Here is a 72089-nt window from a genome sequence, read left to right as displayed (position 1 = left end):
AAATAAATAAATATTTTTAATGATTATGTGAAAAAATGAGCCAACAAAGACAAGAAAAATCACACAAAACAATAGTTACATCCTCGGAGATCTCTATTATAAAATTGAGTGTTGCTAAGACTATCCATTTCCCCAAAAATAGAAAAATCCCTTAAAAAAATATTACATAATTCCTTTTATAGTAATCCTAAAAAAGGAAATAAAATATAAGACAATTGCACAATAATCTCTATCTTGACTTGAATTATGTCACACCGAAGACTAGGAAAAATAGCATGTCACACGTACTCATTGTTCCACCTTGGCCTAAGTACTAGAATCATCTTGGAGAGAAATTAGACGTCTTCCACAATGGACTTTACATCACTTAAGCAAGGGATGCAACTCCACTTCAAATCTAAATAGACCTAACTCAGTCACTTGTATGTTAATACCGCAAACAACCATTAGCCTTTTAGAATCACTAACTACATATACTATCGAACCATTCTGATCCATCCCGACTCGATCACATGACCAATAAACATGTGTAGTTGGCCCAAATCGACTCACTAGTCAATTTTAGATAAGGACTCAACCTGTCCTCTCGAACAGTAGAAACCACCTCCCAATCATCTACAAGAAAAAGTCAAATAATACTATCAGTTCTCGCATTGATGTCTTCCCAATATGCCAAATATGTGCATCTATCATATTTAATGGTGAATTAGACTTCCCTTTCAACATCTTAACCGACCTTTGTTGAACTAGGATGTCTTTCATTCTTCTTTGACACATATTGAAATTGTCATTTCCATCAAATCTTTCAACCTTTAACTTCATAATTTCAACTCTTAACTGCCTCATATTAAACTTCAATTGAAAAAAAAAAAAATTATATTCAATCTATACTAACTCTTCGTATAAACCTCATTGGCTCTGATACCAATTTGTGAAAAAAAAAAAACGAAAAAAGCAAAAACAAGAAAAATCACATGAAACACAAGGGTTTCATGGTTCAATAGTGTGCCTACGCCCACAAATCATAACCAATCTTCTTCATTAAGAAAATAAATGAGAACAATATAAGAAAAACATCCAAGATTTTAATCCCAAACCTAGGCCTTAAATCCTTGTGCACCCACATCCCTTTCTCTCTAAAACTCTAAAAGAAGAAAATCCTTAAGTGATCTCTATTTATACAATCGGGAGTTGCAAACATGTGTATATCTTCCCAAAAAAAGAAACCTCAAAAATAGAAAAATTCCTTAAGAAAATAGTACATAATTCCATTTTTAATAACCCTAAAAGGAAACATAATACAAGACTATTCCACAACATGCCAGAAATCACCAATGGAAAAAATATTTATAAATCCAATGGTTAAAGGTAGCAAATCAAGTTGATTTTCAATCAGACAAGTGATGGTTCAAATGTTTTGGGCCTGAGGGTCCAAAATAGTGTGCCGCGAGTTTTGTTTTCTTGTTTTTCTGATGATTTCATCAAATTTTCAAGAGCAAAAAATTTGCATTTTGTTGGAATATTTTTGTTATATATGGTCCACATAATTGGGTTTCTAGAAATACTTTACGAAAATGCTAATTCAAGTTAAAGTGAGAAATAAAAGTTTTATTATTTATTAGTACTTATTTAATTAATAATAAAAATGCAAAAAAAATATTTCTAGGATTATGTCCCAAAATTTTTTAAATGGTATCACTTAAGAATCCATTTCACAACCACCATTTCAAAACCTGAACTGCACAAAACAAGACATTTGCATCTGTTGTATAAAATATAATCGGCATTTTACGACAATAATTGTGTATTAGGTAAAAATTATTGAGTAGACCATATTGTTATATATTTATCAAAACGGTCATATCCCCTATATCATAATTATTTATCTTTACCAAAATGGTTATATATTTTACTGTCACATATTCTATTTACTTATTTACCTTTCTTGTGAATCTAGATTCAGCTAGAGATGCTAATTGTGCTGGACTAGGCCCATTTCATGTTTAGGACCTGGAATGGCCTACCGAATATGAAAGTTTGTGGGCTGACCCATAAAAAGTGCTGAATAATTGTAGACTGGGCTTGGACATAGGCACATTTTTTAGTGGCCCAGCCTGACTATTAGTCAAGTCAGCTGGTTTGGCATAAATCTATGTCGACCACCTAACATTTTGACAATTGCACTTACCCCTCCTATAGTTTTCTAATGGGTTCGATTAACTCCCTTCCATCTACTCGTTATCAACCAAACAGTTAAGAAATTATTTATTTATTTTTTGGATAGATAAAATATCATTTCAATAAGACAGTTGCGATGACCGACACACAAAGAAACAATATAAGGAGATGCACTTAAGGAGACACAACGCTACAAAATTGGTCCCATCTTACAAGAAAGTCTTCAAAGAAGATCCCCCTAAACTTCATAAAAATCTTACATAAAAAAACACAATAAATTCAAACTTGACATGACAATGTTGTCTAACGTCTCTCATTTTCCTTCGAATATGCGATTGTTGCACCCCATTTGCGATATGTTGGGGATTACGGTTGGAGTGCAACAATCGCACATTCGAAGGAAAATGTGAGACATTAGACAATATTGTCATTTACCCTTTCTTAAAATGTTATTTTTTTGTATAAACTAAAATATCCCTACGAAAAAATGCTTTTACTTGTGAATGCTTTGGACAAGGATATTTTAATGGACATTTAGCAAAAATATTCCATAAGTATGTCACAGAGGTGAAAAAGTGCAACTTTTTTTTATTACTCAAAATAGGACAATTTTATACAATAACTCATGTTTTTGGACAAAATTGCCTCAACTTAGAATTTTTTTAATAACCCTTATGAAATATTCATCAAAATTACAACTTTCTCTCTTCAACCCTTTATACAATTCAACGTGGAGAAAGCTCTTCATTCTCTCAACCAAAACCCACTAAAAAACCCTTGGAGTTGATCAATGAGCCACTGACTTTGAGGAACAATTGTGAAATATGTAGATTTTTCAATTCTCGTGTTCAATTTATGATCTATTGGAGCTTTTCACCAATGATTATCATTCTTTCATCTTTTTCTTTCATATGTTATCAAATTGTTTATATATTCTTATAGACCTTGATATATTTCTTTCTAACGTTATTATATATGAAAAACTGGTAGCAATAAATTCAATGTTTCATGAAAAAATTTTAATGTTTAGATCGTAAAATTTACCTAGTGTCGAGGTTTGACACTAAAATGTATTACAACGTCGAAGCTCAACATTATCTTTCATCGAACCTCGACGAATAGGTATAACAGAATATTTCTATAAGTGAAAAATGGTCTGCAGCACCAAACATCGACAATTGTATATTAAGTCGAGGTTCGATGTTATGGAACATATACATTGTTTACAACAACAAAAAATTAGTTTTAAATTTATCTTTAAACCTCTACATTACTATCATCAGACTTCTCATTAATATACAACCATCAAGGTTCGACATTGCAGATCATTTATCACTTACGGAAATAATCTGTCATAGGTAACCTTGAGTCTCGATGTTGTAATACATTCTAGTGTCGAACCTCGACAATATGTAAATTTTACGAACTAAAAATTAAAATTTCCACAAAATCATTGTTTAATGCTACCATTTTCCATGTAAAACAGCATTAAAGAAGAAATTTATCAATGTCCATAAGAATATATAAACGATCTTAAAACATATGAAAGAAAAAGGAGAGAGTGATAATCAATGGTGGAAAACTCCAATAGACTGTAGATTGAACACAAGAATGGACAGATCTACATGTTTCGCAATCGCTCCTCTAAAGACTCGTTAATGAACTCTCCAATGGTTATTTGATGAGTTTTGGTAGAGAGATTCTCTTCTTAGTTTGTATAAAGGCTTGGGAGAGAGGAAGTTATACTTTTAGTTAATATTTCACAAGGAATTATTAAAAAAGATTGTAAGTATGGGCAATTTTGTCCATAAACTTAAGTTATTGATGTAAATTGTCCTATTTTGAATATTAAAAGAAGTGACTTTTTTTTAGGGCCATTGCGTCAAACTTACAGATTTTTTTTTTTTTTTTTTCTTGTTAAAAGTCCTATTTTTTGTAGTTTTAAAATTTGATTTTTTTTATAAATAAAATAAAAGGATAAAATAATAAAATAATATCTGAATTTCAACATAAAGTGAGATGGTTTGAAAGGTGAGAAAACTGAAATTGTCAAAATGTTAGGCGGTCAACAGGATTTATACCAAACCACAGGGGTCAAAGGGTAATTTACACTAAATTAAATTAATAAAAAAAAGAATAGGACCCAATCAGGTTATGAAATTTAATCCAGGTGGAAAATGATCTCTTGAGTGGGGTTTCTTTTACTCAACTACTCCTTCGACAACACCTCTAATTTAACTGTTCACCGTAGTCAAGAGCTCAACCCACATGTTACTTATCTTGTTAAACTAAATTAGGGGCTCAACCCACCCATGTGTTGCCTAAGTGGTAAGGGCGAGCACGTGAAATGTGGGTTAGGCGCACGTCACGAATTCGATTTCTCTGTTGAATTTTTCTCATGATTTAACTGGGAGACTATGACGGTGGGTTGATGTGATAATCCTCCTGAGATTAGTTGTGGTGCGTGCAAATTAGCCCGAACATTTGATTAACAAAAAAAATAAAAATTAAGAACTCAGAATAACAATACTAGCAATAATACACCATCTGAAACGATAAGGACAACAACAAACACCCTATTTTATACCAAGTGGCCCACTGATCCTATGGATGTGGATATGAATATGTGATCTAGTGGATACAAATTATCAAATATTACGATTTTGTATCACTAAGCGATAGACCTCAAAAAATATATATATATATACCACATGACATAAAATGAGGTGTCACTTGACTTTGGTTAGAAACAAAACACCTCGTTGAATTCATTCTTTAAATAAAAAATAATAATGAATACATGCAGTTTTGATACACGATTGGATATGTGGTTGACATGACAAAGGCATAAAATCATGATGAAAATAAAAAAAAAAAGCATCATGATTCTGTGCCCTTTACATGTCAGCCACGTATCAAAACCGAGTATTCGTCACCTGACACTCTTAAATAAATTATATAAAGTGAGCATATACTGTTTTCACATCATGGAAATTGACAATAATTGTTCTTATTAATTATAGGCCCTTTATATATTTATTGGGTCAGAGGACCCCACTCAAAGAAAATCAACCTATACCATCAGCAATCAATGGTGATTTTAGCTCATACATACTAATATACTAAGTTACTACCGTTCATACAACAACAACAAACAGATCAAACACTCACTCAAACCTCTTCCTTAGTTTCTTCTCTCTTCAATTGAAGTCCACACAATTCCTTCACCAACCCTTTCAAATCCCTCACAGAACTCCCACCTTCCTTAACTGCAACCAAAGCCTCATTCCTAAGCTCCATGGCTCGGATCATCTCTAACCGGGTCCCACTCATTGACTCACCAATCACACGAGCCAACTCGGTCGAGTCAGGAACACCATCAACTCCTTCACAAACTTTAACCCCAATACCCTTATCTTCAACCAACAACTTCGCATTAACAAACTGATCGGCCTCCATTGGCCAAGCAAACAACAACACACCCGCAACGATTCCTTCAAGTACCGAGTTCCAACCGCAGTGAGTCAGAAACCCACCCAGGGCTTGGTGACTCAGTATTGTAACCTGTGGGGCCCATCCTTTGATCACTAGACCTCTCCCAGCCACACGATCTTCAAACCCGTCAGGAACTACACCATAATCATCCGCCACGTGTCCTGATGGCACCATCTTAACGACCCAAATAAATCTGGTCCCACTTTCTTCTAACCCAGCTGCCAAGGCTTCCATCTGGCGACACGTCAGCAAAACCTGACTCCCAAAACACACGTAGACGACTGACCGATCAGGGCAACCATCAAGCCAAGTCAACACATCAGAAGAGGAAACTGAACTGGGCCCACCTCTCTCAATTGGGCTTGGGCCCACATCAGACAAAGTAGCCAAAGACCCAACAGCCCAAACACGCTCATGCCCCAATTCCTTCTTGCAATGATCCAAATACGAGTTCTCCAACGAGTCGAACGAGTTGAAAACGCTTCCCCAACTCAGTGCATTAGCGATCATACCCTCTCTAACAGCCTCGTGTGAAGGTTCCGATTCCCTGTATCTTCGAAACACAGAAGGAAAATGGGCACGTGCGAAAGAAGGCTTGTTAGGGAGATGAGGAAGACAGAGTACTTCAGGTAAAGGTTGAAGAGTGCGCACGTTAGCCCAGAGATAGTTAAGAACAGAGACTAAAAATGCGCCGGAACAGTAGAAGACGATCCTATGGATTCCCAATTCGGCTGCGAGATGGTGGGTCCAACCGAGGAAGAAATCAGAGATGATGGCAACAGGAGGTGAAGGGTGGGATCTGAACCAATGAGAGATGGGATCATAGAGATTCGCGAGGGCTGCCATGATGGGAGCATTGCCTCGATTTCCGAGATCTTTGACGTTTTCGACCCCAGGAGGTACAGAGGGGTGAGTGGGGAAGGGAAGAATTAGGGTTTGGAGAGAAGGGTAGTTTAGGGAGAGAAGAGGAGAGAGAGAAGGAAGATTTTTGGGCGTGACGAGGATGGTGATGGTTAAGCCATGGAGGAGGAGTTGGTGAGTGAGATCAAGGAGGGGTAACATGTGGCCTTGTGCAGGGAAAGGGAAGACCAGTATGTGTGCACCATTTGTCTTGGTGGAAGTAGACATGAAGTTGGGAGAGAGAGAGAGAGAGAGGGAGAGAGGAGGGAGGGAATCAGGTCGCAGTTGGAAAATATATCTGGATGGACTGCATTGACTAGAGAATTTTTTTGGTAGAGGCCCTGTTTGGATTTTGCAATTAAAAAAAAATAAAAAAAAGCCTGTTTGATAGACTGTTGTGTTGTTTTGAATATTTTTAAATAGATATGGGGAGAATGTTCGCAATAACAATTTAATTTTATAACAAAGTGTTGGGTGTAATGATCGGAGCCATCTTCTATAAAGAGAGAGGTCTTGAGTTCAAGTCCTCTCGTTGACTACTTATATAAAATTATCAATATGTGTGATTTGTGGAGTTTTGCGTATATCCAAGGGATTTAAGTGAGATATGGTGTTCTAAGAAGTCAATGGTCTCGTTGATTAGGGGTGCACATCGGATCAAATCAAATCAAGTATCGAACCGAACACAATTAGGGTTCATTTGGTTCGATTTTATAGATAATCAATTCGTTTCTAAGTTGAAATTTTGAATAACAAATTGATTTGGTTTGATTCTCAATTCAAGGGTGTATTAGAACCGAACCAATATTCGTTATATTAAATATAATATATTTATATTACATTCAACGTATGACAATTGCTGATGGTAATTTTTTTTTTTTTTGTGAGACATTTGTTTCTTTTGATTGATATTCTTATTTGAATATGTTCTTGAAAGTGTGGATGTTTCATATAATTACTAGGGGTGTAACATGGCAAAATGATGGTAAGAATACAACTTTTGGTGACCTGAGAATTGAACTGAATTAAGGTTGGTTTAATTCTAGGGTATATTCGATTTAGGATTTATGGAATTAATCAAGTTCGATTCGATTCCAATACTTCTCCCAACCCAAATTGCGTGCACCTCTATTGCTGATGCAAAGATCATTACAAAGAATAGAGATTTGTTGTTTTGAATTTTATGTACCAAGCTGACGAACCAATGGCAATCTATCACATGTATTGGGGGAAAAAAAAAAAGCAATAGTGATTGATTAGTGGAGAGAGAATTTCTTGATAAAATTTATGACCAGCCTAGGTGCTTGGATTTTTTTTTTTTCAATACACGTGATAGCACACCATTGGCTCATGAGCTTAGCACATAAAATTCGAAACAACAAATCTTTGTTCCATAGCAAAAGGGGACACAGAGAATGTGGAATAGGTTGATCAAAAGAAGACAAAAAAAGAAAGGATAAACATGTGCCCTAACTTCTAGAGGCCGTGACTTTGTGACCGTAACTTAAAATTATTATTATAATTATATATCCATGCATGGTTATCGACGAGCACTACATGCTCGTCAATGATCTAAGCAAAATTCAATCAATAAGGGGATCAAATCAAATACTTTCTATAAAACTTTTCTTTTTAGGAAAATTTTATTTTAGTGTTTTTTGTTTCTATTTATTTATTTTTATTTCACTATCAGTAATATTAAGCATATTAAAAGTGTTTAGGTCGAATTAGGAATTTTTGAAATTTTTCTTTTTCAGGTAGATCTATTACTTTGGGTTTATAAATTGACAAATGGTAATAATTTAGAAAGCACTTTTAACTATCAAATTTCTTTTCATAGAGAATTTTCTCTTTTTCTTTTTCAATTACTTGTTATTTTTTTAATCAATAGGCTTTAGATGCTCAATTATTCGATATTCTTTTGACAGTTAACGAACAGATTGAAAGATTATTCTTTTCCCTACTAGCCAAGCCTATAGGTCCAAACACTACGTCATCCCCAAAAAACATTTTAATTCTATATTTTATTTGCGTATGGTTTACCCCTAATGATTTTGGTGAAATTGAGAAGACCCCTTGACAAAATTGTAACATTTTAGTCCATTTTGATGAACCACTTGATAATATTCATTCTCACAACAAATCCATTCTCCATGCATAAGGCCTTAAAGAAGAGGGTGAAAGACGTACAAATGTATTACAATAAACCTTGAAGCTGACTAGGCCAATTTCTAATATTTACAAAATGTTGATGGGTCTTAAAGTTGCTGGATTTTCGAGGATAATAACCTTATTTTCTTAGTTAGTAGACAAAATGCTTTGAATATGTGTTGAAGTATTAAATCAATGGCTAATAACTACCAAAGTGTTCAAAGAAGCTGCTCCAAAAAAGCACCTCCTGAGCACTCTCACCGAATGACAAATTTGGCAACTGTGATTCTAACAGAAGTGCACCCAGAAAGCACTTCTGCTGCTCATACAAGGGCTTAATCTGGCCACCATGAAATTCTCAAAGAAAGCTTCAACATTCAGGTGTTTGAGGAACATATATATAGACACATGAAGGGGTTGGCCTAGTGGCATGCCGAGTCATGATAAGTTCCTCAGGAAGCATAGGTCAAGTGTTTAAAACCCCATGAAGCTATGAATTCCTTGGGCACACCCTCCAGGATCTGGTTGACCCTCGACTCAACCAGTTGCATGTAGGACTTTCCGAGGGGGCAGTGGGTGTGACTGGGATTAGTCTCACCCGAAAGGTGGGGATACCCACGATTTATTGAATATATAGGCGCAACAGCGCGCGCGCGCACACACACACACATGACTTCACAAGTTACCTTTGAAGAAAAGGATTTAAAAAGGCATATTTAATATACTTCTAGGGAAAAAAAAATTGCATATTTGATGTACAACACTAATGTGTTTCTACTATTTCTGTCACAGGGAACAAAACAACACCTACTATACTTGCCATTATAACTTAGCAATTAAAAAAAAGAGAGTTTCTACTTGGAACTAAAGGTAGGGATTTGTTCTCCTATATATGGTGCAAAATTGTGAGCCTAGCTCTATAGCAAACTATGGTTTCACATGATCATCTTCATCCAAAGGCTCATAATTGTTGATTGGTGGCTTGCGACGAGGATTACTCATTCCCTTGTAATCCTTATGCATCAAGTTCACAATCTCATTAGTAGCCTCGAGAAGCCGTTTCGATTCAATTTTCTGAAATGGGTCATTAGAGTCTTGAGATGCTGGTTTTTTTAATGTCGAAGAACATTCACAGCTTCCACAAGCTGAAATGGCTTCAGAGTCTTGAGAGTTGACATTGGCATTTGAAATATCTGGTGACTCACTTAAAGGGAGTTTTAGCCTGGAAGGGTTCAGTGTCCTTGGCTCCAAATTGTTGCTATTATGCTGGGATTAAGAACAGAAGGAATGAAATGTTAGTGTTTGGAATAATAAACAATGGAATAATATGAAAATAAATAAAATATTGTGTATTTATATATCAAATTGGAGATTAAGTAATTGCAAGTAAGGATTCATACAATGGTGAATGTGTGTGTGTGTGTGTGTGTGTGATTGTTGGTAACTGTGAATGGTGAATGAGCTTACAACCGTTAGCAAATTTGGTTGTGCTCTTCTAGGTAGGTAGCACGGATATCCATATATAGGGCTACATACACATGTATATATGTGAACCCTCACATTGATGGTTGGAGAGAGAGAGAGAGAGAAACCTGATCATTCAATCTCCTTTGAGATCCTCCAAGTAACTTGTCTGAAGTATTCTTACCTTTTCCTGCATCCAAACAAGCAAATATTCAAATAGAACCATAAACCATTCCTCTTCCCTTATTACCCACATTTTATAACTTGACACAACAAATACTTACACATTTCCTCACCAAAATCTTACTTAAGCACCACATATCACTTTAATGTCCCAAAAAAAATTCAAAAAACTAAAATTAAATGCACCCACTTAAACATAAGAATCTTGTGCTCTTAGCATGAAAAATTCCTTTAAACATTAAAAGTCTACTGGATACATACATGTATGATATTTCGCGCTTCTTTTCAATAGGACATCTATAGAAAACTAACAAAACAAAGCAAGAACTATCTTGAAACTGGATGACATCTTTTCCTGATCAGTTATTCTTAGGTGGATGTGGTTTGGGCACATGGTAATCAGCACTGAAAGCTATAAAACCAACCATATTGAACTTCACAGGAGGAAGACTTCTATGACTCATTTTACATTCTACGTTCAACTCCCCTTTCCCTTCATGGTAACATTTTCCAACAGAATGGGTTGCACCTGAAATCTTTGAAATCTCTTGATTTAGTTCTCCCTCTTTCATCATCTCCTTCCTCAAGACATCATTCATCACCATTTTCCTTCCTCCGAGCTTGTTGTTTATAGTGGTGGCTACCGCCGGGACCCCATCGAAAATTTCCTGTTAGAATGTTTAATTGGTTTAGGAGAAGAAATTTCCCAAATAATAACAAATTGGATGTAAAGGACAATCATGAGGTGGTGATCTTACCTGATCGACAGACAAAATAGTCCCTTTAAGCCCATTTTCACTTACCACCATCGATGTCTCCAAAACTACAAAAATAGGTAAGAAACTATGAATTTTACCTTACAAACTAACTCATTTATTACAAACACATAAAAAAAAAGACATCTACCTTTTTGGGTATTTGCAAGAGGATCCCTTAAAACAAACAAAGTAAAGAGAAACCCTATTATCAAGCTAGTAAACCTCATAGTCACCATCTTTGTTTTCCTTTCTTCTTTTAGGAATATTTGTTGTTAAACAACAAAAGAGAAGAAAGATAGAAAACACAAGCTAGGTTTTATAGAGTATCCAAAGTTCAGACCCAAGTCAAAGTTAGGGTTCTAAAACCTAATTTTATTCATTTTTTTAATAATTTGATTCTTGGGTATACAAGTAGAACTTAGGGAAACTAAAAAAAATAGAAGTGTTCAAAGCTTGAAAAGCTGAATGTGTGGCTGTTTGGGTTGGCTTGAAAATGTTAGGAGAGAAGCGTATGATAGCGTGGAATAAAAGATACAGGTGTTTTGCGCCTGTCTGCCGCCATGCATGCAACGAGGAGGATCACCCACCAAACCTAGGGTTTCGATGTTTATATATTATTAGAGACTCTAGTCCCCATATAAACATGTATTTTAGGTCATTTTTGTATTAAAATCATGAGAAGCAAAAGTGGGGTTAGGTAAGTGCAAGGCCTGAAGGGATTTACAGCTACACAACTTGCCCTTGGCACACTTTCTTATAGCAGTGGAGGCTAACTATTTGTTTAGGAGATGACTTTTCAGATTATGTTCTAAGTATTAAAGGGGGATTTGGTTTGGATTCTAGAATCCAACTCGTGCCCATAATCTGGTTCTAGAATCCATGTTATGTTCGATTCAAATATAAAAGCAGTTCTTGCATAATAAAAATCAGAAATCAACTTATTGTGTGAAAGTTAACCACGAGCAAGAAATAAATAAAAAATAAACAAATAGAGAACACATGGATTTACATAATTCGACAAATCGCCTACGTTCGTGGAGGAGAGGGAGATCCACCATCAATGATAATTACAAGTTCTCAAACCTCTACAACTTTCTCGACCACTAGAAGCTCTTAACCAGAGCAATAAAAAATAATACAAAAAACTCACAAAGCCCTAACTTGAAAATACACATATATGCGTTGCCCCTAGACTCCCTCATGAACTAGTTAAGTATTAGCATAACCAGTCCTGAGTATATGCAATGCCCCACAAAAATCACACATATCAGGTAAGCAAGGATAAACCCTTGTGCGTGGCCAACGAGGAGGTTTGACCTCTAGATCTCTCCGGATGCCTTGGCAATTGGGCCCTCATTGATTTCTTGGATGTATAATATTTTGTGCACAACCATAACATGACCAACACAATGAGATTTGAAATCAATTTCACGATATGGTGCAATTAATTAAATTATGAATTTTGGACATGCCTTTCCTTTGTAATCTGATTCTAACAATGCAAAATCAAAATCTAACAATTGAAACCAAACACCCTTTGACTTCATTTTTCGCCTTGATTAGGTCCAAGAGATCCTCCTATATATGTGACATGTGCACTAAGTCCAATAATGTAAAATATCAAATTAAGTTCCCATAATTAAGTTTACTGCTCTTTTCTTTTATCGAATTAAGTTTATTTCTTAAGATAAGCTATTTTTGTCAAGGACCAGAATTAATTTGTTTACTCGGCAAAAAGCACAAAATCAAATGGTTGGGATTAAAATAGGTTAATCTACTAACCATTGCATTTTGTATTTAACAATCAAGATTTCATATGTTTTATAAATCACTTTGCCTGAGTAGCAATCCCGAACCATCTATTAATAAATTGTAAATAAGTAAAACAGTTTTGCAACTAACAATTGTTTATAAATGTGGTCAAACCTCATGTTGTCGTGGTTTGAACGCAAGGGTCCGAGTCAGAGATTCGAATCATGCTTAAATATTATGAAGAAATAAAGAATGTGATCAGACAAACTTTATATCATCCCTTTGAAACCATTCAAACATTTTTAAGACAATGGAATCTTTGATTTGAAAAAATTTGCAAGTTGGTTGATATGGGAATTAAAGTACTTAGAGTCCCATGTCGACTTTCAAACTTTATTTACCATATTGTGCCATAGGGACCTACTTAATTGAAAAATAATTTTTGAATCATTGTTATTGAAATATAATAAGAGTTAAGATCCAGAACAGTGTTCCATTCCTATGATAAAGGTCAGGTGTCTACATGGTAAGTTTTTGCTGGAGTTTAAAACACTTAGGGCCCTTAACCAAGTTGTGCACATAGTCCAATGTATTTGAATTCCAATAAAAATTTGCCACGTAGAAACATAACATTGTTATAAGAACAGGACAACGTTCTCGAAGAACATGACTCATGTAATAATGTAGAAAATATCTCAGTTGATAAAATATTAAAAATTATGAATGAAAATTTTCTTTCTCCAAACTAAAACACAAACCTACAAAATTTATTTCCTTTTTATTGATGAGAGATGAGGTGGTTATAAGAACATGGGCTAGTGATTACTACATGGAATCACTCACAAAATCAAAAAAAAAATTAATAAAATAAGGTTAAGAGGTAGAGTTTAAGAACACGAGGGCGTGTCCTCCAACTTAATTTTGGTGGGTGTCCCTTGAGAAGAGTGTAACTAAGTCGGTGAAAAACCATGGTAGAAATTTTTAAACCCATAATCTTCGTTGGAAATTGTGCCATGTGGCATGTCTTGATCAGCTAACTATTAAGCACATCACATGCATGATGTGCCACGTGTCTCCACACATTCATCCCAATGTATGAAAATGTGAAATTATATAAATAAATACCGCCCATTATTCAGAAAATATGTGTCAGTTGTAGATTGGGTTGCTTGGGCATTTAGGTCATTTTCTTTAGTCTTGAAATGTAGAATTAGAACAAGGGGGTGTAAGTCATCAATTTAAAAACGTAGGGACTTTCTCAAATATTCAGCAGGAAGGTGCGTCTAAATCACCCTAAAATTTTTAAAAATGCCTATTTTAATTAATGATTATCAAGTAAATCCGAAAATGATTCATTTTTTAAATTCCAATTCTATTGATGTTGACTTTTCCAAGAAGATTAGAGATCCATTTGAGCTTGGTTAGGAGTATTTTTAAGTAGGTTTTGTTAAGATGTGCCCTAAAGACACACATTATGAAGCATTAAATACACATTGGGAATACGTTTTCCTACCAAAAATACTCTCGAATGCTTATTTCCAAGGTATATTTAATGCATCTTAACGTGTGTTCTTAGGGCAAATGTTAACAAAGCAAAATGTTGAAATAACTTCCTTGGACACTACATTTAACATTGTGTTGTCGTGATAGTGTGTAGTAGAGAATAGTACATTTTAAGTTGTATCACGAGAAAAATAATCTATGGTTCTCTACATACTGTCACATCAACACAATCTTGAACACAGTGTCCAGGAAAGTCAATTCAAACCGACTCATTACAAAAAGAGTCGTGATTTCTTGAAACCCTCTAACATTCGCCCACATACACTCCTTAACGTGACATGGGCTAGAATCATAGATCTTTGATACACAACTGCACATCCCCATAAATAAGTGCAGTTGTGTATCTCGAAGAAAAAAGATCTATGATTCAAATCCATTCTACGTCACGGGACGTCAGAATATTATTATTCTAACAAAAACCCTTTTACGTAAAATAATGTTATTTTTCCATGACAGCCTCTTTAAATACTAGTGCGGATGTATAGCAAAACATTGTTGATCTTTATTCTACATTCCACATGTTCATTTATTATGTTTTGATGACATAAGGATTGTATTTTAATGCTTATTCCATCATTTCCTCTAATATCAATGAGAATTTTTTTCAATATTTTCACATCAATTCTATGAAATTATATTAACTTTTAAATTGATGGAAATAATTTTATTTTCAAAATGACCAAAATAGATATCATAATCAAATTTTAGAACCGTGGGTGGAACCAATATAGACTCATGATTTTACATCCTAATTACACATAATAAAAAAAAAAACAAAGAACATAACATAGGCTTTTCTTTACAAATAATGAATTTAACTATTTGAAAAAATGAATTTAATTATCTTGAAAAAAAAAAAAAAAAGTAGAATGATAATTGACACAAATTTCCTAAGCTTATATTTATTGACTTCACCCTTCAGAATCATCTAAACTATGAAAATGCAATTTTATCTTCTTTAAAAACTTATTTTCTTTACCGTCCAATTGGTCGATATAAGCTGGTTTTGGCGATAAGAGTGTGGCTACTTCAACCAATATTGTTATGTCTTGATTTTTGTTTATTTATAGAGTCGTGATTTTCTAACACCCTCTCTGACACACGACCCATATGTTCCCTAACATGGCATGGGTTAGAATCATAGATTTTTGCCTCTGAATACATAATTGTATATCTCCATAAATATGTGCAATTGCATATCCTGAGGAAAAGAATATATGATTCTATCACATGGCACGTTAGGGGGCATGTGTCGGAGAGGGGGGGGGGGGTTAAAAAGTCATTATTCTTATTTTTATGTTTACGAGCTCGTACTAATTATTTATTAATGGACATTAAAGAAATTATTTATTTATTTTTAAGATTACTAGCTCCCTCGTACGGATCATTGATAAGCTGTAATCCCATAGAAATCATGATTTAAGCCTTCATGGGTTCTCAAACCAGAATTAGCTAGATTTGAAGTTTGAAGTAAGACCAGGAGGGAGAGTACTGTCATGTTCATGTTATTGGCTTTTGTTTCTAGGGCTGGTACTCCATTTGTACGGAAATGGACCTAGTTTAGGTTTAGGGATTATAAGTTTATGTGGATATGTTGGTCTATATGTATATATTATATTCTTTCATTGATCAAAGGTACCTTCTTGGTAAAGGAGTTTAGTGTTCAAATTTCAAAGAAATGAAATTATGTTTGCCCTTTTAGAACATGGTCACATGTGTGCCACAACCATAAAACTCATTTTAATATGTAATTTAATTTAAAGTCTATATCACATGCACTCAAGGTGGAGGATTGAAACCCTCCTCCCTCTCCTCAACGTGTGCCACGTAAATCACAATTCAAAATTTTTTTTATTAAGTCTTACGTGTCATGTGTTGAGGTGTGGAAGGAGGGTTTCAATCCTCCACCGTGCATAGGATATGGATTCTTTAATTTAATTAAGAAAAAAATTTCATATTTTTCTTACGAATTTTGCCCTTATTTGATTGTAAATATTTGTTATCATTCGTCTCGATTCTATTCTTCTTCTTTTTCGGAATGAATTAGGAGAATCACAATAAAGTCCAACGAAATCGCAGTCGATTGGATCAAAGAAGCAAAGGTAAATCTATTATTGGGTAAATTACACTTTGACCCCTATAATTTGGTATAATTTTATTTTGACCCTCTAACCTTTTGATAATTTCACTTTCTTTGACCCCCTAATATTTTAATAATTTTACTTACTTCCCTTATCATCATCCAAGGGGTTCACTTACTCTCATCCGTCAACTTAATAGTTAAATTCTTTTTATAAAGATCATTTTCATTTTGTCTTTTTTTTTAATGTTATTATTTTTATAAACAAAAATATGAATATATATATATATATATATATGAGTTCGATGAGTGCTTTTTTATTATTATTTTTTTTTCTATAAGAAGGGTATCTGGGCCAGCTTGTGCGCACCAACTAATCCCTTATCCCTTCTCTCATTTATCAAAAAAAAAACTAATCCCTTCTCTCCGAACAAGACTTTCGAAACAGGGCTTTTAACCCTGCGGTCCGTGCCCACCAAGTTCAATGATGCCTAGGTGTGGACATATTAATTATTGTTTTAAAATTTATTTTTTCTAATAAAAAATAACATAAAATAATAGGTAAAATAACATCTCAATTTTAACTTGTCAATAAAAGAGGAGGTAAGTGCAATTATCAAAATGTTAAGTGGTCAAAATGGAATTATGTCAAATCATAGGAGGTCAATCGATCCCGCATTTGCCTGATTGGATCTCCAATTGATCGTAAACAAAAGATTTTTTTAAGAAAAATGATAATTTTTTTTTTAACTTCTCATTATTAATTCTATTTAAACAGTAGAGAAATATGGTAAATTATTGTGGCAGAGATTTTTCAAGTATTTTATCGAAATAATTTTCTAATCTCTTTGGTAAACAACTTAATTTTTTTCCCTACTAGTAATTTTTGTACAATAACTTATAATTAGAACATCTCCAACCCACCTCTCTAAATTTTTCCTCCAAATTGGCATCTTCTTCAAGTTTGAAGATGGATATACCCTCCAAAACAATTTGAACTCCAACTAACCCTTCTCTAAAACACTATTCATTCACTTGAAAAAGTTGAAAAGTACATGAGGGTAAAAATGATATTAAAACATGTTCCCTAAAAAGAAAAAGATCTAAATTGATATTTATGAGAAAAAAAAAATGGGACAAAATAGGTATTTAAAAAAAGTGAAGAGTTATTTAGAGAGATCGTTCAAAAATTCTTAAGATCTCTACATTTGGAGGAATATATAGAGGGCCTGTTGGAGTTAGGTCATACATCACCTCCTCTGTATTTATAGTTTTAGAGATCTGTTGGAGATGCTCTTAATTTCCTTTGTCCCAACTTCATCGAAAGAGAACAAAAACACCGAGATTTTGTTAGTAATTATCAAAAGAGTTGTGCTTGATTGACCTCAATTCACACATTGCTAAAGTGGAGGTGTGCACAAAAGAATCATAGATGCTTCTCACTCGCATCTCGGTGTTCCGTACACATCTCCACGTTAGCAAAGTGTGAATTAATTTCAATCTTGAGATCACTCATATCTCGATGAAAAATATCAATGGTTCCTATCTACTTTCACGTCATGAAGTGCGATATGAGGTTCCAACTTGAGGTCAGTCTAGCATTGACTCTAAAATCCCCCGACTAAAACAAGGACATTTACATGTTAACAAGGTGGGGGAAAAAAAAAAAAAACTCACGTAAGTTAGATAACTTTTTTATTTTGAAAATATATATAAATTGTTTACCAAAATGATTTAAAAATTATTTTGATAAATATTTTGAAGCCTATCTGACTAATTTACCAATCTTTCTCTACCATATTGGCATAAGAGCAACTCCAACCCAATGCCCATCCCTCCTCCCTATTTTGGGTAGTGGAGTAAAAATAGTGACTCCAACCCAAGACCCATCCTTCATCATTTCACATGTTCGATAGCAAAAATATATATATATATATATATATATATATATATATATTAGAAAAAATTCAGGTAGATATGTTGAGAATAAGTGAATTTCAAAAAATTCTAAATCTGAATTGAATTAAAAATTTATTAAACAATTTATGGGTAGAACTTACGGGTAGCATGATTGAAATGCATACTACATGAATACCCATAATTGCAATCCACTATACCCAAAAAAAAAAAAAAAAAGCTCATTTATGTGTATGGATAGAGAGTGTTGACCTTAGGTTCTGTTTAAACAGGGGAGTTAAAATTAATGAATTTAATTTTCAAAAAAATAAAATAAATAAATAATGAATTCTTTTGCAAACAGAGTTAGGCAGTTTAGGAATCAAATTTATAGTTAAAAATAGAAAATTGAAAACATTGTTGACACTCAAAAATTCCCACCTCACTCAAAAATTGGCCACCTATAAAGGGGCCTACAGACCAAAAATTGGTACAATTTTTTCAATTATGCCCGTTGGATTCAAGAATTTGGAAGATTTCCATTGGATTTACAATTACAAAGCCCATAGTAATAATCCAAAAATTAATTCCTGGAAGGCATTGAAGGAGCTCAGCGATCCACCAAACTTGGTGACTTGGGATGAGTTGAGTTGGGTTGGGTTCGGTTGGGGGCCTAACCTGAAACTTTAAAGTGCTTGAACTCATCTCATTCACATCCATGCCTCAGTCGAGCTTTATTGGTTTAGTTCGAATTAATTAAGCTGATTGCATAACATTCCATATTATCAACAATATAAATATTGTTGGATGACTTAGGCATACCACTCTAGGTTCTTGGTGAATAATTGAGATACCCATTTTGATGACCTAAATCTTCAAAGAGACTAACAGAAGAAAAAGAAAATGACCTAAATACCCTTATCCTCGTCCCCTAGCAAAAAAACCCTTGAATTTTTTTTTTTTTCTAAAAAAAAATCCATTGATAGAAATTTTCTCTGGAAATTCTATCTTATTCTTGAGATTTGAAAGTTACACAGATTACTCTCCACAGCAGAAGCATCTAATTCGGTTTTGATACAATATCATAAATTAGAAAGTAATGCAAGCAGGCATAGATTGTACCATAAATTACAAAACTAATGCAACCCTTACTTCACATTCGCATAATACGTACACCTCGTAATAACATCATGAGAAACCCAAGAACGATGTCCGTTTATGGTCAGTATGACTAATCATAGATTGTCCCATAATTAACAGGTCAAATAGAATTTCCCGAAAATGATGACAATAGAAGGTGTGACTTTCAAATATGTATATGGTCCCCATGCAAGACACTAAGGTAATTAATTCATGTTGCACCAAAGCCAAACATCGATCAACCTCAACAAGAGAAAATGAAGTTCATACTACTCTGATACACAAGTAAACTGCATTTGTGATACAAGGCATACAACTAATGGTCACCTATCAGATGGTACACTGAAAGTCCACTGTGAGACATCTATTCATTTAACTTGTGATTTTCTTTTCGAGCTCCCAAGTTCTAGATCTAGAGATGAAAGTAGCTGACCAAGTAAATAGGGTTCATATCATGATTTGGACTATAGTGTGGATGTTGAGCGCATCACATGTATCGTCTAGCAAGAAAGATTCATTTACTTAGTTCTATCAGATAACTTTTAGTCAGGGTGAATACCCCCCCTCTCTAAAAGCTCTTGTTTGTCAATTCTTTAAGAAAGTCATCCCAGATTCCTGTTAATTTTATCTTCTTTTTTATGATAGGTAAGCTGGACTTGAACCCACGACCTCAAAGTTGCTTTGCAATGTGTCAAACAAACCAAGCTATGGGTCTAAGCCCATCTCTTTAATTTCTTATTTACTTGTATCAAGTTGCAATTATACCAAAAACCCAATCATCAACAACAATAACAATGATCACAATAGTAAATATGAATGAAGATAATGATTAACATTTGACACACAAACATTACTGATAGATCTTAGGGACCCTATAGTTATATGAAAGTAACTCAAGCAAAGAAAGATGAAAGAAGTATGCAAAATAAATCAAGAAAGACAATTAAAGCTACTTCATCATGAAATTGATACATGATAAATATTTCTTATGAGAAAATAAATAAATCATCATCGCAACAAAGGGTTGACATAGAATGTAATGGATGATTGAAAATAGGCAACTTACATTGTGTTGGAACATTTGTAGAGTATAGATCAATTGAAACACCAATCTTTTTTTGTCTTTTCCCCCAAACATCCCCATTCATTTTGTACGTCACTTAAAAAGCCCCATTCCTCGTCCAAGAATTTAACTACTGTAGAACCCTGTCCATGTCTATTCCCAGCCCAATGTGGCACCAATTATGTAGAAGAAGATAAAGAAATGCAAAGAGAACGATAAGCCATCATGAACCTCTCAATAACAAAACCCATGGGCAACCACAATTTGGAGAACCTTCTCAGTAGATAGAAACATCGAACCTTGGCTCATAAAAGCAGACCTGACTATTATAAGACTGAAGAGCACAACCAGCAATCCAAGACCACACTTTTTTCTCCACATCATAAAGAAGACCTTTCCCTTGGTTCCATGACGTAAAGCAGATCAAGTTATCTTGCCCAAAGCATTCAAACCTCTCCGCCGATAACCGTAACAATGCTCTAAAATACTTGGGTGGCATCCTACTTATCTCCACCCACACAATCTTCACATGATCTAACTCCCAAATTCTCATACTCTGAAGAGTACTATAAAGACCAATGCGTCCAACTAGAAACAAACGCTTCTGTGTGCCCGCAACCAAATAGCCATCCAACAACGACCGAGGAAACTTAGCCGGAATGTGTTCCCAGTAACCCGTGTCAAGCCGATACATCATCAACCCAAGTGGCGAAAGGGTTTCAAGATACAGCCTTGAGTCACAAAATGCCATCTTTGAGGAACAAAGATTAACAGCCGGCATTATCTGATGAAGGGACCAAATGTTGAGCTTCGAATCATAAACCTCGGTGGGCAATGTCTTGTCACCATATATATCACTTGTGGCTATTACTTTGAACGATTTATCCGCTCGATCAACCACCATTATCAACTGTCTCTGCTGATTATAATGCATACTAGGCAATGTTCTCCAAGATTGGGTTAGTGGGTTACATACCAAAGTTTTAAAATTCAACCCATCGAGCCCAGAGAAGCAAACAAGACCACCCGAAGAACCAACTAACCAAAATGCCCACTGTGGCAAGAATGAAAATGGGATCTTGTACCATGTTTTCAATGGCAAACTGAACACCGAACAATGTAAGGATTGTGAATTCTTCGAGAATGTGAGAAGGCAAGGCCCATGTGACGGAACTTGTGAGTGAAATTTAAGAAAACTATTATCTTGTAGGATCGAATTCCATCGTTTGCACACAGATCGAAGCCGAAATATCATAAAAGGAGGAACCCTAGCTAGAATTTCATTCAACAAGTCTTCGGGTAACATTGCCCATATGTTGTCCTCCATTTGAACATCTGGATGAACAGCTTTACCAAATGTCGAGGAGGTCTCCTCATCGAAACCACGAGGTTTGGTCTTTATCACTTTCTGCCTCGAAGGGCTTGTGTTCCTTGATCCAGTTCGACTCGAAGGGCTTGTGTTCCTCGAGCTGGGTCGGCTCGAAGGGCTCGTGTTTCTCGATCCAGGACCACATATAGGTGTCAATGGATCTTCGTGCAAAACCACATTTTGTGATTCTCCAAGTTTGGATTCAGAGATTCCCCCAATTTCATCCATTATTAGAGAAATCTATCTAAACCTAGAAAACCCTAGCAACAATTAAAACCCCTAAATCATCTCTCACACTCCAGTACACTAATCCTTCTAGAATGAAAACCCAAATTACAACAGAACATTCAAAGTTTAGATTTAAAAAAACTACCTTTATAGATCCAAATTCATAGTTTTACAGATAATCAAAGATCGAAGAAACGAAAAAAAAAAAAAATTAAATTTAAAAAACCTCACAAAAACAAATCAAACAATAATAAATCTAAAAAATTTGTGCTTGATAGGGTACCTTCGATTTCGATTCGGAGGCTTAATTTTCTGGAATTTTTTTTTTCCTAAGAAACCCAAGAAGAGATTTCTGACTCTCAGACCGAAATGGGCTAAACCTCTCAGCTCTATCTTTGGGGCTACCAACATGTAAGCTTTTTGTCTCTCTCTCTCTCTCTCTCTCTCTCTCTCTCTCTCTCTCATTGTTTTTTTTTTTTTTTCTTTTTTTAAATAATATAATATAATATTTTTAAACATATTTTATTTAATGAAAAGTAGACCTTCATTTATGGCACGATTTCACCAATTTGACCCAAATGGTGTCCTACTCAAGGGAGATCCGGTTCTATGGTACTATTAGGATTCAAAAAAAATTCACCCTAAGAGGAATCCAATTCATTAGGACACGAACTAAGATAGTTAATCCTAAAGGGTTGGCGAGTTGGCTCAAACCATACCCCAGGAAGTTGAGGTCTTGAGTTCGAATCACCTCATTCAGGACAACCTTTAGATATTTATCCCATAAATTATCTTTAGGGATCTTATCGATAAATCTATTTTTAACGAGTTGAGTAACTTGGTGTTGATAGGATTTGAACTCAGGTCTATGTTATTATCACTCAAAGAATTTACCAACTAAACTAGTTGTCACCTACAAAATAATTTCAAGTGCTTGGTTGACTATTTGTGATGTAAAGAAAAATTCAAATTACAAAAATACCTTGAGTACTTACTTTACTATACATGAATAACCCCAACAAGTTTAGTGACTCAATGCTAATGGGATTTGAATCCAAGTCTTTGGTATCATCACCCCAAGAGTTTACCCACTAAGTTAGTTGGCACCTACTTGTAGTAACTTTGTATATTGGTATTACAAAAATACCCCTGATTAAAGAAATTATTAAAATTACAAAAATATTAACAATACTTGTTGCAATAACATGAGGGATATTTAGTAATAACTTTGATGAGGAGTGTTTTTTTAATTTTGATATGCAAGTAAATGTATAGTTGATGAAGTTTTTTTTTTTTTTTTTTTTTGGAATTTATATGCATGTTACTATTGCAAGTGTTGAAGGGCATTTTTGTAATATGAATTTTTTTTTATGATGGGTATTTTTGTCATTTCTACTTAGAAGGTGACATATGCAAAAAACACATGTATCGAAAGGGCTTATCTATAATTTGAAATATTAATTAAAGAGATATTTTGAATATTACATAGTAAAAATGATATTTTTGTAATTTAGAAAACTAACCAACGTATGATTGTAAGGTTGTGGACTGTAATTTTCTTAATTTTTTATCAAAATGGCCTTAATTATTTTAAGTTTAAATGTAAAGATATAGGGCATTTTGTGGGATCCAAAATTTGGTGTATAAGCACTTCTACTCTTCCTTCTCTCATTATAATAGTAAAGTTATGCACCTTAATGCATTTTTGATGAGGGTATTTTTATAAATTTATATGCATGTTATTTTATCAATTATTGAGGGTATTCTTGTAATTTTGATATGTATGGGTTGGAGTCATAACGTTTGCACATAATTTGTGATACTTTTTCCGTTGCAAATCATTTGCTAAAATTTCGTAAGAATTAAGTGATCCATGCAAATATTTCACAACATGAATCATTCTTATTGTGTAACCAAGCACATTTTTTCCCCTCTTTAAGCTAACAAAGGTAATATATAAAGCAAAGGATTGTATAAAAGAAAATGAAGGTTACAAGACCACAAGACAAATTGTGCATGTTTAGCAATTGCATCGGCCGGACAATAACGTTCACAAAAACATGGGAGATTGACCAATCTAGAGGTGCAATGATATCTAACGCAACCAAGCACCTATAAAAGTGATTTTAGGGTGAAAAATACATTTCGAAATGATTTATAGTGCACCAAGTAAGGCTTAAGTTTGTTTAACTTTGTATAATGATTATCGAATTCAACGAATACAAGCAAAGAATATGAGCCATGAATACACCACAGATTCAAAGAATTTTAGCAAAAAATTCTAAATATCCTCTCCGTGATGGATTTGAAGGTTGTATGTGATTTTATTTATTAGTAGTTTTTTATTTTTATTTTGTTTATTTTTTTAAATAATGAATTTATTTGATAATCAAAATGAAATTTTGGTTATTCAACGAGTCCAGCTCGACCAAATCACTCAAAATTATCTAAACTTGGGCTAATCCGAACTCAATCCGATTTTATAATATCAAGCTCGGGTTAAACTTGGGTTAGTGAGCTTAGGCCCAATGGTCGGATTGAGGGTTCTGCTACATGAGTTGAGCTGGGTTTACCCTCCAACCTGCCTAGGTTGCAGCCATAACAACAATAGGGTTAATCTAAAAAGGACTTAATCGGAGAAGACACTAGAGAAGATACATAAATTCTTCGAATCATGCAAATCTCAAAGAGTAATTGTGATTATTGAGATTAGTATATGAATCTCAAGTAATGTGTGTGATTAAAAAGATTCCACAACCATGATGTCAAATGTTATAAGTGATAGATAAAAAATGCATTAGGCTATCCAAGTTCACAATAAAAAATAATCATTAAAGACTATAACATATATCATAAATTGAAATAACAAAATTATATAGGTAGCGTTGGATAGCCAATGTTGAGAGTCAAAATTTGTTTTATATGACTTAAAAGTTTCGGATTAAGCTGATTTTTTGTGAGAATGATCTCTATGGTGAGGAGATCATCCTTAAAAAAAATTCTGCCCAATCTAAAATTTTTAACCTCATCAAAAGTGATTTACAAATTAATGGTAAAAAATTGACGACCCACAATTCTAAACCACTTTTGAATATATGAGTCGGAATCCCATGAGAATCCTTATTTGGTAATCCTTTTTATTATAGTGTTAGACGTTCTGAAATGGGCAAATTTTTTGTCAAGATAATCTCTACCGTGAAGAGATCATCCTCATAAAAAATTAGTCAATTGTAAAACTTCTAATTGTATAAAATAAAATAAAATAAAAATTTACGAGTGGAAGAATCATCGACCATTAATTTTTACAGTTAAGTTGTAAACAACTTTTGATTGGATTAGAAGTTTTAGAATGGGTTGATTTTTTGTGGGGATGATCTCTTTATCATAGAGACCATCCCACAATAAACCTGCCCATTCCAAAACTTCTAACCCATATAAGACAAACTATAGTCCTCGAGTATTTATGTTCTAAAAAGCAAATAAAAAGTAAGCGCTCATTAATGTTGACTAGAAGATAATGAAAAAAAATAACATAAATTCTTCATCGGTGATGATTTGCTTTGATTAACGACAAAGCCAAAGATAAAAACATGCAATCTTATATGTTTTAAATCTCATTATTACTCTATCAAGAATTATAATTGATTTGATCAAGAAGCACATAAAAAATTGAATCAAGAAGTAGGTCAGGGAATTAAAACCCACGGAACCTATATTCATTTTATTATATATATATATATATATATAAGTTCTTGACAAAGAAAGAAGAACAAATGGTTTAACTAACACCATTGAGTGAGTTAGAATCTCTTTCATTGAAAGAGATCAAAAAACACAACTTTCAGTTCTGAAGACATCTAGAAAGAGAAATTGAGAAAGTAAGAGAGTAAAAGGTTGAGTTAAAAAATAAAAATAAAAATAAATAGACAAAAGAGATAAGGGTAGGTAAGAGATGGCCCATGAAAGCTGAAGACCAAATTGTGAATTATGATTGCAATTGTAGACCACCGAATGGCAGATAGATTTTAAAAAGTCAAAATTGGATGCATTTGAGTGCAATAATTGATTGCTCCCCACATCTTTTCATCCACTTTACATAACCCAAAAAAAAAAAAAAATGGTTATAGCTTTTGGTTGTCCTTTTATACACTTAAATTAAATTAGGATTCACTTTAGTCACTAATAAATGAATTTATTAGTTTAGATCATTATTAGCATGTGGTTGGCATTCTTGATTGAATGAATTATATCTTACCTGTTTGTTTGCAGCTCAAATCCACTTTTCCACATTTTTCAATTTTTATTTTATTTTGTTGTTGTTTTGACCATATTCTTTGTTTCTAAAAACAGTGATTTTTTTTTTTTTTTTTGTGACCAGATTCTTTGGGATGCATGGCTTGTCAATGTGCCGAGCTTTAGCTTCGCCCATCATGGACAGGCTCGGGCTTGGGGAGTAAGCCCAATGGGTGGTTCAACCTAGTCGGGTCTAATAATAACTTCTTTTTTTTTTTTTTTACTTATCATGGGTATCCCCACCCTTAATGTGAGACTAGTCCCACGATTACACGCACCGCCCCCTTGGAAAGTCCTATGTGTAACTGGTTGAGTCGAGGGTCAACTTGACCATGGAGGGTGGCCATAAGGAATTCATTGCTTCATGGGGTTTCGAACTATTGACCTACTCTTCCTGAGGAGCTTATCGAGGCTCGGCTTGCCTAATAATAAGGTGGGTGGCCGAGTGGTAACACTTCAACATCAAGGGGTTTGCTCCCACCTATGGTCTCAAGTTCGATTCCCACCAGTTACTAATATTTGATGGCCACAAATCACAAGGTTAAAAGCCTTGTTTGAGAAGGAGGGAATAGTTGATGCATGAAAGTTGGTCCAGATACCTTTCTTAACCACAAAAAAAAAAAACTTATATTACAATTTTGTTTATAGTATGATTTTATATAAATGTTTGAAATTGGGTTTGGGTCGGACTTGGATATATATGGTTTGAATTTGGTCCAGCCGAACCATTAGATGGGCCAGGCTTGGGTTGGGATTTTGAGACCCAAATAGTACTGGACCAATAACATTCTGTTGACAATAGTGTTGAAAGTGTTATGTGTTCGACCTTGATCGACTAAATATCTTAGGCATAAAACACAAATAATGAAAATTAATTTTCACGAGAAAATTGTTTGTTCGCCAAATGATTCATTGTCATACATCAACAATCATGTGGTCCTCATTTCTTTTTCTTACTCCTCATTTCTTTTTTTTTATTTTCATAAATGTCCTTATTCCTTGACTATTGGACCACGCCTTTCTAGTTTCTACAACACTTTTGATTCCAAACTTAGGATTCGCGACATTGTTTGCTCTTATTGCAATTATTGATGTATTTTACTTTTTTGATAACGAGGTCTCCAGACTTACGTCTGACTAGGGAGACCGGATGAGCCAAGGCATACAGGTCCCTCCCCCAGGCACGTGCAGCGTCTGCACATCACTCGCACCAAGTAAGTGAGGGAGCACCCTCGTGGGTGGCCCAGAGAAAATATTGCTCATACTAGGTATAGTTATTGATGTATTAAGAGGATTTAAAAAATAAAAAATAAAATAAGAAGAGAATGTGAAGTACATTTTTTTTTGGGGGACAAAGATGCATAAGTAGTTCAGGGATTTATTATTCTATATTTTATTTTTGATAATTTTGTATTTTAATGGGACTCATTATTATTGAGAGACACATGAGTTTGAATGTATCTGTTTGCCTCCATGGTAGGTTACATCAACCAACTGTGTGGTTGTTTGTATACTTTGTTTCTATTATATAAAAATCTTTCACTTTGAAAAATAAAAACAAGGACCCAAATTGTATGCTCTGTGACACCAAATATGTGCATAAAAGATAAAACAATGTGCGTTGTCAAGTAGACCTCAGTCCCACCATCATAAGATCAACACCAAAGAAGGATGAAGTTATCCCTCCAAATGATCAAGTTCTTCAAATTAATTTAGATTAAAATGGATTAAGTTTGAAATTGATCCAAACTAATATCATGATCATAGGCCTCTTATACTACTATAAATGGTTTTAAAATTCATGGGTGATGGAAATGATGCAGAGACGATCATCTTGGTTTGACATCCATCCTAAGTGATTAACGACTCTTCGAAATTTGGGATGCTAGTTTATATTTTTCAAACTCTTAATTGTGTTCTATTCATGTAATAAATTAATTAAAAAAAAATTTATATAAAATGATAATTTGTGATTGAATATCTATTTATCTAGTTCATAATATAAAAGATAAATATTATATAAATATAAATATTACTTAAAATTCAATTTAAACATATTTGAAAGGGCTTCACTTGTTAGGTAAGAGATGAGCATCGAGTCAAAAGGCCAATCAATCTGAATCCAATGCAACACATTTTTGTCATGACTTCTAAAAGCAACTCCAAGGCACTCTCCATCCCACTCGCCATCCTTTCTCAGTTGTCGTTTTAGAGAGTCAATTCAAAAATGTGTTTCAAACGCATTATCCACCCCTCTTCAAGATGAAAAGTGGGATTTTGATTAGTAAATTTTGGCTCTCCATCTCAATTAAAATAATATATTAAAATATTTATGAATAATATAATTGAAGTGCATATCCCTTGAATATCTAAAATGACTATCTATAATTTTCCTTGCAATTACTCTAAATAAACCAACAATAACCACACATAGTCGATGTAGAAATCTAAATTTTATTGATAATTCTTGGATGATTCTTACAAAAGTTCTAGTAGGGTATTTATAGACATTACATCAACCAAGATATATGAAAACTACCTAATATAAATATTCTAGAATATCCCAATTGATATATTCTAAATATCAATATATATTCTAGAATATCCTTCATCACAATCTTCCATTTGTGATGAGATACACGAACAATAATACAGTGTATCTCATGTATCTTAATACAGTGCATCTTATTCTCCAACATCCTCCCGCAATTGCATGGTCCTTTGAAAAAGGAATATGCAATTGATTTTGTTGAATAATTGCTTGATCTCATTAATGGATATGTTCATTGATCGTCAAAGTGCCAATCGTGTTTGCTGATGGTCACCGTCTGTCTATGAAATCCATCACTGTCGCATCCCGCTCTTTTTGAGTCTGTCGGAATCGGTGGCTTATTAGACCAGATCTGTCATGATCTCTCCCAGAAACATAAGAAGTAGGATTGTGCCATTTTAATGAAAGAACTCTCGTTGGAGAGATTTTAGATAGGAAAAAAAAATGAGATCATATAACATGAATGTGGAAATTGGGAGATTTGTAGAGATGTAGAAGGAGTTATGATTTTTATTGGAAAAATAAAAAAACCTAGAATAATAGTAAAGAATAAAATAAAAGATATCTAGGTCTGAAACATAGAGAAAGATGATATTTTTATTGAAAAAAAAACTAATAATGTAAACAAAATGATTAAGGTTCGGCGATGGCAGTGGTGCCATCACCAAAGAAAGGCGCACCAAGATCGATGTGCTTAGTGAAGCTTGAGCTCTGATACTATGTAGAAATCTGAATTTTATTGATAATTCTTAGATGATTCTTACAAAAGCTCTAGTAAGGTATTTATAGACATTACATCAACCAAGATATATGAAAACTACCTAATATAAATATTCTAAATATCAATATATATTCTAGAATATCCTTCATCACAACCTTTCATTTGTGATGAGATACACTAACAATGATACAGTGTATCTCATGTATCTTAATACAGTGCATCTTATTCTCTAACAGTCGACATACAAAAACAATGATAATGAGGGCGAATGCCCAAAAATAATGTTATTAATTTTAAATAAATATAAAATTTAAAATAATTTATTCATATGAAAGGTATCGAATATGCATTCAGCCGAGTCACAAACTCCACTTAGATATGCAACTATATTTGATGGAGAAAATAAAAACACATATTTTTAATTATTTTAAAATACAAAAATAATAGTAATTTAACATATTTTTATTTTTCTCATCCATGTCCACTCGTAAGTTATTGACTGAGCTTGACATGAACTTAACAACTCAAATCAAAGTTTTAAATCTATGGTTTAAAGAGCTTCTACTAGAGGTCCACTTAGCTTCCCAAACCCGATTGATTGGGTTCCCTCGTCGCAAATCGATTGGCCATTTGACCTTTGAAACTTGCCACGTGGGACATCCATCAATTTTTATCTTGATATTTCCAGAGAACCTTTTGGTTCATTCAGAATCTAAATATGTGCAGTTGTGTAGCCCAATCAAAAAAATCTATGATTCTGCACATGCCACGTCGTCGAGAGAGTATTTTGAGTGTGTCACGTGAGGGAGTCAAATTATCATGACTCATCCAAATGGGTTTTGTTAACGTTTGCCGTTATCATAGTCATAGATGCTTTTTACTCGTATCTAGCGGAAAAGCATCTACGGTTTTGTGCGCACCACGACGCCATTCTATCACCCTTGTGGCCCTCTTCGTGTCATCCAAGCACGACTCTTTGTTAATTTGAGTGATTTCGGGACTTTTGACTACTAGAACAATCCAAACAATATGATAAAGCTCTAAATTATATGAATCACAAAATGGCTGAATTTCCTTTTATTCAATAAATAATATTAACACATGATGATCTCAATAATGCATGCACAACCATAGTTTGAAAACTCATTTTGACGTCTCATCTCATCTCATCCATGAACAAGATTGAGTTGTTTCGGACAAGTCAATTCGTGACAAACCACTTAACTTGATATACAATGATTAATTTACATACATTTAAATTAAAATAATTATTTTTTTAATATAATAAAGTAGATTAGAAGATGTTTAGTCATAAAATCATGTTTTATTTATATAAAAAATATTTAAATTTAAAAAAAATTTAATTATTTTAATTAAAATCAGTTGACTCGATCGAGTTTTACTAACTCATCAAAGATTTTCAAAATATCATCTGAGTCATTTCGTTTATCTCACAAAATGGTGTGAAACCTGAAACACAGTGCATATTCTCTCGTTTCTTAAGGATATCGAGATGATTCGGACGAGTCATCTCAATCTCGGATGAGATTTAAAACCACGAGCACAACATCCAACAGTCGAAATTTTATGCATATCCCAACATTATATTATTGATACATATCTCAAGGCCAAGACTGTTATTTCTTGAGACAATGGAGCCCAACCCTTGAAAATTAAACAAGCTTCATAAAGGCCTTATTGTTGGACTTTACAAAAAGCTTACTTTTTATTACATTTGATAAAAAGTCAAAGGACATAAGAAACAATGAATTAGGTAAATGATTGTGACAAGACACTCAAACTATAACACATAATTTGTTGTGGATCTAAGCCCTTTCCTCATCAACCATTATCTTCTACCAAAATTTTGAAAAATACAATTCTACCCTTTTGAAGAGGAATGAGGACTAAGAATTTGTTGGGTGAATGGCAACATGCATGTGCACACTCACATACTTATATACAATACTTATTATTCTTTTAGTGATAATTGTCCGAACCCGTAGATCTGACTAGCAGGGACGAGACATCTGACCCCTTCAAATATCATCTCTCACTTAAATCCCGTTGAAACATGCAATATTCCACCATCCATACATACTAAGCAAGACAGGACAAATTCATGTGGATGGCCAACGAGGAGGCTTACACACATATATACATGTATGCATAAAAAGAGTGATGATAAGAAACTACAATTTCAACTACTAATCGTGGAGTCGATGAACAATTTGATATAATAATCCCAAGTTGTCTATGAAGACTTACTCATTTCTAAGATCGCCAATATGATCTAATGATTCTTGCTTGTATAGAACTCTTCTACCTAGATATGACGAAAAAACGATGCAATATTTTAAGAATATGAACCCTTGAGGGTTGAGGTATCATATAAGTCAAGTCTATGTGGCCCAAATAAGGACTTTGATCTAAGCTCTTTTTAAGGTCATTTGGTCCACATAAACTTTTTTCCATATCTAAATTTATAATGTTACCAAACTATTTAATTATAACCAATCATATATTTGTGACTTGACATATAATTGTAATGATAGTAAATTAATTTATGATAAAAAATAATATATTTAAAAAGCACTAGCAACGGCATCTTCGCCCCCATCAGTCTGATTCGATGCCAAAGAGAGAAATTGTGAGTTAGCACCATTAATGAAGGTTCACGGAGGTCCAATTGGTGTTGATGAAATTTTTATTTTTTAAACAGAGCTTTGACAATCAAAAACCTATCCTTAAAACCTATTCCAATCGTCTAATTTTGATTCCCTAAAATAAAATAGGAAAATGTGAGAAGAGTGCCAAATTTACGGTCATGAGATTCAGAAGACTCAAAATCTGATATGTTATGGGTCCTGTGTTGGAGTTGTAATTTTTGCGCTCCACAACTCAATCGGAAAATTATGAGGGTATCAGTCACATGAGAGGTGCTCTTATAGGGTATTTTTTTTTTGTTGGATTTCGATTCTAAATTCTGATTTTTTTATTGGTAGTATCATATTTGCCCAATTTTTAAATTTAATCGATTCGTAATAGTTATCGTGGGAGAATAAACTTTTAATAATCTATATCAATGTGGGATGTGATTCTAGAATTAGATTGTGGGCATGAATTGAATCTAGAAATCAATTCAAATGCTTGATTTCTCGTGATCCCCACCAAAAAAATCTTAATCGTCCAAATAACTTCTCTATTTTCTAGCCAAAGATCATCCTCTAGATCTCTTACTATTGAAAACAATTCTACATTGGACGGTTCAGATTGATCATAGCAGTACAACCAATAGTGTGGAAACATTTTATATATTTTACTTCGTACGTGTGCGTCATGCACCAAGCGTGTAAGTTGTCTAAGTTTAGCTGTCTCCATTAATTATATCACACGTGCCACTTTCATTTTCGAAACCGGAAACCTCTCCCAAGAAGGAAAGACACTCTCGCGAAGCTTTAAAGCTCTCTTTGTCTTTGTCTCTTTGATCGACAAATACAGATCCAAACCCTAACTTTCTACTCGAAATCCAAAACCCTAACTCCATCTCCAATCCAACATATCTTTCTCTCTCCCTCAATCGATCAACTTTGATCGTATTCGATGCAGAAACTGAGATTACGGCGTTATTTCCACCCTCCGATTTGATAAAAAATAATTTAAAAATCGATTTTTTTACGTTTTTGTCTCGTATTTTGATTTGAAATGGGGGGGATTACGTCGTCGATGGCAGCAAAATTCGCTTTTTTCCCTCCTAATCCACCCTCGTATAAGCTTGTTGTGGACGAATCAACAGGAAAAATGACGATTTCGGATTTTAGAAGTAGAGAGAATGTTGATGTGTTGAAGCTCTGTACTAAGAGAGGAAACGAGATAGTTGCGATGTATGTGAAGAATCAGTCTGCATCGTTAACTTTGTTGTACTCTCATGGAAACGCTGCTGATCTAGGGCAGATGTATGAGCTCTTTACGGAGCTTAGTGTTCATCTGTGTGTCAATTTGATGGGGTCAGTTCATATTTCTAAGATTCAAAATTTTTAATTTCAGTTAAAGATTTTAGCTTTCGTGGAAAAAAATGGTGATTCAAAGAAGCCATTTTGATTACAAGTTTTGATTTTTATGTGATATTTTGGATAATAGATGATTAGATCAGTTATCGGTTGAAGATTTTAGCTTTGGAGAAAAAAAAATGGTGATTCAAAGAAGCCATTTTGATTACAAGTTTTGATTTTTTATGTGATATTTTGGATAATAGAAAATTAGATCATTTATCAGTGGTAGATGAATGCAAGTTTTGCAAAATTTGATGCTTTTTTTTTTCTTTCTTTCTTCAATTTCAAGCGTTATTGTTGAGTTGGTGACTTTGATTCCTATCTTTATAGGTATGATTATTCTGGTTATGGGCAATCTTCAGGAAAGGTATGACTTCTTGACCAATCTTTGTTGAAATTAATTTTTGTTTTTCGTGTAGTTTAAGTATGAGATAACTGATTTGTTCTTATTTATCTTTACTAATAGCCAAGCGAGCAAAACACCTATGCAGACATTGAGGCTGCTTATAGATGCCTTGAAGAGATTTATGGAGCAAAGGAAGAAGACATTATCTTGTATGGGCAATCAGTTGGTAGTGGACCCACTTTGGATTTGGCAACCCGATTGCCTCATTTGAGAGCTGTGGTTCTTCACAGTCCAATCCTATCTGGGCTTCGTGTCATGTACCCAGTGAAGCGAACGTACTGGTTCGACATATATAAGGTTTATTTTTCATTTTTCCTTCTATAGATAATAACATAATCTTTCATGTTTAATGGTTGATACTTGATAATGAAGTGAGTTCCATTTGGTGTTGTTGCAGAATATTGATAAAATTCCATTCGTCAGTTGCCCCGTTCTGATAATTCATGTGAGTGCTCCACGTCAAATTTGTCCACGATGGTTTTGTTTCATTGTAGACGTAGTTGAAGTTAATATGAAATGTTAGCTTAGCCTATTCTGATAGGTATCGTACTAATGTGGTTAGCCGATTCTCTCTCCAACATTGTGCACTTGGTTTAAATTTTCGATTCGTAGGGCTAGGTTGCAATTTCAATCACCTCTTCCGCTGCATTAATTGGAGTTTCACATCAGTCCTTAATTTACCAAAAGTGTTTATCTTAGTATCTCATATATTTGTTTATTTATTTGGATTACACTTTCACAAAATGTTTGATTCATGGATTTTTACATTGTATACATTGTGTTTTCATTCATGATGGACACAAAACCTTTATGTTCTTAACAATATCCCATAACTCTGCCTCCCCACCTCCTTAGTTCAAACCATTTGATCCGTTTCCATCACATTGGATGGGCATTAGGCTGTTAGAAATTGTTCTGACTGGTGATTCTAGGTTCCTAAATGCCGCTTGTGTTATGCTTTCTTTCTCACTATATTTTTTAATTAGTCTTAGGTCATATGGTGGTTAAAATTTCCCCTTTAATGTATATATTTTGGGGCTTTGAATTCTAACTAATAGGCAGCGACAATTTGCTGTCCATATTGATGGGTGGGCTGTGGATCCCATATATGACATAGGATGGAATCAATGAAGATGGGATTTTTGCTCACTTTTAAATTTGCATGGCAACTTGTTAAATTAAAGTCATAAATGGCATAATAATACAATAATAGCTCCTGAGGGCATATTATGAATGCTAAACAGTAGTGAATTCATAGTTCAACCATGCTAAGTTTCATACCTTGTTAAGGTTGGTCGAGCGTGTGCTTTCACTGAAACTTTCACCCTCTACAAAGGAACTCTCATTATAGTTTGAAGTTTAAACTCTTGTGGGATATTGATGGGTGGGCTGTGGGTCCCATATACATAGGATGAGGGAATCGAGGAAATTATTGTTTTTTTTTTTTTTGCTTGCTTTTAAATGGTCATAAGTCAGCTTTTTAAGTAATGTCATAAATAGCATAATGATACAATAATAGTTCCTAAGGGCATTTTAAGAATGCTGAAAAGTAGCAACTTCGTACCCATGTTAAGCTTCATACCTTCTTAAGGTTGGCACTGAAACTTTACGTGACCCTCCACAAAGCAGCTCTTGCTAAACTTTACATGCTTACAGGGAACTGAAGATGAAGTTGTGGATTGCTCGCATGGTAAGCAGCTCTGGGATCTCTGCAAAGAGAAGTATGAACCATTGTGGCTTAAAGGAGGGAACCATTGCAACTTGGAACTGTTCCCAGATTACATTAGGCATCTCAAGAGGTTTATATCAGCCATTGAGAAATCACCACACATCAGAAACATATCTGAAAATATTACAGATCAGTCAGAGCCTCCTTTGAACAGCACAGACCATATTGAGCAGTCCAGACCGAGCAGGGACCAGAGAGAGAAGTCTAGGTCAAGTACGGACCGAAGAGAGAAGTCTAGGCCAAGCGTAGATCATAGAGAGAAGTCTAGACCGAGCACAGACCATAGAGAGAAGTCTAGACTGAGCATAGACCATAGAGAGAAGTCGAGATCCAGCACTGATAGAAGAGATAAGTCAAGAAAGAGTGTGGATCGCCCCGAGAAGGCAAGGAATAGCGTGGACCAGCTGGAGAGAGGAAGGAACAGCATTGACCGGTTGGGCACAACTTTGACCAACTAAGAATTTATTTTTATTTAATGTTTTTTCCTTTTATTGATTCATAGTTGCCAATGTAAATTATGTTGTATATATATTTAAGTATCTGGTTTTCTTGACTGTTGAAATCAAATTATGGCAGTTTCGGAGATATGATGAGATCAGTTGGATTGTGCAATATCAATTGTTTGAAGCACACGGCTTCTGGGGTCTGAGGGAGAAAAGGTCAGTGCTTGAAAATTGTTTTTATCCTCCATTGATTTGATTTATTAGCTGGGATATTTGAATGATATATACATCTCTTTTTTTTTTTTTTTTTTGTGAAATAATAGGAAAATGACTTATATAGAAGTGTTTCTAAATGAGCTATACTGCAATGTAATAACTTCTGGATGTGTTGCAAACTCTTTTACATAATTTTATCAAGTTTACTGGAATAAATTGCAACAATAGTAGATAAGAAGACTTGAGAAGAAGAGAAAAAAAAGGCCAAAATTTTCCAATTACATTGGACCTTTTAAGTGACAGTAAATAAATTATTTACATTGAAATAGAAGTTCATGGTTCTTCCCTGCTACTGCTCCACATCCATACCCACATCACGCTTTGGCCACTGTGCTTGCCTCAAGTGAGTGGTATTTATATAGGGGATGCCATATGCATATTTTATTTCTAAATGTATCGACTAACTTGCCTTTATAGCATGCATTTGGAAAATATTGATGGAGTTAAGATGCTTTTCACGTCAATATTTTTTTATTTTTTTTACAAGTTTAAAGGATGCTTTTAATACTATATCCTGTTTTCCCATCAAAATTTGCATCCACGTAAATTTAACAAGGATGAGGTTAAGGATTTAGATGGTATTTTCAGCATGTAATGGAATGTCTTATTTGAAGTTGGAATTTGAATATTGTGAATGCGCTCGACTTCCCATACCATCCTTATAATTGGGTTTTGTTTATGATTGCCTGCTTTTAAGCCATGTTACTAGTTGAATGAATAACCCTAACCATCTAATCAGTTTAGTTATTATGATTAGAATCCTATTGAAAAGCTTATAAATTTTTTTTATTTTTAACTATAGTGAGAAAAAAGTATTCATGATGAAGGGTTATGATTGTTTAACTAGGTAAATTGGCTGTATCAGTACAACTGATCTGACCAAATTGACCCAAGGCTATTATCGTGTTCGACCAATTGTCACTAGTTTGACTTTTAAAATATCGGTTCTAAATCTAGGTTGTCTTGGATGTAGGGGTTTCATATAAAAAGTATACAATTGTGGGTACTTTACTGTCCTCTTAAGTTGATTAATTAAATTTAAAATGCTAAAAGGTTCTTTTATCTCTCTTAAAAAAAGTTGTTCTATTTATGCTTGAATTGTCAGGGTAGCAATATTAGTAAGTCCTTGTGGTGGTGTCGTATAGTTTGGTTGTACCTGCTCACAATATTGCATGGTTTTGCTAATTGGTGTCTGATGTCTTGGTTTTAAAAGAAGATTTTCAATTTTTTATGAGTGTAAGGTAGGGATCTCCATGGGTTGAGCTGGCTAAATAAAAAAATTTCTGTCCAAGCCTGGCCCAGTTTGGATATATTTGGGGTTATTTATAGGCTGGTCCCAGTGGGGTTGGCTAGTAAGTTTTCTTTTGTATTAGAAATATAGGTATAACATACTGTAAGATAAGTATATTATAAATATTGTTCGACAAGCCTGGCTCCCGAACCCAAATAGGATCCAAAGCTCGGCCCATTGACAGCCCTAATGTGAGGGTATGTATTATCAAAAGCACAGTAGTACAAGAGCTTATCCATGTGCCCATTCTTTTCAGAATCTCAAAATTGATTTGCAATAACCATTTTCAACAACTACGATAAAGATTAAAAAGAATTTTTTTTTTTAATTTAATCTGAGTTTTTCTGTGAAATCTAGAAGGTTGTGTTGTTGGATTGCTAATTTGATAATCCATGTGGGTCCAACAATCCTTAGTAAAATTTGAAACTTACTAAGTTAGTCATGGTAGCCTGATTCATAAAATAAGGTTCGTTAAGGTAACCAACTTGATGAAGTAAGGGTGTTTTTTTAAATAAAATTACAATAGATAGGTCTGCCTGATAAATCCCTTTAAAATGTGTTTATAACTGTAATAAATTTTTGTTTTATCATCAAATTCTCTATAATGCTCTTAAGAATGTGATTCTTTTTTTTTTTTTTTTTTTACTACATAAAAAATAAATGAGAGCTTCTATTGCCACACCAATTTTTATTAAGAACAGCCCAATATGCATGCTAATTCGATGATGATGTCTCAAAATTAATATATGCCTTGCTGGGTATGTTTGCACGCAAATTTTTGTCCATGAAAAAAATTCCTTAAAATTAGAACAAAGCATGTCTTTGAGACGACTTGTCAACATGTTGATGGACGATAGTCTGGGTTGTCTCAGACGTGATTTAAAGCCATATCTGTGATTGCTGAATATTTGAGGAATCCCTTGTATTTTCATAGTATTGGCATGTTCCCTTGACCTTTGTCTACTTCAATAGACTAAAGAAAATGGCTTAGATGCCTTCACCTTCAACCTTGTGATTTTACTAAGAATAATGCTGAAGTGACCTCGGGCTGGAACCTCATATCGGACTTCTTGACGTGAAAGTGTATGGAAATCAAAGATATTTTTCATTGAGATACGAGTGAAAAATATTTATGGTTCCTATCCACTTTACGTCAAGAAGTGTGACATGAGGTTCCAGCTAATATCAACCTCCAAAGACCTCTAGAACAAGACATTATTTTTAGAGAAATAGAAGCCGACGACTTGAAGATAGAAGATAAGGTTTAATAAATTTAAAATAATTTATTATAGAGGATGAAGACATAAATTGACATTTGGGGGGAGGGAGGGAGAAGAGAGAGAGAAATAGAGTTTTTTGTATTAGATGTTGAAGATTAAGGCATCTCCAACATTTTATGTCAATGTATAGGTGAAGACTTGAGTTCAATTGGTACATCATAAGGGGTTTATCTCAAATATTCATCAAAATGCCAAATATGATATCTAAATCATCGAAAATATTGTAGAGAGATTTACTGAGGAGACCTATCTACTGCAATTTTATTACTACAAAAAGAAACTCCCTCTTTATCAAGTTTGTTGAACAAACCTTACCTTCTGAATCAGGCTACCATGACTAAGTAAGATTTCAAATTTTATTAAGAGTTGTTGGGTCCATATGGACTATCAAATTAGCAAATCCGAAATAGGATAGCTACCTAACTCTCAAATTTAAAATTAAAATTCAATGGTAAAAATTAATATTTTTTTCAAAAAAATTTTCTAAAGTTCTTAGAATTTTTTCTTTTATAACTCTATGGCATCAGATCATATTTTTGGATACAAATTGATGCTGTCAGATCATATTTAAGTAACAAATTAATCACATCAATTTCAATTTCAATTTGAATTTTATGACGTGGATCACCACTCTAGGGTTTACTCGGTTACAAACTTGATAAAGTGAGATTTGGTGACTAGCAAATTTTATAAAGTAAGGTTTCCTTTAGAGTTGTCAGAATTCAAGGGGGTTTTTGTAATAAAAATACAACAGTTAGGTCTGCCGGGTAAATCTCTCAATTTTCCATCCACTTGTTTGCATTGTAAAGCTAGTACCATTTTATGTGGCCTTTATATGATCTTTGAGATCAAATGTTGATTGGGTTGTGGACCCATGTTGTGGAAATTCATTATGGGTCCCACAATTGAGGATGTTTTCAAACTTGAAACTAAAAAGGTTTATTGAAATTTTGAATTTTGAAAAAAACAAAAACACTCAAGAGGATAATGGACAACTAGATGGGGCCCACATCATTATAATATGAAATTCATTCTTTGATTCCATTTTCCTTATTGGTATTCTCATGACCGTTGGAGGAATCACCAGAGAATATTTCCTTCTTTGTTTTTACTATTATAAATTATAATGAGAAGAATAATTTCAAAAAGTATCTTCAAAGCTTCCCTTTATAATCCCTATTTCAATAATGAAAAATAACTCATAAAAACAGCCAATCCCAACCATTAAAACACGGAATCCAATGGCCTGGATTTATCTCAAGTATCTATCGATAATTTGTTTAGACCATTGGATTTCGTGTTTTATCGGTCCTAATTATGTGTTTTTGTACAAATGATTTTCGTGAGTGATCCAATTTTTAATTAAAATGATCTTATAACTTAAGCCTAACAAGAGAAATGTATAGAGCGTTTTTTTTTTTTTCCCCGACGATGGGGTGTTGGGATTTTCGTCTAACTAGTGGGGCCGATGACCTAGGGCAGAAGCCAAGGCATATGGGTCCCTCTTCTGGGCACTTGCAACACTTGCACATCACACGCACCAGGTAAATGAGGGAGCACCCTCGCGGGTGGGCCCAAGGAAATATTGCACATACTAGATATTGAACACTCAACCTATGGACTCTCACCGCTTATTGGATCCAAATTAGACCAAATTCTAGACCACATATTGTTCGAGATAAATTAGACCACATATTTTTTTTCACATGCTTTGTCGATCAAAAGCTCAAATGAGAGTGATAGAGTTGGAATTCTCACCAACTTTGAAAGAAAAAAAAAAATCAACAGCACATCAATTAGTTTAACCATGATCTTAATAGCTTTCTTGTAGGCGATTCATATAAAGAATTAAAGCTCTGGCCCCGGGGAACTTAACTACCTAGTACTTCAACCCAACAAGCTCCAATGCCCCCTAAAGAACTAAGTAGTGTTGTGTTTGGAGGTCAAATCGTGGTGAAGATGGCATAAACACAGTAACATTCAAAATATGTATTTTAAAATAATATATGTTTTATACATGTCGAGAAAGAGCGAGAGCGAAAACTTTTACTTTTCTAAGTTCTATATTTTACAATTTGGGTTCTTAAGTTAAAAATATGCCAAAAAAATAGGCGCCATCTCTTCATCACAATTTGTCATTTTATATCTAACTCAACGTGATCCAAGTAACAAAAAACAATAATTAAGAAATTGTTATCTTTGTATGCCAAGAAATTGTTGAGAAGTTCAAACAATTATCTTGATAATTTGTCTCAATAGTCGTGATTTGGACTGTTTGATTACTTTGGATCCAATCTGATTAGTCCAAGAGTTCAATGGTACTGAAACAAGATTCATATTGAGAACCCAATATTTGGGCTGAAGCATAGATGAAGATGATGATAAATGCAAGTGCATGAAATGACACAACAAAACACATTCCAAGGCCTCAAAACCTGACATAACATGAAGAAATTTATTATGTTAGGTACCATAAAGACAAGTAAACAAAGATTACAACACAAAAGGGGAAAAAAATATATCATTTAATTTTGAATATCTGATAAAAACTAAAACTCCATTTCCAAAGTCTAATCTGTCCAACCCCAATCCTAGATTCACATCAGTCCTATAACAACCAAAACCATATTTTAACCCTTAAATCACTCACACTCTGAGGGGCAACAATTCTCCACATTTAAAGAATTTCTCTTTTCCATCATATTAGTAGTTGATTCTCAGAGAGAAAAAAATGTGGCTGTATGATATACCTAAGAATCATTTGGGCAAGAAGATTTGATCTCTCACTCTTTAGCTATACAACAATTAACCTTAAGGTCGGCTCCATATCAATGGAGCCACGTAATAGAGAAATCTACTTCGAGTAGAAATACCAGATGAGTAAATATACTTTAACAGCTTTCACATCTCTCTATTTATGATTAGAGCTCAGCCTTCATGTGGCCGGGTGGCAAAGGACCTGAGAACCCAAAATGAGAAATTCAAAATTAAAACCATAACACTCAAGGGTTCCATTAGAGGAGAGAATTCTAAAGCAAACCCAAAGAACAATTTTACCATTTAAGTCTTGGCTGTTAAAAGGGGCATTGGTGCCAAAGTTCATTTGGACAACATTGTGGAGTTCATCATCCCACATATTGGGCATCTGTTAATGATTCATTAAGTCGTAAAATGTGAAACTCTGTGGAAGTTTATAGAGCAAAGGAACCATAACTTTGGTTATGGATGGAAAGATACCTGCGAAGTTGGGTCCTTGTATCCGCCGTTCAAGGTCATTAGTTGTGAACTAATGGTTCTCCTAAGTGAGTCTGAGGGGTTTCCCATGCTGGGAATTCCAGCTTGGATCGAACCCTGTTGAGATGGGTGTTGTAGTTGGGGATGAACCATACTCATATCAGGTGAAAACACCATTGTAGATGAAGGACCGCCACGTGCCTGAAGGATCTGAAATGAAGAAAAAGTAGGAAATATTTTTAAGTTACTACGGTGACATGTGTATGGAATATGGATGCATGCAATTTTATTTTATTTTTTTACTTTCTTTCACTTACATCTTTGGCAAGGAGTCCTTCGATGTTGAGGTCAAGCCTTGGATTGACAGTTGCAAGCTTCATCGACAAAAACTGGAAATAGGGAAGAGAAAACATTTCATGGTTTTGGTCATTGTTTCATCAAAGTCAAAAAGTAGAAGAATAATGAATGATCTATAAGCAGCAATGTGATGGATATGAGAAACATGTCTTCTTTAAGACAATCTAGATAGTTTTGAGAAGTATGGCTCAAGAGTCAAGGTATAATTTAATGGCGAATGCTGACACCAATAATTGGGATAAGTTGTAAACCATGATGATGAAACAACGTCAATCCTAAAAAGCACAAGTGAAAGATTTCCCCGTGATAAACAAAAAATACAAATAGAGTTTGACTAGCCTAACTTAGTAAGGATTCCACCCTTACCAAGGTCCTTGGGCTCACCTTGTGGCATCCGAAATCATGATCTGATGCTTCAGGGTTGTAGAGGACAAAATTCTACGAACTATGAAAAAATAAATTCCAAAAAGAGTACTTTTTCATCGTTGAATTTTAGTTTTAAATTTGGGAGTTAGGTGGAAGTTCGGTAGACTTCCATTTTCAAAACCTTGGATCAAGCCCAAAAGAAATTGTTTTTTATTTTTATTTTTGGATCCAACTTTTTCCATGAAATTTAGCGAGAGCTGTGGTGTTGGATTGCTAATTTGGTAATCCATTAGAGCAAAACAACCCTCTTAGTAAGGCTTAAAATCTTGGTATGTCAGTAAGGAAAGTGTTTTTCATACAAATATATGCATAGTATCATCACATAGGTATGTCTGAAGTCTCGAGCATTATGATGCCAATCACTGAGGAAATGAAATAGTGGGATGAATTCATGTACACAGAGAGGAACCCACTATTCAATTGATTACACCAAGGATATCAAATGTCATAGATGGTAATCATAATTCATATGATACAGTGCTATAAGGATTTTTGTTGCCGTATCAACACTTAAGTGTCATCATGCCCCAATTACAACTTATTTGATGAATAAAATAACTTCTAAAGAAAGGGGTGTAAGATGACCCATCCCACAACAGTACTTGTGCGAAAATCTTCCCCCTTATTAGTCCACCTATTGAAGCACCAACTTAACTAAGTTCGTAAGACATGTGGAGTGTTGTTCCAACGTATTAGGTTTAAATACCTTTGAACCCAACTTCACCTTGCTAACCACTAACCCTCTACCCATAAAAAAATTATCGTATGGCTCTATGGTGTAATGGAAATGTTTTCTTCTACTTTCAATATGTTTCTTTCTTTATTTAATTAAAAAATAATAATAATAAATTAGCATAGAGGTGGTAAAATGGTGGATAAGATCTTAGATGAAGGGTGATGTTGATGATCATCGTAAGAGGGAAGATGGTGGCTCCTCAGATCAAGGGGGAAGTCCCCCCAGCAAGAAGGAGGGTAGAAAAGAGAAGAGAAAGCTCAAATTAGGCTTCCAGCCCCTTTTCTTTGTTGTCCTGGATTTTTATTTATAGGAAAGCCCCATTGACCTTAGTCTGTTGTTATAAATTAATTAAGATGACTTAAACGCCCTTATGATTCATTTTGCACTATCTATAATTAGTATAAACAAATTATACTATGTTACACGTACAGATGCGTCTCTTTGGGCTTCTTTAAGGTGGCTTGTCAAATTCCTAGTATTAATACGTGTTTGTGTCATTATTAGATATATTAAAACAGAACACCATACCATATCAATGTAAGTGAAATGGAACAAAAACTTTAACCTCGTCTCTCAAGAATAAATCTTTTGAATGGCTGAGCATGTAATTTCTTTCTTTCATATTCTTAATATTGGGCATTTTATATTAGATTATCTATTACATGAAAAAATGGACTCAGCACAAGTTTCAAGAAACCCAAATCATAAAGAGCTTATTTATTTTTCTCATCTTCTTAAAATATTAGCAATAAGACCATGTTAGTGATAAAATGCATTTCTCCGAAAGAAATTAAAAAAAAAAAAAAATTACTTGTGAACAAAAAAAAAATCTTCTTGCGTTGCTCAATCTATTTTGGAAACACACATGTTCAGCTCACGTGTCAGAATCAAAATTAAGGTCAAGCTGACAAAGATTAAGAGGAATGAAACAACAGGATTCATCTTGCCAATTCCAATATATGAGATAGAGCATATATAATAATAATGGATAAATAGCAATAAAAGCAGACTCAATTGTTCGAGCTAAATTCAAAAAATGTTTAATTTAAGAAGTTTCAAAAAAAAAAATCCAGTGACAACCATACCTCAACCTGCCGTTGCAGTGACTGCACATAGTTAATAATCTCATCAAGCATGACAGCCTTTCCTGTAACCTACAAAACCCAAAAACCTTCACAAATTAAACTACAATTACGTACTTGAACTATGGTGAAATATGAACAAAATTCAACTCAATAAAGCACTAGCACAAGAAAACTACCTTACTGCAACCAGGTACTAAGTCTTGAAGAAACTTCATCCTTTCGCTGATCTTTTCTCGTCTTACCTATAATACAAGCAATTCAACTTAAAAGTCCAAAAACCTTGAAATAACTATAAGTGAACCGAAACTTTCTTGAGAAAAATCTTACTCTCTCTGCAAGACTATGGCTGTTAGTTGCCTGACCCCTTCGTGCTCTAACATGAATATAATCTTCCTTGGGTGCATCCGAAGCTTGAGAGGTATCTTTACCATGTTTACTTGCTTTAACAGTTGATGTTGCGTTTTGGTCACCCTTTTGTTTAGTTTCAGTGTTAACCTGGTCGAGTTCAGTATCCTATGATAAACAATAATTTTAATTACGTTATGATCATTCAAACGTTGTGACAATTAAAAGAGCGATTTAAAAGCATAATTTTTACCTGACCACTCCTTTTTCTTTTCTTCGCACCAAGTCCCTTAGACGACGAAGGTTCCCCTCCTTGATTCACCAACATCGATGGCTCCTCTTGGCCACCACCACCGCCACCGCTAAACTCAGCTTCGTCTGACACACTACTTGACGCACCAATTCTTTGTTTCGATTCGTCAATAGGCCTCATAAAACTCCCCATTTTTCTCTCAGTATTGATTGGACTTCCTTCAGTGGTCCCTAGCTCAATCGACATTGAAGCATCTTTGGAAATTTCGGCCATGTTTGGCTCATTCTTTTGAGATTGGGATCTCAACCCATTGGGGGAAAGAATCTCAGGGGGTCCTTGAATTGCTCCCCCGGCCTTAAAATACGGATTAAGAGATTCAGAAACGGTAAATGGGTTCAACATATCACTAAAACTCCCACCATTGAAGCATGAGAATCGGGCGGCTCGTTCGATGAAGGCAGAATCAGCCGGGAAATTAGATAAGCTCGGAGGGATTATCCCGGCACTGGTTTGTAAAAAGAGACCCCCTTTCGATATTGAATTTGGGGGATTCCAACCCAAATCAAAAGCTTTATCGATACTTGTTCTTGAAGAACTAGAAACCCCTTTCCTGATATTGATTGGGTTCGCGGTGCTTGAACTGGTTTGGACATTACTCTCACATAAGCCTAAGTTCTGTGGATTGGGGTTGGGGTGACCCCAAAGTGTTGGGCAAAATGAGTCCACCATTGAAACAGAAGAACAATTTGAGGAACCCATGAGATCCCCTTTACAAACAGGGATGGAATTGTCTGTTGGAACCAAATCCATAGACTGATTCAAGAGATTGGTACCACTAAATTGCCAATCTGAGGACATATTAGATGAATGGTAGTTCAAAGGATCCACACCTCTCTTTTCCAACCCAAATTTATCTTTTTCACCTAAATCCATTTCTCTCCTCTACAAGAAGAACAGCAAAAAAGAAGCAAGAAGAAAGATATCTTACTCTTTCCCAAAATTTATTAGAAAAGAAGAACAAAACCCCAAATATCAAATTTTGACAAAAACCCAATCAACTAAACAAATCAGAGGTTCTCCAAACCACATCAGATCAAGAAGAAGAAAAAAAACCCACTTGAACAAAAACGATGAATCTATCACAAAACTTAAAACACAACAACTTGAAAAACAAAATGAGGTGAAAAAGTAAAGCAAAAAAAAAAAAGGCCAAACCAAGTACCTTTCTATAAATCAAAGATCAAAGAAGTATAACTGTAAACCAAGATCACTCAAGAGAAGACCCAAAACAACAAAAACCCTTTTCAAGTCAAGGATTGTAGAGTCCAGAGAGCAGTCAAGAAACAACAAACAACATTGATTTCAGGGATCAAAACCAACCACTCAAAAACCAGTGCACTGGAAACTCTTAGCCAGAGAGGTTCACAGACTCATCAGAAGCTCTGAAACAGAGAAAGACCCAACTAAAAGTGAAAAGAGAAAGATACCCATCTTGAGATTCTTTCCTACTTTTGGCATTCTGTCCTCCATTAAAGCTTTTACTGGAACTTTGTTGAATTTGGGACCTTGTTCAAACTGTACTTTTTTTTCTCAGACACTGCCAATACTGCCATGTTTCTTCGGTGTTTCAGAGAGAGAAGAGAAAGACCCCAGAAATCAGAAGAGATCAGAATAGGCTCTGAACATCATTTCAAAGAGAGAGAGAGAGAGAGAGATGGCCAATGGGTTCCTCTCTGAAATGAAAAGAGAAGATTAATGTTAAAGGGCCTCTGCATTTATACCCACGCCTGCATTAGAAAAAGAGCCATTGAATGATTAACCACCGCCACTGCTACCGTAAAATATACAAAAATAAAAATTAAAAAATAAATTAATATAGAGAGATTCTATTGCCACGCCAACTTTTGCTAAGAACACCTAGTTTCCATATAACCACCATGAAATTAACACACATCTTGAGTTAGTGTTAATAAAAGTTGGTGTGAGAATAACAATTCTAAGTAAATCACCTAGGGTGAACCACCATGATGTGCCTTGGCAAAATTTCAATTTCGGTATATTATTCATTTTAATTTTTAAAATATATTTTTACGATAAATTTATCACTTTTATAATCTATAAATTTTTTAATAAAATATCAGTGATTTTGTATTATCAATGATCTCGTTAGTAATTTATCAGCAAATTCATTTATTATAAAAGTGACAAATTCACTGAAAAAAAACATATATTAAAAATTAAAATGAATGAAAATCGGAATTTGAGCACAAGTTGTGCGAAAAATCCCAATCACCAACGAATTAAGACACATCTTGGGGTAGGGTTAGCAAAGTTGGTGTGGCAATAGAAATTCTAAAAAATCACACACAAGCACCGAGCCTTCTTCACCAACTTTTTTATTTTAAAATATTATATTTTTATTTACATTTTACCTTTGTTTATTTTAATTTTTAATGATTTAGTTTAATTATATTTATTAATAACAACTGACATTGCCAACTCTATAAAGTTTTTTTTTTTTTTTTTTTTTTAACAGATCCTCCTTTAAAACCCCTTGGGAATGGAGTTTAAAATCTATAGGGTTTGTTGGTCAAGAATCCAAGATCTATTTCAATTTCTCGGGATAAGAGAAATTGAGCTGTGATTCTTGTACTATATTGTTATTTTATAAATTTAATAATTTAACCTCACCAAATGCAAGTTCATATATAAATTAATAAATTAGATTCCCACAATGATCAGATTGGATTTTTTATGAAAATAAAAAATTAGTTTAGCTAATTAAACTAATACATATAAGAGTATCATAATTCTCCTCCAAAATAGAGGGGTACTGTTTGGGTATGCGTTTGGGATTCAAATTAGCGATTGTGAACAAGCAAAGAAATGCATCCAATCGAATGTGCAAAATTAAGTTCTCGTGTAGTTATTTGAAGGAGTCTTATGGCCCTTCAAAAGTCAACTAGCGGTTAGATTGCTTAGTTTAATAGTTTTGTAGCTCAAGTAGAGTTCAAGAGTTTGCATCAAACATCAATAATCCGTACCAAGTGGTATGTTTATTGCTCAGTAGTGCTTCGTTACTTGATGTTGCCCTGCTGGTAGAAATAGCTTAATGGTAGAGCATAGTCTCGCCAAGGTTAGGGTTGAGGGTTCAAGTCCTACCTTTCGCTCTTGGATTCGTCATTTAGCTCTCATTCCACTATACTAACAATCCAATCTCGATAATTGGAGCAAAAAATATCGATCGGATTACAAGTAGGCTTTGCCTTAAACTTTATTATATTTTCTTAAGAATTGAGGGTTTGAGAGCAAAGGGGGTGTTTTTTTTTCCCACTAGTGTGTATAGATTTCTCAACTTCTGCTTCTTGGGCCTCCTATGGGTCCTTTGATCTTCTTGATCGTGTTCCTTGACCTTCCTTCCAAATTATACTTCTTGAATTTCAAATTTGGTGGTTGTACCTGTAAATTCGTTCTGTTGATCAAGTTAATTGTAAATATAATAGAGTTTATATTCAAGATGATAAAAAATGCTTACATATACCTTCGATCATTAACTATTAAATCTGTACAAGTCGATTTAGACAAATCAAACAAAAATAGGGACTGACTAGATGCCACCACCTATTACCAATTGCACTCTATCACTTAAAAAATTTCCTATGCACTCAATTTGGATGATTACACTCCAAAAATAATAGAAAATATATTTGTTGTCGTATGTGGCTCATATTAAGTGGAACACGTATAAAGATAAAGTAGGCGGATGGCGGAGTGAAGTGGAATAACAGCATTTGCCTTTTGGGATAATTTACTATTTTGTTACCAGGGACTATTAATAAGTTGGGGGTGCGGTACATGGGTACTATTAGAATTTATAGTTAGGGTTTCCTATAAATTCATATGATGTAAATCTAATTTGACATATAGTGAAAATTTTAGCTCCTCGCTATTGTGGATGTAAGTACACCGTCGAACCACATTAAATCTGTGTGTTCATATTTGTTTTTTGTTTTTTTCTCTTTTCGTATTATTCATCATAATTGTTGTACGTAGCATAACAATATGACACTATTTTCTTCTCCTCTTTTTTCCCCAACCATGCCCACATAAATTATTGTTAGTTCAGTCATTTTTTTATAGTCCAATCTATTTGCAAGCATCATAAATCCATTGTAATCAAAATGTAACCACATTGATAAACCAATGAATGACTATCTTTAACAATTTTAAAGTCATTGTGAAACTTAAGAAACTCGTTGGAATCCATGTAGACACTTTGGATTGGTTAGTGCTCATAGAATTCCAATAGATACGATCCAATCATAGGCTTTTATTAATTTATAAACAAAGCCTAATAAAGATTAGAAAACTAATACGTTCAATGGGCGCCAAAGAGAACATGAACAAAATCAATCACAATAAAAAAGGAGCACAAGCAAAGAAGAAGCCATAGGAAGACGAATAATCCCATAAATCATAAGATTACCATAATGAAGTACACTTAGTAGTTTAAAATTGAGATTTAAAAAAAAAAAAAAAATTAACCTTGGAGTGCAACCAACAATTAGTGATGTGCAACTAGTCTATCGCTAAAAATATATCGATTTTTTAAATAAAAGTATTTTCTCCATGAAAATTTGCATAATAAAACACAATGGTGTGTCTCACTCTAACTACAGTTGTGTGGGGGTATAAATGTTCCTTCAAACTACTATGGAGTAGGGTCCACTACCCCCCTTTATTGCCTTTCTATTTTATATTCCTTGGATTTTACTATTTTTCCTAATTTATCCCATTTTCAATAATATCCCTCCAATTTTATTAACTTTCCTCTTTTACCATTCAATTAAAAAAAGGATGGCAAGTGCTAAATCTAATTTATATAATAAGACATAACGGTGGGTCCCATTTCGTTTATCCTCGCGCAAAGATTGGATGAGATTAAATCTCTTTGCGAATCTTGATGACAATTTTTAACATTATTATCTTCATTCTTCTCCTCATTTTTAAGAAGGAAAATGTTGAAATAACATTAAAATGTACATCGATTCTCACATTGCTGACGTGGATGTATGTACGAAACCATAGACGTTTTTCATCGAGATATGAGTAAAAAATTATTTATGGTTATGTGTGCGCCTCCACATCAGTGATGTGAGAATCGATGTACATTTCAATATTAATCCAGCACGACTCTTCCGAGAATATTATTCCAACTTTAATATCTTTCCTTTTCTCCCTCCGTTTTCTAAACACCTTTCCAACTTTATCGTATTTCTTTTACTTTATTACCTTTCTTATTATACTCCTTAACTACAAACAAGATGCTCATGTCACTAGACATGTAGACACCTGAAGTTAGGCGGGTCCTCCATGAAAAGAGCAAAAATTGAAATGGGCCTCAAAGCCCAAACCCTCCAAAAATTAACTTATCTTTCCAATAAATAGTCTAGGTCCCCCCTATGCTTGGCCCATGGGCTATAAATCCACCATATCCCAAACCATCATCACACACCCCTCAACCCAATCCTAATCAAATGTAACTCAATCCAACCCTAATTCAAAAACATACTCAAGCCCATTAAACTTAAAACTTAACCCTATACACACAAAACCCACCACCAAACCTATTAAACTCAAATTCCAACAATTATCCTAAGCCCAAGTCTCAACTCAATAATCACAACCAATCACCACAATAACTCAAAATCATTGCAAGTGGACACATGTCATCACATCCTCTACATTTTTCAAAAAATCTACAACCATTCTCTTACACCCTCATTCTTTTAACCAAAACCCACTACATTCAACTCACCTAACACTCAATCTACAGCTACTCCCTTACACCCTCATTTTTTTAATAAAAACTCACTCCATTCGACTCACATAATATTAAATCTACAACCACTCTCTTACACCCCCATTCTTCTAATCAAAACTCACTTCATTCAACTCACCTAACACTCAACCAAAATGGGTTGAAAGATCCAACCCATTTGGATCATAAATGATCATGGTCTAAAAAGTCGTTTCTAGAACCCTAATTACATAAATTTTATCAGTAAATTATATACTAAATCCTCTAATTGCATATAATTCATTGTTAGTCCATAATAATTCGTGTTTTCCATTTAATTATGTAATTCGAAACTAATTATGATTATTTACATGTAACAGAAATTATTCGCAAAGTTTCAAGACGAATCAAGAAAAACTGAAGTTACCACTGTGATCCAAGATTCAAAAGAAGACCGTGGATCAAAAGTCAAGTCAATTGACTAAAATTTCACGGCGACGCCATGGTCAATTGCGGCGGTACGGTCAACTAAGAAAGTCAAACATTGAGATTTGTACTGAAGCTTGGCGGCTAGATACCATTCGCAGTAGATTATTTTTAGTATTTTATGTAAATACGGAAGGTTTTCGAAATCCTAATTTTGATAGAAAATCCTAATCTGGTTTCTCTATAAATAGAATACTAGACCAAGAGTTGTGGGAGGCTGGATTGGAGAGAGTTAGTTTGAGGTTAGATTACAGAGAATTAGATTAGTGTTTATATTCTTTCTTTTCTGAGTTTTATGAAAGTTGTAAGGAGATTTTGCCAGTTTGAAGTCAAGCAATAAAGATAACTTCTTTCTTCCATCTCTGTTTTCTCTTCATGTTTCCTTTATTTTATTTTTGCTTTATTGTTCTTGTGATGACTATTGACTAAATCTCTGGTAGATTGGTTGATGAAGCCTGAGCAAGTTTTGTTAGTGTTTTACGGTTCTCATAATGATTTAATAATTTTATTGTGATAGCATAGGTATTTATTATAAGGATTGAATATTCATTATTTTCAAAGTTTTGATGGTCTCTTTCTTAAATAAGTTCAAGAAGAGCCATGCTCTACAGAGAATAGTTAATGTTTACCTAATAATCTCGGTCTAAACTATTTCATACTGTTGATTTTGTTTATATTATAACTGTTTGATTTTTCGACCCACAAATATTAATTTTGTTTAGTGGATCGAGATAAGTAGAGAACCAGAATTCACTGATAAAGCTTGTGAAGGTGGATCCAATTGATCTACAATTCTATCACATTTTCTTAAGTTTCTTTTATTTTAGTAGTTTATTTTAGATAAATCATCTCTTGCAAACTGTTTTTAAATCACTTGTTGGAATTGAATTGGATTGGAAGTAAAAAATTTACTTTTGATTAACTTTATCTCTGTGGTTCGACCTTTGCTTGCCAAGGTTTTCTTTTGTTCTCTATTTTATTATCATCTACAGATCGAACTATAAACAACCCACTTACACTCCTTCCACAAATACCCTTCTACCATCCTTAATTTACACACATACTCTCTTACAAACCTCACACAATTCTACATCTTTTCACCCTTTCATCTCATTTTACCCTTAAAAATTACCTCCAAAATCTTATAAAACCCCCATCCTTCTCAACACAATCCCTCTCAAGACTTGAACTCCCTTACTAAGTCCCAACTCTCATAACTATCTCTCAATTCAATCAACTCTTAACTCTCCCCTTCTCTCATAATCACCATACTCACATCCACCAATCACTAAAAGTTTCACGCCTCTAATACATCAAGGCTCATCAAATGAAGTTCAAGAAGAAAGATCAAAAATGAAAAATAACAAGGTAGGGTGTGGACAAAGAGAAAGAAAAAGTAGTCCCCCCTTTTCTCCCCTCTAACATTTTCCTCTTTTAATTCTCTCATCTTTTCTTTTTATTTTTATTTTTATCTTTTTACTATTGTAGACACCCCAATTTGAACGGGCCCATACTCGAAAGGACCCAAAAATACAGATTTTTCAATAAAAATTGTCAACGGGCCTCAAAAGCCCAAATCAATCGAAATATGGCATTGGTAGTCCATGTTTATTATTATTCTTTAATAAACTGTGATTTTTTGTCAAATTCTAATTATTTATCTGCGAGAGATCAAAGTCACGATATCGAAAATGATGAAACATGATAATTGAATAAGTACATTATATTTCAAAACCTAAGACAAGATCACGGACCGAAAACTAGACCCATTGGGCCCATAGGAGTCGCAACACGATGAACTCCTTGGGCAGCATGGTGATATTGGCAATAATTACCTTAGGATTGGTACAACATTTTGACGACATGATTTGTGACGTAATAAAATAGGGTTTAGACTCTTTGTAAAATATGAAAGTGTTTTGAATTTATGAAATTCTAATTTGGTTTATATAAATAAGAGACCAGACAAGAGCCATAAATCATCTTCTCTATTCTTCTTCTTTATTCTAGTTTTTAATTTTTAGATTTACTTTCTGTTTAAAACTTTGTAAATAGAAGGAGTTTTCTGCCAATTTCAAGTCAAGATAAATAAAGAAACATCATTCTTTTTTCAATCTCTTTTCTCTTTATTTTTATAATTTCTTTTATTATACTTGCAATGATCTGTGGCTAGACCTCCATTAGAGAGGTCAATGGAGTCTGAGCAAGATCATCTTAACTAATTTTATTTATTTTTATCTATGCTTCAATTTTTTATTGTGATACCAAATTGTTAAGTAATAATCGTCAGATCTAATATTTATTCTTTTGATTTTGATAGTTTAATCTTAAATAGGTTCAAACTAAATTATGCCTTCTTAGAGATTTTATATTTAATCTTTTAATTCCGTCTTATTAAATCTAATCACAGAATTTATACTAAATATTTGAGTTTAACATATTTCATCTTCTGATCCAACAACATTAGATTTGTTGATTGAGTCGAGATAATAAAAAGACAAATAAATTGATGAGATGATTTTTTTTTTTTTTGTGGATTCGACCAATCTAATTCTTTACATTGTGGTTTCAATTCTTGTCTATCTAAAGTTAATTTTATTCAATTTTCTTTAAATACTTTGAATTTTGATTGTTTTAAGTCAGAAACTAGGGGTCAACGTTGTCTCTGTGGATGATTCTTGTTTGCCAAGACTTATTATTTTGTTCCTTATTTTTATTGATAATATGCACTGAACATTATTAACTTAGCTATAAAGATATAAGTTAATGATTTTTTTCAAAAATAAAATTTATCTAATTTAAAAGTAACAAATTTTTAGAAAAGATGTCTTTTAAAACTCCAATCCACGACTTATATGAAAAATTGAAGAAATTAAAAAAATAAATCGGTTCCAAGTACCCATCGGATAGAACCTAATGGTTTTGGTTCATTTTAGACCTGGCTCTAATTGGTTCCAATTAAAAGGGAATTGGAATCGGGATTTTCAATTTCAATTCAATTTTGATTAAATGGGTACCCATTGACAACCCTATATATAACCAAATAACTCGATCAAGTTTCAAACTCAACTCAAGGCCTTTTCAAGTTGACTTGACCAAGTTGGATTGATGATTTCTTGAGTTGACTAAGTGGGTTGGTCTCGTGAACAAGGATTGCTTAACGGATCTCCTTCAGTCTACATGGAATGTTCACTTAGTCGATAATTCCACCCATCAACGATTAGTCTCGCTACCTCTCTCTATGAGCGGCCACCATCTTTGTTTTGAGCTTGTCTTTCTTCAGAGAAATCTTGCACGTACTGAGATCGCCCATGAACTTTTGAGTTTGAGTCACCTCAAAATCAAATTGAATTTCAAGTCAACTCATCTTGATCGAGTTGACTTGACTAGTTTTAAAACTATGGATGGTGTGAAGGTCTACTTGAGAGGTGGGCCCTTACCAATGGTGTGTTCCTGTACATAAACTATTTAATCCAAGTCTAAGAAGATGCATTTGTTTAATTAATCAGGACATTAAATACAACATATTATTTAGTTTATATAAATACCGTGATATATTGTACCTTGATGATCCAATTTCTCGTTTCCCTTCACGAGTTTTTGGTCAAATATACCTATAAGATGCTGTTGTTACTTGTAACTCTGGTCCTTGAATTGGAGTCCACTAACCATATTTGGCCATTCTGATTCCATCATTTTTCATAACAAATCCAAGCTACAAATTACACATAGAGTTGCGATTGGCCTCCTAACTTTTACTTCTCGCACCCCAATTAAAATAAAAATCAAGATATTTCTCAAAACGTGCACAACTTATGATAAAATCTAGTACACTGTTCATTTTAATTCCCAAAATATAATTTTTCAGTGAATTCGTCACTTTTATAATCAACGAATTTGCTGATAAATTACCAGTGAGATCAGAGGTAACGACGAGTTCACTAGTATTTTATTAGCAAATTTGTTTATTATAAAATTGACGAATGCAATGGCAAAATATATTTTGGAAGTTAAAGTGAATGGTATACCGAAGCTGAAAATTTTCCATATTCAGCACAAGAAATGGTAACTCCCCCCAAAAAATAAATCAATTGTTATGATTGTAACAAAGTAAAAGTTGAGGTACCAATAGAATCTCTCTCTCTCTCTCTCTCAAGTATTTCTATTTGATTGATTTATGATTTTATATGTGTTTAATCTTAATTGTAAACAATTGTTTAAGATGTTTGAATGTATTATAATGCTCTGTAACGGTGAGGTAATAACTTGAACCAAACTTTTGTAATGTTTGAATGATGGGTTTTAATTTTTAATTAGGGTGTCATAAATAATTTAAGAAATTAAGCTGTAATAAGCAAAAGTTGAGGTGCCAATAGCAACTCTCCAACCATATAAGCTATTCCAATTGGGGTGGCGATAACCACTCATTATTTTCATATTCACACACCCATCTTTTCTCGAAAGATTAATTAAATTATTGGTCTTTTTTTGAAAAGGGACTATCTCAAGCAAGTAGTCCTCGACTAAGAAAACATCATGTTTGAGTGAGTTTTGTCAGTTGGCACAAGGATAACGAAAAGGTCCAAGCCGAGGGTGAAACTCCTAATTTTCACCCCAGGAGATAGGTCAAGCATTTGGTAACTTATCAGATTGATTTTGGATCTATCATCTCCCAATCCAATAAGGACACAATCAATAATGTATTTGAAATATTTAAATAATTTATATTTTACCTTTTAATTAGAAATATGATATATATTAAATTATACAATGGAGCGTTCAAAAGCCTAGAAGAGAACAAAACACTATGCCAAATATTTTCAATATATGAGTAAGAAGTTTCAGAATGAGCTGATTTTATGTGAGGATGATCTCTATGGTGAGGAGACCATTCTTACTAAAAATTAATCCATTATGAAACTTCTAACCCATATATTAACAAATGTTTGACGAACGCTTCCCTATTTTATATATATTTTTATTAAATAGAATTGGAGTTAATTAGGACCGATCCAAAAATATTTCAATGTTAAACCGGATGTTGAACTACACATATTCTATTGAATTTGATTCGAAATTTGAATGATAGATTCCGACCCATATTGGGTTTGGGATTTGGTACCAATCCAATCCGAACCGATCAATTTATAGTCCTAGATTTAGAGCCCAATTTCTAAATTTAAAACTTACTGACCACACCTAGTTTTTTTGGAATACAGGTCCACCATTTATGGGTCAAAGAGCTACTAAGATTAAGCCATGGGTCATTGGGTGGCGTCACGTGAGAATTGGTTCCATGTTTTTTTGATATTTGGTTTCTCTTGAATTTAATGGGGTTCACTCTATACTAAAAATATATATATATATATATATATACAATTAGGCGAAAGTGTTTCTTGTGTTTATTAAAAAAACAAAAAATACTTGATTTTTATAATTAGTTGTAGATCCTATTTGGTTCTCACTAGATTTTTGAGAGTTTGGGAATAATCGACATTGTGTGAGAAATAATTTTTAAATTTCGTACCAAAATTGATTAATTAATTTTTTTTTATTGCATTATTAAATTACTTATAATAATTTATACAAGAAATTGCACATTAAATAGAAAATTAAGAGAAATAAAATTGGTTTAAGATCTTTCATGTTCACTTAGTTGGTCCACCTCTTGATAGAGACATAGACACCAAAGATCAGCTTGATTGGTGTTTGGTAATGGCTGCATTTGTTTTTTTAATTTATTTATCATGAACCAAGAACATTAGTAAAATAATTATTATTTAATTAAAGGGGAAATTACTTAATAGACCTTATACTTGAGGTAATCCAATGGCACAACCAAAGTTCCTCGAGATAATTGTAATTCCAATGGCACCAACTTGGTCAAGATCGATCATTATGATCATATAGAGGTTATCAAGGTGGTACAAGTAGCCTTCATCTTTGAATTCTTCCTTATTTAAATCAATTGTTGTAACGCATTTAGTGTCAATGAATCTCTTTTCTTCGATTGTATCCCTTCACGTTTCTTTTATATACTTATAAATGTTTGACCAAGAAGGCTATTATAGAATAATTGATGTGTTCTGCAAAGTTTTCATATAAGTTAAGAATAATAATGTACTTCTACACATTTTTTTTTTTTGTTCTAGGCATGTAAGGGGTTAGTAGTTGTTAGAGGTGATGATGATTCAATGAGATTTGAACCTAGGTTGTGGGATTAACTTGTGAAACAACGAAGCAATAGAGAAAGAAAGAAGAGATTGCACACGAAAAACAAGGATTTATGTGGTTTGACAATGTGCTTACATCCACCGATCATAACAAGAATAATCACTATTTCTTTCTTTGTTTTACAAAGTTAGAGATCTCTATTTATAAAATCCATAGTTGATAAATGTGTCAATTTCCCCAAAATAGAAACCCCTAAAAATGAAAAAAAAAAAAAAAAAAAAAAGAAAATATTACATAATTGCCTTTTTAGTAATCCTAATTTTTTTTGTCCAGGAGCTCTACGCCCACACCCCCGCATCTATGCATACCTACACAACACAACTCCCCTCAAGAGTCTTATCAATTTGACTAAGTTGGCACCTTCGAGTACTTCTGCATGTGCTTGTTCAAGTAATTCTACATGTGTTAGTGTGAAACTCATAAAAATGTTAGTTGCACAATCTTTTCAACTAGTGGTGATGAATCTAATGCTTAAGATTTTAGTATTAAAGGTCAATTCCTAAGCTTTAAACATGTTACATTCTAAAATGATATCAACTAAATTTAAAAGTAAAATAACATAAATCTTTGTTAAGAGCTAATCATATTATTAACACAACGAAATTTCTCAATCTTAGTTGAATATAGTTTTTCACCAAGACCCCATTCATTGCCTAAAATCCAGAAGGGAAAAGAAAGAGATGAAATTGTTGAGTAAACGTCTTCTATTATGTTGGGGGTAGATTGAGCTGCGGGGGTGCAGGAGATGAAAGAAGGCCCACAAAGGGCAATTATATAATATTTCCTTAAGACTTTTCTATTTTGGGGGCTTTAATTTTTTGGGGGAGATAGACATATTTTCTCTACATCATGTTTTTGATATAGATCTCTAGGATTGTAAAACTCAAAAGAAAATAATTATTGGACTTTTGATATGATTCGTGGATGTAAGCATACTGCTAAACCACGTAAATCCATGTGTTTTGTGTTTGAATTTCAGGTCTCATTGCCATTTTGTTTTTCACAGAAACCGCCTAATGGTTGATAACCTTAAAAAAATACAATGGATGATCAAAATGATTGTCTAATGGCGATGCTATGAAAGGTGAAGAAGAGCGAACAAATACATCTCTATGTGAGATTATGAAAATAAAAAAATTCTTTTAAAGAATGGAGCTGATGTGTTTTGTATCTGGTCTCTTATAAGGGTAAAGTTTTATTTGTCTTATATATATATATATATATATATATATATATATATATATATATATATATATATATATAAATAATTTAATCCAAAAATGGAATAAATCATGAGTAATTTGTATGTCAATTGTAATTTTGTATGAAAAAAATAATCAGATGATATAATTCGATGAATTATTCATCAAATAGCTAACTATAAATCCTTTTTGGTCTTCCTCCCACTCTTTCAAAATCTCCCATCGAAGTAATGTGGTAGGGAAGAAACATAAAATAAAAGAAAATAGAGCCCTCACTTTGTTTTAAAAAAAACGAAAGTGTTATTAGTTTCTTGTAAATATGTAGATCAAAGTTCCATATGCTGAGAGTTGTTTGTCATCTCAAAATTTGCATTAATAATAGAGAGAACATGTTATAGATGTTTTATGATCCATAACATCCTACAAATACATTAAGAAATATTAAAAGAGAAATAAAGTGAGATTCGTTTTATTTTTATAATAATACATTTAACCGGAATCGATCCCTTTTATTCATACGATTATCTCAAAAAAGATAATAATTTCTTAGAAAAATTAGAGGATCCTTAATTTAAAGTGTCCTACCAACTACCTAAAAGCATCATTTAGGTAATGACCCATTAGGAAGACCCCTTTCAGGAAGAAAATCATTAGCCACATTTTGGAGTCAATACAAGTCATGACCTTGTCTATGCACTATTTGCTGGACGTGAAAAAAGTTACGGAGACCAAGGGGTTGAAGTGGAGTCATCACATGGCAAGGTGCAGTGCGATTAGTCCTACATCAGATAGGAGAACGTTCAAATCTTGGTCTACAAGGACAAATCAGACCTTACATAAAACAACGCGTTTTAAAGTCGTGAGGGCTTCAACCCAAAATGGACAATATTGTACTATTGTGGGTCTAATGGTTTATAATATGCATCAAACATCTTTTTCGACTGAAAATCAATAGGTTCCATTTGAACAAAATCTTGAAATCCTATGCATTTTGACCAAACCAACCCCTTTTTATATGGATGCTCATCTTAGAAGATATGAACATTTCTTATAACAATACTGGGAACATTTTTAAAGTCTCCCATGTATTGGAGGCACCCAACGAGTAATGATTCATTAGAAGAAAAAATAAATAGATAGAATTTAAGGCTTGATTTACGTAGGCTTTAACTAGAATTATTTGATAATTCTCTTAAATTTACGTAATGCATTGTATAGTCCTTATTTATTGATTGGTTCATGTTTATTGTGATTTGAACATAATTTTTATTATTTATTTGTGATAGGTCAAAAGTATGAGGGGCAACTGAACAAATCAGGAAGGTTTCGTGCTTCCACTACACTCTAGTGTCCACAGCCAAGGCCTAGCTCAAAATGTAGGCCTTTTTGACCCACATTCACCATGGCGTGGTAAAGGCCCCATGCAACGCAGTAAAGGCAAAAATTCACTTAAAGACATGGTGCTGACTTTTTTGTTACGAAAAAAATCATGCAACCAAGTAGGGTTTGTTGCTGAGGATATTACAAAGATTTTGGAGATTCGAGATAACCCCAATTATCTTTATAAATAGAGACCACATCAAACCAGATGAGATCATCTTCTTAGCTTAATTTTATTTTCTTTCTTTTTCTTTGCAAGTTTTAGTTTCTTTTAAAGCTATGTAATCAGAAGGAACAACAACTACTTTTAGATCAAGATAAATGAAAAAAGAACTTTTCTCTACTCTCTTCTCTTACCTTCTCTTTATTTTAAACTTTTATTGTTTTTGTGATGATCTGTGACAAGACCTTCCATTAGAGAGGTCGGGGAAGTTGTGAGCAAGATAATCTTATTCAGTTAATCTATTTTGTGTTTGTGCATCAATGTTTACATGTGATGATAATTTAGAGACTAATCATTAGATTTAGCCTAGGTTATCTTGATTTTGATGATTTAGACTTTGATCAGTTCAAGTTAAATCACGTTCTATTAAAAACGATTTAGATAATTTTTATGATTTTGTTTCTCTGAGATTAATCACAACTTTTGGTATATTATTTGTGCTTAAAAGGATTAATCTTCCGATCTAACAACATTAGATTGTTGGTTGGATTGAGATAAAAATCAAACACAAACAATATTGTTCTTGGTGGATTCAAGCGATCTAATCCTTTTTACATTGTTAACTCCATATTTGTTATTCTTACTATTTTTCAATTGGTTTGATCATTTTAAATCGATTTTAATTGGTTACTTTACCCTTGGCTATTTTAAAATTTGAATCAATGATGTCTCAATGGATCGACCCCTTGCTTGCCAAGGTTTTATTTTATTTGTTCTATATTTTTCTATTTAATAATTTACGATGAACATGTACATTTTTTGAATCGAGACCCCATTAGACGACCTTTTGGCTTAAAACTTGATAAACGTCATTTGGACGCAATCTCAAGGTAATATTGTTACCACGACCTCATGCCATCACCCATTAATTATTGACGCACTCATCTCGCTCGCCATAATTATCCTTAATATATAAAATAATCATTATGGATTAAAGGAAATAGAACTCTTGTTTATCTGTGTGTGTGTGTGTGTGTGTGCGTGTGTGTGTGTGTGTCTGTAATCTCTGCTTATAATCCAAGTGAAAATTGAATAAAAATATATATATATATTCTCAAAAAATTAACTTTATCAATTCATTAAAAAATGTTAGTATGGGGCCTCCCGTGAGGGTGCACCCTCACTTACCTGGTGCGTTTGATGTGCGGATGTTGCATGTGCCCCAGGACTAGTCCTTGGACAAGACCATGATCTATGGACTGGACAAAGCCTAGATATGGGCTTGATCTGCTGTCTATAGGAATACCCAATTATCAAAAAAAAAAAAATGTTCCTTTTCATATCATCAATCAATATAAAGTAATTCAAAAAGGTATTCTCACTTTTACAAAGTTGTGGTCCAGAACGGAGTTCCTATAGAGAAATATGGTGTGACATGTTTTATTAGAGGATAAACACATAAGTGTTTTAAACATGTAGAAAAAAACGGCTTGGTTGGAGCCCAATGTGTTTTAAACTCCTACTAGAACGGGCCACGTAGACACCATTCCTATTTTATAAGAACCTGACATTGTTTTGGATCCTTATTCTTCATAAATTAACATAATTAATATAATACCTTCCATGTTTTATCATTATATAGTATACATCATAAGTTGTGAAAAAAGTTGATTAAGATGGCCTGGTCATGTCATCATAGGACGCTAACAGTCTCAGTTAAACTAAATGTGAGATTTGAGGATGTTCTATAAAAGTTATAGCAGAGACTATTAGTGTGCTGGGATGTACGTGACCAAACCATTCCAATCAACCTTTTTCACAAGATATATAATTTAAATTTCAAACTTTTGAACTAAAAATGGATAAACAAGTATTATTTGGGGCACTATTGTGAACCCAAAAGATTGCTCCAAGTGTCATTTTTAGGTCATTTAATTATTGACCTAATCTTAGACCACGGACCACATATATCATGGGCAATCATAGGTACTTCATTGAGAGTCTTACGCATTATTTGAATTAGAAAAATGTTAGCATCATCCTTCTTTTAGTACGTACATTGTACCAACTAATGGTAGTTATGGCTTGTCGAGCCTGATGATACTGGTCAAGAAGGTGTATTGTTCATCATTTAACACAATACTGGGGGGAGGGTATATATATATATATATATACATTTTCGTTGAAAAGAAGCAATTTGCAACTATGATTTTTCTCTTTATAGTGGAATCGGTGTGATCCATGGATATATCTTAATTATAAGGGAACCACATAAAAATCTTTATGTTTCGTGTGTGATTGCATCTTGATTAATTTTCTTTCTTTATTGTTCTTGGATCATGTTCTATATAATGATTCCTTAGTATTCACATTACACAAATCTTGAAGATGGTACAATGGTTAAATATAAGAACAATGATTGTTATAAATATGATTGAAATTTGAATCCATTGTTGGAAAATAAAGAGAAAATGGAAGATAATAAAGTTGGAGGAGTATTATTGAAAAATGGAAGAAGAGAAAAGCCAATATATAAAGTTGAAGGGGGGTAGAAGAGAAAAGACAATAAAATTGAGGGTATTTTAGGTAAGGGGAGAAGAAAATAATTAATAAAGTTGAAAATTAGGCCTTGAGATCATGATTTTAAATCTCATTAGAGATCGAGATGACTCGCTCAAAATCTCGTCCGAGTCAACCAAGATTTTTGTATTTTTAATTAAAATAATTAAATTTTAAAAAATAAAAATAAATAAACGATGATTTCATGATTAAACATCCTCTAATCCACCTTATTTTGTGAAAGAAAATTATAATTATTTTCATAAATAAATAAGTTTAAATTGAGATAAATGGTTTATCTTATTTGAGATGAGTTGACTTGTTTGAGATAACTCGGTCTTGTCCATGAATGAGACGAGACGTGAAACCAAGTTTTGAAACCATGATGGGGATACATTCTTTATTGGAGGACAAATATTGAGAAAAGGGGGAGAGGGGGGGGGGGGGGGGAGTTACAATCATAATGATTCAAAGTAAGAACGAAGAACGAGATGAAATAATTCAATATTCAAGAATTTGATTAAAAAGATATGTTGAAGAAAATGGTCAAACTGGAAAAATAAAATAAAATTACAATGCTAGAAACCTAGAATAGCCAAGTATTTCTTGAAAAATCAGAAATAAAATTACAAGACCATCGATCTCAAATCAATAATTTCTTAAAATTATGTACTATTTTTTCCCCTATGGGTCATGGCCCTAAGCATATGAATTGGAAATTCTATGTTCAATAATAGATAAACGTAATTCTTTTTTGATAACCAAATATCCTTGTAGACAACGAACCGAGCCCACCCTGGTCTTGTCCAAGGACTAGTCTTGAGGCACGTGCAATGCCCGTACATCACACGCACCAGGTAAGCGAGGGTGCATCCTTGTGGGTGGTCCCTAAGGAATTAATGCTCATACCGGGTATCGAACTTTCAATGCTTATCAGTTCAAAATTGCCATTGAGCCAACCCCTCAGGGTTAACGTAAAATGTTTAGTTCATGGTTCAATGTCATCATTATCTTGTGTGATGGACAATGGTTGATCCTAAGTGTTATTGCAATCATTTATAAGAAAAATCAAAATGACGAATATATTAATCTATCCATATTTAATGATTAAATTGTTGGAAAATAATGATCAATGAAGTTATGAATGATAAATAACTACAAGACAATTGTGTACTCGACCAACTATCCAAGGACAATTGATTATTATTATTTTTGAATTCTTTGTTCAATTTATTCGGGGACGTGAATTAATAAGGGTAAATTCCCAAATAATTACAAAGTTGTCGGTATTTCCGAAATGTTGCTAACGTTGACACAATTACCATGTAATGTTGACAAAATGTTATCAAATTGTCAATATTACATGATGACTTTGTCAACATTAACAACATTTTGAATATACCCAAAACTTTGGTAATTATTTGAGAATTTATCCTGTTAATAATGTATTATTCATTAGGATTGTTTATTTCCATTGTTTTTTTTTTCATTTTTCATCATTGGTTGGACAACTGAATAAAAGATTCATTTTTATTCATATGATATGCCAAATTATCTGAAAAGTTTTCAAGAATTTACTAAATAAGATTGTGGATCACAAAATCTTACTTTTGCAATAAATCTTATTTTAATTTTTTTAACATTATTTAAAATATAAAAATATTGAAACCAGTCTGAACTAGTTGACTCATCCCAATTTTGCCAATATTGACCGATCCAAATTTGATCTTCAATGAGCTAAGGTAGGAATCTATTTTATATTGGAAATCGATCAGGCTTGACCGATCCTATTATGACTCAGTCAAGTCATTTTGGGGGCCTAGTTTTTAAACAATGCTTGCTTAACTTTGCCATACTTACATAGAGCTCCATAATTGAAAATTTAGGTTGTGTAATTAAATTTAACAAAAATATTATTTTTTGACATTTTTGCATGTAAAAAATTTCCTCCTATCTTATATTATTTTCAATAATAATAATATTAGTTGTTGGAAGGGGTTTAAGTATAGTACTAGACTATTATTAGTCTCTCTCTCTCTCTCTTGACATTATTAGTTGGCATTGGGACTTGCAGTCACAACGACCCAAGCTCTAGAATAATGGAATCTCTCGTACACTTTTTTCCTTTATTTAAAACCCTAAACTTTCCTTAATCTTGAATTTATAAAAATTTACAATATAAAAAGAAAAAAATAATGATTTGGTTTCATTGAGTGTGGTTAACTAGGAGGTTTAGGAAAGCCACACCCACATCTCTCTCTCTCTCTCTCTCTCACACACACACACACAAAAAAAAAAAACACAAACACAAACGTTTGCAACTTTATGAGAAAATTGGATGCCCCCTCTACGTCTATCATAGTACTACTGTAGATCATTAGTCTTGATATATATAAGAAAAAGATTTACAATTCTACATATCCCGAGATAAATAATCTACAATTATGTGATGAAGGCGTATGTCAGAGAAGGCATAAGAAAATCATTATTCTATAAGAAAACATGAACAAAAATTTATAAGAAGAGAGAGTCCAAAGGTGAGGACAATGAGGAAAACCTACTTCTAGTTAATGGTAAAAGAAGATTCCTTGGTACCCATTTCTCTCTATAGTTTATTTGCAAGCTAAGTCCTTATCGAATCGATCATTGCCATGTGTCATGGTGGGCCTAATTAAACTAGAGACAGACATGTACAACTTGGAGGCTTATCATTTGGTAGGATAAATGTAAAAGAAATAATATAAAATAGTTTTTAAAATGTTTTTTTTTATATGTGGGATTGGTTGGCAATGGGATGGCTCTCCTTTTTGGGGAAGCTAAAACTAAGCAACCAAATCCCATCTAAAGCAATATGGGATGAGAGTTAGGGATTGGAGATCTCTTAGTATGAGAGGATTTATATTTCTTTTTCACTCGAATCTAATAATCATCATTGATGAGAAGTCTCTCCTCATGTCTTTGAAATGTTTTATTTATTTATTTATTTTTAAAAAGGAGACTCAGGCCTAAGATTAATTAATTGAGCAAAGGAGGATTAAATTATCTTTTTCTTTATAGGACTTGCTGCACTCATATATAGGTCAATACCCATTGCTCGATGGATCCTACGGTCAAAAGTCAACCCGATGGGATGATCACAACCATCGGATTTATAAAGATCTATATACTAACTTAAAAGGGTAAAAGTTTTCGTAAAATTATTTAACTCGATATGATTTTGAAATATTTATATGTATGCAGATAAATTTTACCATCTGTGTAAAATTTTGTATTGAATTTACCTTTACACTTCTAATTTTTTAGATAGTAAAATTTAGTTGGGTATGTAAATATTTAAAAATCGATCAGATTACATAACTTCACCAAAAAATTTATTTGTTTATGTATTTCCATCAATTTATAATGTCTAAATTAAAATCTAATTGTTATAAACAAATTAAAAAATTTCAACTCCTAACATTTTTACATGGAATTATCATTTTACACCATTGTAGAAAACACTATGTGAAAAAATGGATAAATTCAACGCCAAGCGCATGTTCACGAAATCTTCGCTGTTAGCATGCATTTAGTCCCACCATTTGATCTACTAAGAATGATAACTGATAAGGTATGTATAAGCTTGTGTGCTTATGAAAAAGAAAATGTATTAGATTGAGAGACACACTCCTCTTTGGATTATAAATATAAAAAATAACAAAAAACTTTATTTGAAGAACAAAAAATAAACAAAACATTGTGGATCCAAGTTTTTTCAAAAACATCACATGAGACAAAACCCACACCAATATTTAATTATTTTGGGATCTCCATATTTTCGTAAATGTATTGAGATACCTTAACTGTGGTCTTCTATGAGAAATTAACAAAAAATGGTCCAATACCCTCTTCTTCAACCTCATATATTCATCATCTTCAACCTTAGGTTTGATGAGAAGATCGCATAATTCTCCTCAACATGATTTGATTAGTTATATTCAATTTTTTTTGTCAATGGTTCATTTTATAAATTAATTAAAAAAATGAAATAAATTTTATTAAAAAAAATCAAAGGTTGGAGACCATGGGTTTCTTGCAAGAAAAAAAATCGTAAGTTTTTTATAAAAAAAAAAAAAAAAATTCAAAGTTTTTACTCAAAATGCTGTATTGGTTGAAGAAAAAAGAATTTTGGGAAGAAACCAATGGATTTTGACAAGAAATTGTACCTGGTCCTTTTCAATTATTTTATGTTACTCTCATGGAAGACCGCTACTTCGATCAAAGCTGTATTTCATTATTACTCATTATTTTGAATCACATAATTAATCTAATAACTTATAATATATATTATATTTAAGAATAATGATTTTTTAATGCCCCTCTGACATACACCCCCATCACATAACAATAGATAATTTGTCTTGGGATAAGGCATGGTTTTAAAACTCGGTTTCGCGTCTCGTCTCGTCCAGACTTGATACCGAGTCGTCTCAAACGAGTTTTTCAATACATTTGAGACATCTCGTTCAAAAAATAAAAAAATTGAACGTGAGTCCTGAATCTCAGTCAAAAAAGTGACTTTGTGAATTGGTCTCGTTTAGGTCCGATACCGAATTAACTCAGATGATACATCTCCGTCTTGGACGAGTTTTAAAATCATGGGATAAGCAAAACCATAAATCTTTTTCTTGTGTATCCTAAGACAAATGATTTACGATTCTTTGATGGGGTGTATGTTAGAAGGGGGGCGTCATATTATCTCAATTCTATATTTAAACCTAATTTCAATAAATCAATTATCCAACCATCAATTCCTAGGTAGGTGAATTAGAAGTTTGTTTGCTACATTTTAACTTTAGGAAAAATAATATTCCCCATAGATTTATGAAACCCATGGGAACATCACAGTACAACAACATATGATGATATGCCATTGAATGATTGCTCCCATATTTTGGGCCACTTTCCCTAAAACTACTTTTTTCATAAAGATGCTTCTCTTCCTGAAAATGTGAGGATGTAACACAACTTTTCTTAAATTTCTAACTCTTTGCCTTTAAATCCCTATATTTTCTCTCTCTTCTTTTATTTTTTGACTGTGAAAGCTATTCTATCAGTTTTATATGGGGACCCCTATAGGTATATATGTCCATTAAGATAGAGCCCTCATATCCCTATCTGCTTGTCTCCCCTTCAAAATCACCATCTCCCACAACATTTTTAGGGTTTTGTTGAGAACCACATGAATTACCATCTTAATTCTTCCATGGGTCCTGGCAATTTCCTTTTCGACATCACGGTTCAATGTCATTGATTTGATAGTTAACGTTTGGGTTGTAAATGGATTGGTTCCTGATCGAATTGTGGTCGATCTAGGACCAATTTGTTAAATATCGGATTGGACCTAGAACCAATCTGATAAACCTAACATTGAACCAATACCTTGTTGAATTGGATTTTTATTGGATCTCTAAGTAGGATCCAAATCTGGTCCAAAAACAATTGGATAGAGTCTTGATGATATCAGGGCATGGTTCATTCAGAATCAAGCCATTAAGTTTTAGACTCCAATCCTTTTTCGATATATAATAGAACCCAAATCTTCAATCCATATACAAAGTTATTGGAAACCAATCGAATTTTTGGTATGATCCGATCCATTGACAGCCCTAGTTAAATTCACAATCTAGTTTTTACTTCAAAATCTTTGTCATTGTGGGTTGCCATCAATAAGTTATTACAAAGGATAATGCTGAAGTGACCTCAAGATTATACCTCATATTGCACATCCCGATGTGCCAGTGTGTAGGAACTATAGAAACTTTTCACTGAGATACGAGTAAAAAAAGCATCTATGGTTCCTATACACTTTCACGTCAGGATGTGCGATATGAGATACAATCTTGAGGTCACTCCAGCACGACTCTATTACAAATGCAATATCAATTTATATGATTTCAAATAACTACAAGCAATATGTTATTCAACTATTCATGACATTTCGAAGCTATTGGTGGGTCTCATTATACGATGAAAAATATGCAATTTTAAGCAATGTTCCCACAATGTTATTTAACCATCTATTTTCAACATTTTGGATCAAATTCAAAAAATAATTTTTTATCTTTTATCTTTTATATTTATTTTAGATATGAGTTTTTCCATTAAATCTAGAAGGATGTTGTGTTAGATTTTCAAAGTGGTAATCCACGTGGCCCCATCAATCCTTAATAAGATTTGAAATCTTACTAAACTAGTAAAGAAAGTGTTTTTTATTTTTTAACATTAAAATAACTAGTCTTGGACGCTCTCTACATGTAAAGAGTGAAAGCCCTCTCTTTATTTTAACATTTACTTTTAAAAGCCCCTTCGAACGATTTTTTTCAATTTTCACCGTTTCACTCTTTAAAATAAAGAGCCAACATACTTTAAAGAGTACGTTGGAGATGGTTAAAGGTATTTTAATTTAAGCACCAACGTCACCATCTTGACCAAGAAAACCGAATCTAACCATGTATCAATGAATAAAGAACATATGAACCAGTAAAACATCTAGTTTAAATTATTAGTGAAATTTGGATAAATTTTAGCAGCCATGCTCAATATCTTGGACCCAAATATATATTATCCTTGCAACCCATCCTAAGAAATATTTTTATAGTCTTTCTTCTTGAAAGTTTGTGTTCTTCCTTTATTAAGAAAAATAATAAAAGTCATTGTTTGGTGCACATTTTCCATGTTTATATTTGCTTTTGGTAAGAAAAGTTTGTGAGGGGAGAGTGAGTGACTTGGAGATGTCATACTATGGCTAAAGGTTGATGCAACCTAGGCATCTTTACAACTCATATTATAAAAAGACTAGTTGACATTTCACTTTGAGTGCTTGGAATCAAATATGGGTTTTGATACTTTTCCATGTCACTTTGATGTGAGTAATGGCTTGAATAAAGCATTTCTCATGGGGTCTTTTCAGTTCATCACAAGTACATAAGTTAAAAAAAAAAAAAAAACTTGATCTAGTGCCCTCGAATCGAATTAAAATAGATAATCGATTGTGGAAAAATGACAAATTAAGTACATAATTGACTAGAGATCTAAATCGTTTCGTTGGGACTGTTTCATAGAGATTGAGAATGACTTTTCCTTTCTTCTCTTAGATTCAATCCATGGGGCTTAGTTAGTTGGGGTGAAAGGAAGGGCTCCACTTAAAATTTATAGACTCTCATGAGAATTTGAACCCATGGGGATTCCTTAAAAGATGAGTTGCACCATGTGAACTTCAAGCCCCATAAATATGACAAAGGTAATAAAAACAAAAGGATATAACAAAGCATACCAAATTTTAGGTAGTTCGGGAAGTGTGCCTCCTTCCATGAATTAGATGAGAGCGTGATTCGTTAACTATGAGAAAGAAATTAGAACCCCATCCATGATTTCATTGTATATCTCTCTCAGGACTCGTGAATCCCAAATTCGTCGATTTCCCATTAGATTTCTTTCTTCTGTAACCTTAAACAAGTTACATTATATAACGGGATAAAGATACTCCCTATTCTTACCCCTTGTTTCTACTCTTACCTATGGGGTTCATATGGACAATCTTTTAGGCCTAATTATATATTGAATTGTTCATGTTTTGAAGATCATCCTTAAAAAAATTCAATCCATTCTGACGTACTTTTACTTTACTAAAATTGACTCGAACACACAAGATATATGTGGTTTGGAAAATTGCCTATGTCCACGGACGAGAAGGAGAAAAAATCTACTATTAACGATAAAGATTATAGACTCTTTGTCCACAGTGGCAAGGAGTTTCACAGAGCTCACTCTGCATCAGGAAAGGTCCCTTTTGATACTGTCTTGCCACTTGAAGTCCAAGCCCAATAAGAATACTAGACATCTTACAACGGGTCTATAATGCTTATTGAATTGGCTTGCATATCGGTGCCCAACACAATTATTGATCATGTCCCAAGGGACTTTCAATTCAAATTTGGCTAATCGGGTCAATGGGTTTGTGAGGAAGCCAATATCCATGAATTGTGGGTTTGTGCACCTAAGGCATAGGATTTGTTGACCAGTGTGATTTCTTCTTTCAATTATCCATTGACTATGGGTACACATGGACAAGCCCAAAACTAAACAGACTCTATTGTTTTTGGGCCAAATATTGGGCTTGGAATTGATATTACCACACCAATATTCTTTTACAAACACTTCCACTCAATGAAATTCATTGGTGATATAGGATTAGTGTAACCAGGTTTCTTCTTATTTTTACAAATTGCCATACATCCCGTAGTTTCGATCCTTCTTCAATGACGAATCACAATATCCTTATCTCTCTTCATCTTAATGTTCTTTTTTTGATGGGATATTGGTGTATACATATGACATCAGAAGTAGGAATTGGTCCAAGAAGAATAAAAATATTGAAATAGATAGAAGCTTAAGGTTGAATATATCCAATTTTGAAGATGAAAAATCAAGGGTTGAAGATGATTTATTTTAAAGAAGGAAACAAAAGGCTTTTGACAACAACTGCTCATGGTTTAAAACTCGATATTTCATCTCATCTCGTCATC

The 72089-nt window shown here is 33.5% G+C and overlaps 4 protein-coding genes and 1 pseudogene across 5 annotated transcripts; 1 reads left to right on the top strand and 4 right to left on the bottom strand.

Moving 5' to 3' along the window:
- Positions 1 to 5132: 5132 nt before the first annotated feature.
- Positions 5133 to 6852, bottom strand: LOC147394615 (UDP-glycosyltransferase 89B2 pseudogene; annotated as a pseudogene).
- Positions 6853 to 9437: 2585 nt separating this feature from the next.
- LOC147394614 (uncharacterized) lies at positions 9438 to 11421 on the bottom strand. The gene is made up of 5 exons (XM_086454625.1): positions 11278 to 11421; positions 11130 to 11194; positions 10901 to 11039; positions 10317 to 10378; positions 9438 to 9990 (listed from the first exon to the last, which is right to left on the bottom strand). The coding sequence occupies exons 1-5, from the start codon at positions 11363 to 11365 to the stop codon at positions 9652 to 9654; spliced, it is 693 nt and encodes a 230-aa protein (XP_086310751.1). The 5' UTR covers positions 11366 to 11421; the 3' UTR covers positions 9438 to 9651.
- A 9058-nt stretch (positions 11422 to 20479) lies between these two features.
- Positions 20480 to 22657, bottom strand: LOC147394613 (Galactose oxidase/kelch repeat superfamily protein). The gene has a single exon (XM_086454408.1). The coding sequence runs from the start codon at positions 22218 to 22220 to the stop codon at positions 20901 to 20903; it is 1320 nt and encodes a 439-aa protein (XP_086310534.1). The 5' UTR covers positions 22221 to 22657; the 3' UTR covers positions 20480 to 20900.
- A 10537-nt stretch (positions 22658 to 33194) lies between these two features.
- On the top strand, positions 33195 to 37125 carry LOC147394612 (uncharacterized). 2 transcript variants are annotated; one of them, XM_086454175.1, is made up of 7 exons: positions 33195 to 33792; positions 34168 to 34204; positions 34304 to 34540; positions 34641 to 34688; positions 35900 to 36405; positions 36549 to 36631; positions 36739 to 37125. In XM_086454175.1, the coding sequence occupies exons 1-6, from the start codon at positions 33491 to 33493 to the stop codon at positions 36619 to 36621; spliced, it is 1203 nt and encodes a 400-aa protein (XP_086310301.1). In that variant the 5' UTR covers positions 33195 to 33490; the 3' UTR covers positions 36622 to 36631; positions 36739 to 37125. The 2 variants fall into 2 exon arrangements, with proteins under 2 accessions (XP_086310301.1, XP_086310300.1); XM_086454174.1 differs by lacking the exon at positions 36739 to 37125 and having other exon boundaries at positions 36549 to 36732.
- Positions 37126 to 41698: 4573 nt separating this feature from the next.
- On the bottom strand, positions 41699 to 47471 carry LOC147394611 (basic helix-loop-helix (bHLH) DNA-binding superfamily protein). Its single transcript, XM_086453895.1, has 9 exons — positions 47186 to 47471; positions 45699 to 46640; positions 45428 to 45613; positions 45277 to 45342; positions 45101 to 45169; positions 42814 to 42885; positions 42500 to 42706; positions 42320 to 42407; positions 41699 to 42221 (listed from the first exon to the last, which is right to left on the bottom strand). Exons 2-9 carry the CDS (start codon positions 46629 to 46631, stop codon positions 42184 to 42186), a joined length of 1659 nt encoding a protein of 552 aa, XP_086310021.1. The 5' UTR covers positions 46632 to 46640; positions 47186 to 47471; the 3' UTR covers positions 41699 to 42183.
- Positions 47472 to 72089: the final 24618 nt, after the last annotated feature.

The sequence above is a fragment of the Akebia trifoliata genome, chromosome 9 (genome assembly GCF_017979445.1).
Source record: "Akebia trifoliata isolate Shusen 1 chromosome 9, ASM1797944v1, whole genome shotgun sequence".
NCBI lineage: Eukaryota > Viridiplantae > Streptophyta > Magnoliopsida > Ranunculales > Lardizabalaceae > Akebia > Akebia trifoliata.
Note: the sequence above shows the minus strand (reverse complement) of the source record. Positions and strands in the feature narration are given on the sequence as shown.

Bases quoted from the DNA above. Each gene is read 5' to 3' on its own strand.
- LOC147394614 (XM_086454625.1), bottom strand. From the start codon at position 11,365: ATGGTGACTATGAGGTTTACTAGCTTGATAATAGGGTTTCTCTTTACT. The intron at 11,195-11,277 runs GTAGATGTCTTT...CTATTTTTGTAG, and splicing joins TCTTGCAAATACCCAAAAAG to TTTTGGAGACATCGATGGTG. The intron at 9,991-10,316 runs GTTTCTCTCTCT...TCTTAATCCCAG, and splicing joins AAAGGAGATTGAATGATCAG to CATAATAGCAACAATTTGGA.
- LOC147394613 (XM_086454408.1), bottom strand. From the start codon at position 22,220: ATGGATGAAATTGGGGGAATCTCTGAATCCAAACTTGGAGAATCACAA.
- LOC147394612 (XM_086454175.1), top strand. From the start codon at position 33,491: ATGGGGGGGATTACGTCGTCGATGGCAGCAAAATTCGCTTTTTTCCCT. The intron at 34,689-35,899 runs GTGAGTGCTCCA...ACATGCTTACAG, and splicing joins GCCCCGTTCTGATAATTCAT to GGAACTGAAGATGAAGTTGT. The intron at 36,406-36,548 runs GTTGGGCACAAC...AAATTATGGCAG, and splicing joins GGAAGGAACAGCATTGACCG to TTTCGGAGATATGATGAGAT.
- LOC147394611 (XM_086453895.1), bottom strand. From the start codon at position 46,631: ATGGATTTAGGTGAAAAAGATAAATTTGGGTTGGAAAAGAGAGGTGTG. The intron at 45,170-45,276 runs GTAGTTTTCTTG...TGGGTTTTGTAG, and splicing joins TAGTACCTGGTTGCAGTAAG to GTTACAGGAAAGGCTGTCAT. The intron at 42,222-42,319 runs GTAAAATTGTTC...TTGGGTTCTCAG, and splicing joins TAACAGCCAAGACTTAAATG to GTCCTTTGCCACCCGGCCAC.